The sequence below is a fragment of the Podarcis muralis genome, chromosome 10, assembly GCF_964188315.1.
Source record: "Podarcis muralis chromosome 10, rPodMur119.hap1.1, whole genome shotgun sequence".
Lineage (NCBI taxonomy): Eukaryota > Metazoa > Chordata > Lepidosauria > Squamata > Lacertidae > Podarcis > Podarcis muralis.
Genome location: NC_135664.1, coordinates 76,914,948 through 76,975,895, shown reverse-complemented (window position 1 = coordinate 76,975,895; position 60,948 = coordinate 76,914,948). Strand labels below are relative to the sequence as shown.

Below are 60,948 nucleotides of genomic sequence, written 5' to 3'. Positions count from 1 at the left end.
CAACTGTAACTGCGGGTCTTCCTCTCCCCCTTCTGGGCTAGGTATAATGCAATGTTCCGCACAGTAGGAGGAGCCAAAAGTCAGTTGGCGCTGGTACCAAGCCAATGCTGGGCTGTGCCTGTGCAGCCAACTCATGCCTAATACTACAGGCGTGTCCGACAGTTGGGTGACATTGAAGCTGATGACTTCCCGGTGATTCCCAATTTGCATCACCATCGGCGGCGTCTGCTGTACCACCTGCCCCCCCAGCAGTTCCCTGCCATCCACCGTGACAACCTTCAGGGGCAGCGTGGCTGGCAGTAGCGCTATGTTGTGTTGTTGAATGAACTCCAGTCCTATAAAGTCTGCATTACTGCCAGAGTCAATTGTAATAGGCACTTCTAAGGTGAGTCCATTGGGCAGCTGGAGCGATGCGGTGAGCTGCACCACTGGTTTGGGCGGGAGGGGGTCTGTGGGCTGCAAAATCTCTGGGGACTTCTTCACTGACTCGTTTGGCTGGGCCCCAGTGCCTCCGTTTCCAGCCAGACTCCGTCGTTTCCCTGCTGTGGTTCTCTCTGCTGAGTTGTTTCCATTACTGTCACTGAAGCTGCAGTTTGCTTGTGGATCCTCTGGGGACACTCTTTCGCCATGTGCTCTTCACTCTCACATATATAGCACTTCCTGTTCCCTCTAGGCAGCTTCGGTTTTACTGCTCCCGGTGTTAAGGCTCTGGTAGCTGAGTGAGCCCTAGCACCGCCAATTTCCATCGGCTCTTCGCCCCCTCCCTGTGGAGGCGTGGACTGCGCACGCGCTGCATCCCTGGGCAAGAGGGGGGCCCTCTCGCTGGTGTGCGTCCCCAACGCCCTTCTTCTTTGCTCCATGGGCGTTCTTCCTGCCTCACCCCAATCGTTAGCGCTCTTTCAACCACTTGCTGAGTGGTTTTGGGTCTCTCTCCCCGTGCCATCTCATCCTTGATCTGTGGGCTCAATCCCTCCCAAAAAAGGTCTCTAACTGGCGGAGAATACTTATCCCAATTCAGCGCGTTGACCAATGCAAAAAACCGGGAATGATACTGCCTTACACTTGCTTTCCCCTGTCGTAGCCCATGTATGTCCTTCCGGGCAATGTCAATGTCTATGTTTGATAAGAAACAGGAATCCATTGCCTTAATGAATGCATTTGCGCTTTGGAGCGCTGGATCCTTATCCCTCCACAGATTGCGCAGCCATGCTTTCGCGTCCCCATGCAAATGGGACAAGATAAACCCCACTTTCTCTTGCTCATCTCTAAAGTCTTTATCCAGCAGCTGCAGCGCAAACAGCACGTCTGCTCGGAAATTGGGGTACTGCTGTAAATTCCCATCAAAATGAGATACAATGCTGCCTCCTCTCTTCCCCAACCCAATCCCCTCGGATCTGGGTCCCGGTAGCCCCTGCTTCACAAGCCCTTCCAACCTGGCTTGAAGATCTTTGCAGGCAGCCGCCGCTTCTTCTTCTCTCTTCCTGGATGCGATTATTTCAGCGCTGAGTTGTGTCACCGCTTCTTGCAGGGAAGCTATTTGCTGTTCTGTAGTCATCTCGCCTGACTTTTGTGAGCTCGCAAGGCACCAGTCTTCTTCCCTCCCTGCCTCGCTCCCGTAGCGATGCTTGAGGCGAAGAAAACCGATGAAATGTGAGACGAGGCTTACTGTCAGAGACTGCCTCCCGGTCCCAGCTCACAGAGGACCAACGCTAGCCAGCAGAACTGTACAAAAGTCTTTATTGAAGTTTAGTTTCCATTTTCAAGCCCTAGCGTGCGTCTCTACGTCTAGACCCTAGACCAGCGAAGCCTCGTCTGAGTCTCCGCCCCCTGTACACCAGTTTAAGACTCTAGCCTTACTCCACCTTCTTCGTTTCTCCTTCCGCCTCTGGGTCCTACTACCCCCCGGGGTGCCTTCCTTCCTGGACGCCTCGGAGGCGGACCCCTCGGACTCTTCCCCCTCTCTTCGGCGGGCTTTGGGACCTGGCTCCCTATCCGGGCTGCTCATTGCGCCACCCTCTTGCACATTTGAACTTGGCGCGCGCGCGCTGCCTCTGACCTTCCTTTTGACCGTTTCCTCGCTCTCTGATGCAGGCGTGGCTAACCCTGACTCATGTCCTTCCGCTGACGGAAAGCTGCCTGCTGCCGATGCTCGGGACTCCTCCCCCTTACTGCTCTCCGGTGGGGAAGCTGGTCCCGATTTCCAACTGCTGCTTTCTGAGTCCCCTCTGGCCCCTCCTTCCTGTGGTGTTCCCTCTGGCAACCCCCTAGCTCTGACCACGGGAGCCCCTTTCTGTGAATCCTCTGATTCGCTGGAGAGACTTAGAGACCTCGGACGGCTATCATCGCTGACCTCTCCCTCGGATTCCTCTCCCTCGGTCTCTAATTCCTCCCTTTCCTGTCCCTCTGCTCCTGAACCCCTGACAGGTGGCACCATCCTATACACCCCTCGCGCTCCCCCTCATGGGACCATGTCGGACCCCTGCGATGCGGCGGTATCGCCAGGGATAGGCGACTACTGAACACCACCGACCCCCTCCATCCGGTCGGCACGGCACCCCGACAATTCTGCACTGACTCTGCACTCCCGGGAGAAGACCTCCTGTCATCCTGGGAACAAAACTCCTACATTAAGCTTCTCAGCCAGGTGGCAAAGGAGGCACCCTACCCGGACTGCTGGATTTGTGCTCACGCACCCAGCCATCTCCAACAGAGCCTTCCACTGGTCCCAGTGCCGGTGACCCTAGAACAGTTCCGTTCTGGAAACGTCACCTCCTGGAACTTGACCGCACTCAACTTGACACACCAATACCTCTACCTCACCGGCCCTACAAAGGGACCCCTTTGCCGCAGCTTCTCAGGGGAAGGAACCTTCATCAGGTCCAGTACATGCACCAACACTCTGGAGATCCTACCAACTGGACTGGTCACTGTCTCCAACACAAGGGACTCCCGGACTTTTCCTAACCTTACTGTTGCCTGGGCCACTGCCGTCGGACACCCCTTCGACTGGAAGCCACAACCCACAGACACCATGCTGCTGCAAACCTTTGCCTCAGGCAGAATGGAGTCTTACCTTAGCGGCCTATTCTGGGTGTGTGGACACCGCGCTTATACATGGGTGAGCCCACACATGTCCGGATCCTGCTTCATTGGCTACATTGTTCCCGGAATTAGAATAATCCCACACCTACCCCCTGGAAGACAACGGAACAAAAGGGAGCAAAGGGAAGGGAGATAGTAGTAGTAATGGGGGACTTCAATTACCCGGATATTTGTTGGATGTCAAACTCAGCCAAGAGCATAAGGTCAAACAGATTCCTCACTGGACTTGCAGACAACTTCATTGTCCAGAAAGTGGGAGAAGCAACAAGAGGAACAGCCATTTTAGATCTGGTCCTAACCAATGTTGATGACCTGGTTAGTGGGGTAGAAGTGGAAGGATCATTAGGCGCGAGTGATCATGCTCTTCTGAAGTTTACTATACAGCGGAAAGGAGCAGCCAAGCATACTAGGACTCAATTTCTTGACTTTAAGAAAGCCGACTTCATAAAACTTAGGGAAGTGCTGGGTGAGATCCCATGGACAGTAATACTAAAAGGAAAGGGAGTTCATGATGGCTGGGAGTTTGTTAAGAGGGAGATAGTAAAAGCACAACTTCAGGCAATACCAATGAGACGGAAACATGGAAGGTGCCTAAAGAAGCCAGGGTGGCTATCTAAAGAACTTTTAACTGAGTTTAGATTAAAAAAGGATGTGTACAAAAAATGGAAAAGGGGGGAAACCACCAAAGAGGAATTCAAACAAATAGCCAGCACGTGTAGACACAAAGTCAGAAAAGCTAAAGCACAGAATGAACTCAGGCTTGCTAGAGAGGTTAAAAGCAACAAAAAAGGCTTTTATGGGTATGTTCGTAGCAAAAGGAAGAACAAAGAAACCATGGGGTCACTCAGAGGAGAAGATGGTGAAATGCAAACAGGGGACACAGAAAGGGCTGAACTCCTCAATGCTTTCTTTGCCTCAGTCTTCTCCGATAAAGAAAACAATGCCCGACCTGAAGAATTTGGAGCAAATGATTCAGCAAAGGAAACACAGCCCAGAATAACTAAGGAGATAGTACAAGAATACTTGGCTAGTTTAGATGTATTCAAGTCTCCAGGGCCAGATGAACTGCATCCAAGAGTATTAAAAGAACTGGCAGATGTGATCTCAGAACCACTGGCAGTCATCTTTGAGAATTCCTGGAGAACAGGCGAAGTCCCGGAAACTGGAGGAGGGCAAATGTTGTACCTATTTTCAAAAAGGGGAAAAGAGAGGACCCAAATAATTACCGCCCAGTCAGTCTGACATCAATACCAGGGAAGATTCTGGAGCAGATCATTAAGCAAACAGTCTGTGAGCACCTAGAAAGGAATGCTGTGATCACCAATAGTCAGCATGGATTTCTGAAAAATAAGTCATGTCAGACTAACCTGATCTCGTTTTTTGACAGAATTACAAGCCTGGTAGATGAAGGGAACGCAGTGGATGTAGCCTACCTTGATTTCAGCAAGGCATTTGACAAGGTGCCCCATGATATTCTTGTAAAGAAGCTGGTAAAATGCGGACTTGACTATGCTACCACTCAGTGGATTTGTAACTGGCTGACTGACCGAACCCAAAGGGTGCTCATCAATGGTTCCTATTCATCCTGGAGAAGAGTGACTAGTGGGGTGCCACAGGGTTCTGTCTTGGGCCCGGTCTTATTCAACATCTTTATCAACGACTTGGATGATGGACTCAAGGGCATCCTGATCAAATTTGCAGATGACACCAAACTGGGAGGGGTGGCTAACACCCCAGAGGACAGGATCACACTTCAAAACGACCTTGACAGATTAGAGAACTGGGCCAAAACAAACAAGATGAATTTTAACAGGGAGAAATGTAAAGTATTGCACTTGGGCAAAAAAAATGAGAGGCACAAATACAAGATGGGTGACACCTGGCTTGAGAGCAGTACATGTGAAAAGGATCTAGGAGTCTTGGTTGACCACAAACTTGACATGAGCCAACAGTGTGACGCGGCAGCTAAAAAAGCCAATGCAATTCTGGGCTGCATCAATAGGAGTATAGCATCTAGATCAAGGGAAGTAATAGTGCCACTGTATTCTGCTCTGGTCAGACCTCACCTGGAGTACTGTGTCCAGTTCTGGGCACCACAGTTCAAGAAGGACACTGACAAACTGGAACGTGTCCAGAGGAGGGCAACCAAAATGGTCAAAGGCCTGGAAACGATGCCTTATGAGGAACGGCTAAGGGAGCTGGGCATGTTTAGCCTGGAGAAGAGGAGGTTAAGGGGTGATATGATAGCCATGTTCAAATATATAAAAGGATGTCACATAGAGGAGGGAGAAAAGTTGTTTTCTGCTGCTCCAGAGAAGCGGACACGGAGCAATGGATCCAAACTACAAGAAAGAAGATTCCACCTAAACATTAGGAAGAACTTCCTGACAGTAAGAGCTGTTCGACAGTGGAATTTGCTGCCAAGGAGTGTGGTGGAGTCTCCGTCTTTGGAGGTCTTTAAGCAGAGGCTTGACAGCCATATGTCAGGAGTGCTCTGATGGTGCTTCCTGCTTGGCAGGGGGTTGGACTCGATGGCCCTTGTGGTCTCTTCCAACTCTATGATTCTATGATTCTATGAACTGTCAGACCTGTCAGACGTTGCCGCGAATGGAGAGACCGTAGGCCGAGCACTCTTCCCTGCCTACGGTGCTGGATCAAACCACGTAGATATTCTCCAACTCACCGACATCCTCCTTAAATTTATGCAAGAGGCAACCCAGATCACAGATTCCCTCATGTCCGAACTATCCGAGGTAAGACAGTTGAGCCTACAGACGAGGATTGCGACCGACTTCCTCTTGTCCAGTCAAGGAGGCACCTGTGCCTTAATAGGCACAGAGTGTTGCACATATGTGACTGACCAGACTTTAAATATAACCGGACATTTAAACAACATTCACGAGTTAGCAGGGAGGCTACACAATATCCAGCATGAGGGGCTATCCGATGTGGACTTGTGGGGATGGTTACCCAAGCTAGGATGGCTCCGACAGTTATTGAAAGTCATGCTGCTCCTCGTCTTGACCGCTGTTTTTTGTGTCTCTATCTTATGTTGTACCGTGCACTGTATTAGCCCCTGCTGTTCCCTCCTCCGCCAGTCTACTTCTTCTACCTCATTCTCTCTTCGAGCCTATTCCCGTTCCCAACACACCCCTACCTTTCCAGACTACGTACAGATGAGGCATCTGGGGGAAGGGGAATACGAAATCACTTAAATTTAGCGTTTCTGTGGTGCGGAGAAAAGATTTGCAAGTTCCTACAGAACTTTAATGCAAATCTATCTCCGAATGGGGGACTGATACGGACCGGAAGGGGGGGGTACCTCTTTCCCCCCTCTCCCTTGGACAACCGAGGCGATGACCTCGTGGGTACCCACGATACACCCATCCAGTCCCCTCACCGTTGCACAAGCACCACACTTCTCCCACAACCCCCTTTCTTCTTCCTTTCACGAGCGAAATAAGCTCATATATATATATATTCCCCTATCTCTCCCTATGCCTATTTGCGCTCTATACTTAGAACGAGTAGACCGGGTGTCCCTGTATCCCCGCTTATTCCTATGCCTGCGCTTTAGCCAATCACAGCCATGCATTCATCCTGCAGAGGCTAGCTCAGGGAGCTACTGCACGCCTCATTACCCTCCTGACAAGCTGCTGACGGCCCCCCACTGCGAGAACAATGGATCCAAAACCAGAGACCTCGTAAAACTGTCAAAATCCTGTTACAATGTATCCATTCTTGCAACAATATATCCGTTCTGTTTCCGATCTTGGTCAATGGTACGGAATGGGTCAGAAAGCATAGAAATCTTTGGAAATTGATATAAAATCAACCGTAACTCCGATTTCTTTGCTCTTGGTGTCATTCAACTCAGCTCCCTTTGGACTCCATGATGTGACCCCTACCTCCATAATCCCCGAAGCGACAGGACACGTACACAGGAACTTCTTAATCCTGTCAGATCGCTTCGCCTAACCCTTCCTCCGGGCAATATTAGGTGGCAGACGATGCATATCTCTGGCCCATTGTCTTGCCACCACCGGTATTCAATAAATGTTTACCCATGTATATCTCTCACTCTGCATATTCCCCCCTCCCTTATCTCGAATGTTAATTAGTGTAACCCCACCTTTCCTCTGAGATATTCATGACGTGTGTAATATATTCATGATGTAATCCATGAAACCCAACCTTCCTAAAATGTATTCATGACGTTTCGTGCACTGTATTCTGGGACTTGGAGGGAACTTTTAAAAGTCTATGTCGCCCCATTCTCGGGGTTCAATCTCGTCTTGAACCTGTTGCGCAATAAACTCGGACCTTCGTACTTTGCTCCTGCGTCCGGCTGAGCTTCCTTTCCTCCGCAAAGACCCACGGACTCTGTCCGATTGGCTGGGTGGCAGGGTAAATACGCACCCAGATTTCCGTAACAACACTTAAGAAAGGTAGTCTGTCAAAGACAGAAGGAACAGACAACACACATAACAGACAACATGTAAACATACATATTCTACATATATGTATTAACAGACAACACACATAACAGACAACATGTAAACATATATATTCTCATCCTTTAGTTGGTTATTGCATGGAGTTGGGCCGCTTCCTTTGGCTTCATCAAGTGAAATTAGTAGGAAGGTCCCACATGGTTTTATGAAACTCCTTGCCTCTTCAAACACACCACCAGTTAATCAAACTGGCAGGGCTCACAACGCTTGGTTGACGGGGTACCCCTTTATATATGCATGCTTTGCTGTTGTTGCTTTTTGTTTGTTTGTTTGTTTGTTTTATCCTAAGGGGGAACGAGAAGGGTTGATTAGGATCTGGGTAACTTGTAGTGCAGGGATATATAGTAAAGAAAGAGAAGGGGTCTCTAGTTGCTTGGCAACTTCCTTAGTGGGTTTTTAGAGAGCTCTAGCTATCCGGTTCCTTGTGTTCCTTTTCCTATTTCCTTAGTCAATAACCTGGGGTCCTTTCCACTCTGCCGATCCCGCCCAATTCCTCATGGGCTATCCCTCCTGGCAACCTCCTATCTATCGTCAAAATCTCAGGAAAAAGGGGCCCTACTGGACGCCCGTGCCGTGCGGTGCCAGATCGGGTGATCCCTGGATAGAACTTCGAACTGAAAATCCCCCTTGCTTTTGGAAGCGGGCTCACGCACGATACACGTGTTACGTGGCTCCGACCAGTGCGGCTGGGATTGGGATAGAAAGCAAGACCACTTCCTGCCCCCTCCGTAGGGGCGCTCGGGAAGTTCGGAAGAAGAACTCCAACCCCTTGCTTTCAACTGAGATGTCCGTTGCGGAGAGTCGGCTGTCTTTTCAAGCCGGGTCTCTCCGTCTTACTTTCGGGCTCCCAATTGGTGCGGCTGGCTGGAGGGTGTTAGAGAAAGAGAAGAGCTCAGAACCCCCCTTTCGGGTTGAGCAGCGGTCCATGGTCTCTCTCACCACTTGGACCAAGAGACAGGCGAGAAGGAGCGATAGAGAGGAGGGCATAGAATTCGGTTGCCAGGAGACTTCCACCCCCTTCCCACCAGTGCACTGGATTTTTTCCTTTTCCTTATACTCACGCGTCTTCTGTGATGATCCCGGGATCGATGAATAAGCCGGCTGGATCCCTCTTTGCTCCCCGGCTGAACTCTTAGGGCTTTCGATTACCGCCCGGGAGATGGCTGGGGGTCCAAAAGGATCTTCCCAGGCAAAATGGCCCGGAGCCGGCTGAAGATTTCGGGGCCCCCAGTCAGCAGCTCGGGAGAACCGCAAGCCCCACGTTGGGGCGCCAACTGTTACGGCTAAATCTGGGTGCAGGGCTATTCTGCCACCCAGCTCGTCGGACTAAGTAAGTCCGCGGGTCCCTGCGGAAGAAAATGAGCTCAGCCGGACAGGAGCAAACTGCAGAAGATCCAAGTTTATTGCGCAACAGGTTCAAGGCGAGATTGAACAGCGAAAAAGGGGTGACATGAACTTTTGAAACTCCCTCCATGTCCCAGAATACAGTGCAAAATACATCCCAGTTAAATCATGCATACATTAAGGAGAGGTTGGGTTACACCGGATTAACATATGGAGGAGGGAGGGGGAATATGCAGAGAGCTGGAGATATGGAGGAGGGAGGGGGGAATATGCAGAGCTGGAGATATGCGCAGATAAGCGCTTCCTGAGAAGACAATGGTCCATGTATGCTTAGTCTGTCACCTGGCATTGCCCGGAGGAAAGGTTTGGCAGAGTGATTTTGACAGGATTAGGGTCTTGACACCTTGAGGCATTATGGAGGACAGGGGAGGGGTGATGGAGTCCTAGAGAAATTGAGCAAATATTTGTAGTGAAGAAGACATGCCCCCCCCCTTTCCGTAACAATAATGTACAGGCTCATGGGTCTGAACTGGATTTCTCTGTGTGCTCTGGGAAGACCAGGGGAGAGGGGAGCTGGTCACAGCAGGAGGGAGAGTCTCCCTGGATGCTTCAGCAGCCGGCCTCCTCTGGGTCTCCTGGCCCCCTCCTCTCCTCCCTCTGAGTCTGAACTGCTCTCTGCCCCAGCCTCTTCCTGCTCACCAAACCCTGTTTCCTCCTCAGCTTGCAACACCTCCCCTCCCGGTCTGCTCCCTTTCCTCCCTCTTTCTGCTCACTGCCATCCCACCACAAGTCCCCAGGATCTAAGCCTTCTTCCCTTGTAGGTCCCCCAACTGGTGCCTCCCCCCCCCTGCACCCAGCTGTTCCATGACAGAAAAAGCAGAAACAACAGTAAAATCAGTATGAGAGCAGTATGAACTGTGGGCCTCTGGTAGGAAAACTCCCTAGCAGCATGACTGAATAAAAACTTCTGGGACTATGGGAAAGTGCTATCTTCCCCAAACCCCAGAATAAGGAGGAGCTCTGGGGTTGCCCCATGGGGTTCAAGAGTGAAGATGGGCCCATCAGGAGACTTCCCTGGTCCCTGCAGCCCCTCCGTTCCCCTCTTGCAATTCGGCTTGGGGGGAAATCTCCCATTCAATTTCAGTATTTCAAGTTTTCTTCAGAATGCTTAGGAGGCAGGGATGAAGTTTGGGTGAAGAAGCAGTGCTTGGAGATCATGTGGTGGTGGGGGGATGACAGAGTTTGGTTCAAAAACCGTCTTGCATGCTTGAGTAGAGCAACTCCAGGGCATGAGCCAAGTAGCAGCAGGGTAGGGGCCATGTGCAGAGCAAGTCCCACACTGAGGTCAAAAACACACACAGAGGCAGCAGGACTTCTTCAGTAATAGTTTACTGAGCTTTCAAAGCATACAGTTCTCACTGGGTCCCCAGTGAGGCACAAAACATGGCTCCTGAGAGCAAATCCAGTTTCAGCAATATTAAAATACAGCACACAGGATATCCAAGTCAGGCACACAAACCGGCAGAAGGGAGCAAGGGAGGAAAGAGGCTTGGAAGGACACAGGGCAATGGATGTGCGACTTTCGCTTCCTGTCGTCTGGGAGGGAAGTCAGGAACTCGGCATCTGCAGGGGCTTCACGAAGAAAAGCTTTCTGCCAGCTGCTTCCATGCAAATGAGCATCCCAGAAATCCAGATTCACCAACTCCCCCTCACTATCAAAAGGTACCTTACATCTAAAATTATACTCACTAGAGTGAGACGTTACCTTCATTATTTCATTACTATACAGTTTTACATATAAAGAGCAGAACCTCAAATACATGACATGCTTTTAAGATGGATTTCCGGCTGAGTTCATTGCTGTGAACAAAAGAGTGGACTCTGAAAGGAACATGTCCCACACTCCATACATCTAAATGGGTTCTCCCCTCTGAGTCCTTAGATGTTCCTTAAACACTCCATTATAACTAAAGCACTTTCTGCAATCTTTCCCTTTAAACAGCTTCTCCTCTTTGAGGGTTGATGGGTTTGTAGGGTGTCAACTGTTAAAGTTCTTCCTGTCTATGAGTCTGTTGATGTAGGACTTCCACTAGGACTGAACCTCTGTCTACTTGACATTTATATGGTTTCTCTCATGTGGGAGTTTGTTGATGTAAATCAAGGGTTCCACTCGGACTGAAGCTCCTTCCAAACTCCATACATTTAAATGGTTTCTCCCCTGTGTGAGTCCGATGATGTCTTCTAAGGCTTGCATTGAAACTGAAGCTCTTTGTATTGATGGAAGAGATTCATAAAGACCAAGCGGGCTTTCTCCCGGGAAGACACTTGTCTGATAATTTGAGGAACATAATTGATATTTTGGAAAAACTAGAAGTGAATATAAACACTAAAGCAGTTCTGATATTTGTGGATGCGGAGAAAGCTTTTGACAACATCTCTTGGAGTTTCATGAAGAAGAACCTACAGGGGATGGGGGTAGGCCCAGGTTTTGAAAATGGTATAGGTGCAATATACTCTGAACAAAAGGCTAAATTAATTGTAAATAATGTGGTGATGGAAGAATTTAAGATAGAAAAAGGGACACGACGGGGCGCCCAATCTCCCCACTGCTTTTCATATCGGTCCTGGAGGTTCTGCTGAATATGATTAGAAGGGACCGGTTGGTTAAAGGTATACAGGTCGGAGCCAAACAGTACAAACTGAGAGCATTTGCAGATGACTTAGTATTGACGTTCCAGGAGCCAGAATCTAGTACTAAAAGGGTTTTAGAATTAATTCAAGAATTTGGTCAAGTGGCAGGATTTAAACTGAACAAGCTAAAAACTAAGGTTTTAGAGAAAAATTGAACACCGATTGAAAGAGAGAGGTTTCAGAATGAGACAGGCCTGACTGTGGTTAAGAAAGTGAAATACTTGGGGATTAATATGACAGCCAAAAATGGTAACTTATTTAAAGATAATTATGAAACATGTTGGACAGAAGTGAAAAAAGATTTAGAAATTTTGTCAAATTTGAAGCTTTCACTGTTGCGTCGTATTGCTGTGATAAAAATGAATGTATTGCCTAGAATGTTGTTTTTGTTTCAGACATTGCAAATTGTGGACAAGATGGACTGTTTCAAGAAGTGGCAGAGAGATATCTCTAGATTTGTCTGGCAGGGCAAGAAGCCCAGAATAAAATTTAAGATATTAACTGATGCAAAGGAAAGAGGTGGATTTGCCCTGCCAGACTTTAAACTTTACTATGAATCAGCAGCTTTTTGCTAGTTGAAAGAATGGCTACTTCTTGAAAATACTGACATTTTGGATCTAGAAGGCTTTAACAACGTATTTGGATGGCATGCATATTTATGGTATGATAAGGTCAAAGCACATAAAGCATTCAAAAATCATATTGTCAGGAAAGCATTGTTTAATGTTTGGATAAGATACAAGGATTTATTGGAAAATAAAACCCCAAGGTGGTTGTCACCGATGGAAGCGAAAGCTCTGAAAAGGCAATGGACAATGGTTCTGGGATCGAAACCGGGGAAGGGAGGGTGGCGTTTGGAAATCCAAAGGCTGTTTGATTTTTTTTAATTTTTTGTTGTTATTAGTATAAAAATGGGGAATCCGTGGAAGGGAAACTGGGTTGACCTTTGAAAAAAAATTTTTAAGTATAAATGATTGATGTATATAAGTTAAAAGTTGATATGTAAACTGAATTAAATATGATAACAAATTAAGGCTAAAAATTTAGGGATAAGAACTTGTTGGATAAATATTTGGACATGGAATACAAGAAGGGGAGGTGAGGGGAAGTTCTGGAAGAAAGTTATTGAAAATTTGGATTATAAAGGGGGAAATTTTCTTTTTTGTTCTTTTTTCTTTTTATCTTTTGTACTACTTGAAACTTTAATAAATATTATTTAAGGGGAAAAAAGAACATTGGCTTCCAGGTGGAAAAATCAAAATTAGAAACAGAACTGTTAGAACCCAAAACTAAGATTTTGTCAAAGATGTATAACTTGCTGTTGAAATGGAATACTCAGGATGAAATGGTGAAATCTGCTATGATTAAATGGGCACAAGATGTTGGACATAATATTATGTTTGCTGACTGGGAACAGTTATGGACCACAGGTATGACGTTTACGGCATGTAATGCCCTAAGAGAGAATATTATGAAAATGATTTATAGGTGGTACATGACCCCAGTCAAGCTTGCAAAAATTTATCATTTGCCCGATAATAAATGCTGGAAATGTAAAGAAACTGAAGGTACATTCTTTCACCTTTGGTGGACGTGCACAAGGATTTATTTATTTTTTAAAGATATTTATTGAAATTTTAAATAATAAAACTAACTTTATAATCAACCAGAAAAAAAAGAAAACATTATCACATTCAAACAGAAACAGAAAAATACAGCAAAAAAACATACAAAAAGTAAATAAAAGAAAAACAGAAAAACAGAAAAACAGAAACATGAAAATCCAATTTTTTACTTATTATTTTCATAACCTTCTTTCCTGACTTCCTCACACCTCCCTTTTCTTTTACACACTCATATTCAGCAGTACCTTACCTTCTTTCAAATCTTATTCTATATTTATACTTTCCAACCTATTATGTCTCCAATTTTCCTTTCCTTGTAAGTCCATTTTTACCTGTTCTTTATAACTTAATCCCTTTGTGCCATTTAGTTTAAATTTGACATAATATTATTCAATTCTTTTTCACCCTTATTCTTTTAAAACATTTTTTACATATTCCTTTCAAATATGTCACTAATGCCATATTATCTTTATAGCCTGAACATCATTTTAACATTCAAACACTTTGCAATGTTTTTGCAGGTAGTCTTTAAATTTCTTCCAGTCCTCTTCCACTAACTCTTCTCCCAGGTCTCGGATTCTGCCAGTCATTTCTGCCAATTCCATGTAGTCTATCACTTGCATCTGCCATTCTTCCAGAGTGGGTAAATCTTGTGTCTTCCAGTACTTTGCGATGAGTATTCTTGCTGCTGTTGTTGCATACATAAAAAAAGTTCTGTCCTTCTTTGGCACCAATCGGCCGACAATGCCCAAAAGGAAGGCCTCTGGTTTCTTAAGAAAGGTATATTTAAATACCTTTTTCAGTTCATTGTAGATCATTTCCCAGAAAGCCTTGACCTTTGGGCACGTCCACCAAAGGTGAAAGAATGTTCCCTCAGTTTCTCTACATTTCCAACATTTATTATCAGGCAAATGATATACTTTTGCAAGCTTGACTGGTGTCATGTACCACCTATATATCGGTTTCATAATATTTTCTTTTAAGGCATTACATGCCGTAAATTTCACACCGGGGGTCCATAACTGTTCTCAGTCAGCAACATAATGTTATAACCAATGTCTTGCGCCCACTTAATCATAGCTGATTTGACCGTTTCATCCTGAGTGTTCCATTTTAACAGCAAGTTATACATTCTTGAAAGTACCTTAGTTTTAGGTTCTAACAATTCTGTTTCTAATTTCGATTTTTCCACCTGGAAGCCTATTTTTTTATCCATATAAAAAACCTCTCTAATTTGATAATAATGTAGCCAATCTTGCACTTTATCTTTTAATTTCTCAAAACTCTGCAATCTCAATGTGTCTCCATTTTGTTCTAATATCTCCCAATATTTCGGCCACTTGGCCTCCATATTGAGTCTTTTCAGAGCCTTAGCTTCCATGGGTGATAGCCACCTTGGGGTCTTGTTTTCTAATAAATCTTTATATCTTATCCAGACATTAAACACTGCTTTCCTGACAATATGGTTCTTGAATGCTCTATGAATTTTAACCTTGTCGTACCACAGATATGCATGCCACCCAAACGCATTGTTAAACCCTTCCAAATCCAAAATGTCAGTGTTCTCCAGAAGTAGCCAGTCTTTCAACCAGCAGAATGCTGCTGATTCATAATACAACTTCATGTCAACTTCTCGGTAGTGGCGCCCGCCCTGTGGAACGCCCTCCCATCAGATGTCAAAGCGATAAACAACTACCTGACATTCAGGAGACATCTGAAGGCAGCCCTGTTCAGGGAAGTTTTTAATATGTGACATTTTAGTGTATTTTTTATCTTTGTTGGAAGCCGCCCAGAGTGGCTGGGGAAACCCAGCCAGATGGGCGGGGTACAAATAATAAATTATTATTATTATTATTATTATTATTATTATTATTATTATTACAGTTATTATTGTTATTGTTATTGTTATTGTTATTATTATGTCTGGCAGGGCAAACCCCCCTCTTTCTTAAGCATCAGTCAATATTTTAAATTTTATTCTGGGCTTTTTGCCCTGCCAGACAAACTTAGAAATGTCTCTCTGCCACCCCTTGAAACAGTCCATCCTGCAAAGTTTGAAACAAAAACAGCATTTTTGGCAGTACATTCATCTTTATGGCAGCAATTCGACCCAACAAGGAAAGCTTCAATTTTGACCAAATTTCTAAATCTTTTTTAACCTCTGACCAACATTTTTCATAATTATCTTTAAATAAATTCAAATTTTTGGCCGTCATATTAATCCCTAGATATTTCACTTTCTTCACCACATTTAAATCTGTCTCCTTCTGAAACCTTTCTTTTTCCATTGTTGTCAATTTTTTCTCCAAAACCTTCGTTTTTTGCTTGTTTAATTTAAATCCTGCCACCTGACCAAATTCTTGAATCAGTTCTAAAACTCTTTTCGTACTAGATTCTGGCTCCTGTAATGTCAAAACCAGGTCATCTGCAAAGGCCCTGAGTTTATATTGTTTAGCTCCGACCTGGATTCCTTTAATCAACCGGTCCCTCCTAATCATGTTCAAGAGCACCTCCAGGACCGAAATAAATAGCAATGGAGAGATAGGGCAACCCTGTCGTGTTCCTTTTTCAATTTTAAACTCTTCTGACACCACGTTATTAACTATCAATTTTGCTTTTTGTTCTGAATAGATTGCGTCTATACCATTTTCAAACCCCCGTCCCACTCCCATTCCCTTAAGATTTTTCTTCATAAAATTCCAAGAGATATTGTCAAAGGCCTTCTCCGCATCAATAAAAATCAAAACTGCTCTTGTGTTAGTGTTCGTTTGCAATAACTCCAAAATATCAATAATGTTCCTTGTATTGTCAGACAAATGTCTGCCTGGGAGGAAGCCTGCCTGGTCTTTATGGATCACTTCATTTAACACTCTTTTTAATCTGTTAGCTAAAATATGTGCAAAAATTTTATAATCCACATTTAAAAGGGAAATGGGACGGTAGTTCTTGAGTTGTGTCTTTTCAGCTTCAGATTTTGGTATAAGTGTGATGAAAGCTTCTTTCCATGACTCCGGTGCCTTCTTCCCCTCCATAATCTCGTTGCACACCTCCTTTAATGGTTGAATTAAATAGTCTTTCAAAGTCTTATAATACTTGGAGGTTAACCCATCCGGCCCTGGAGACTTGCCCAGTTGCATGTTCTGAATGGCACCTTCAATCTCCTGTTCCGTTATCTTATGGTTCAATATTGTCTTGTTTTCTGGAGATAGTTTTTGTAATCCATTAGTTCTTAAAAATTGGTCTATATCCGTCTCTTTCTGCGGCCCCTGGGTATAAAGTTGTTTGAAGTATCTCTGGAAGCATTTTCTAATCTCCACAGGATTTGGATATTTCTCCCCTCAATCTCAAGATTGGTAACCGTGTTCAACTTCTGTCTTTTTTTCAACTGCCATGCTAGCAGTTTTCCACATTTATTAGCCGATTCAAAGGTCTTTTGTCTCATTTGTTTGATTTTCCATTCGACTTCCTGATTTATCAATTTCATATATTGTACTTGATATAATTTAATTTCTCTCAGAATCTCCTGTGACTTTGGTTTCAATCTTAATTTTTTTTCTCCTTCTTTTATTTTCTCAAAAATTCTGTCTTTTTTCTCATTTTGGGTTCTCTTTTTTATTGCATTCTGTTGTATCAGAAACCCCCTCATCACCGCTTTACTTGCATCCCAGATTATTCTTTTTTCCACTGTGGTTTTCAAGTTTACTTCAAAGTAGTCCCACAGGTTCTTTTGGGCCTTCTTGACAATCTCTTGGTCTCTTAATAAGGTGTCATTCATCTTCCATCTGAAGGAGACCAGGTCTCTCCATGGTTTTAAGTTTGGTAATAAGTTGCAATTCAGCAGCTTCTCTTTCCAGTCTATTTCTGAAATTCCTTTGTAGTAAAACAGCTACTTTGAGATCTTGTATAGAATGTCCTGGGAGATTGAAGTGTTCTCCTACTGGTTTCTCTGTCTTGTGATTCTTGATGTCAGATTTATGTCCGTTTATTCTTTGGCGTAAGGTTTGGCCTGTTTGTCCAATATAGAGAGCTGAAGGACACTGTTGGCATTTGATGGCATATACAATGTTAGACGATGAGCAATTAAATAGTCCTGAGACGGTATGTGTGATGTTGTTGGGGCCAGTAATGGTGTTGTCCGGGTGTATGTGGCAGCAAAGTTGGCATCTGGGTTTATTGCAGGCTCTGGTGCCAGTGTCCGTGTTAAGTCTGGTTGTAGTATTATTGTGGGTTAGGAGTTGTTTAAGATTGGGTGGCTGTCTGTAGGCAATGAAAGGTCTTCCTCCCAGAGCTTGAGAAAGAGAACTGTCATTGTCCAGGAGAGGCTGTAGATCTCTGATGATGCGTTGTACTGTTTTAACTTGGGAGCTGTATGTGATGACTAGAGGTGTTCTGTTATTTTCTTTTTTGGGTCTGTCTTGCAGCAAGTTCTCTCTGGGTATCAGTCTGGCTCTGTTGATCTGTTGTCTAACTTCATCTGCTGGGTATTTTAGTTCTAAAAAGGTTTGCTGTAGATCTCTTAGGTGAGAGTCTCTTTCTGTAGAATTGGAACAGATACGGCTGTAACGTAGTGCCTGGCTATATACAATGGACTGTTTGGTATGTTTGGGATGGTAGCTAGAGGCATGTAGATATGTTTGTCGGTCAGTTGGTTTACGGTATAAGGTGGTGTCTATGCGCCCATCCTGTATTTTTATAGTAGTGTCAAAAAAATGTATTTCTTGCATAGATTGATTCATTGTTAGGTTGATTGTGGGGTGAAATCATTGAATTTCTGGTGGAAGGTGTCCAGGGTCTGTTGACCATGTGTCCAGATGATAAAAATATCATCAATGTATCGCAGGTACAAGAGAGGTTTGAGTGGGTAGGAGTTTAGGAAACATTGTTCTAAATCTGCCATGAAGATGTTGGTATACTGTGGGGCCATGCGGGTGCCCATTGCTGTGCCGCTGATCTGAAGGAACAGGTCATCACCGAATTTGAAGTTGTTGTGGGTAAGGACAAATTGGCAGAGTTTGGTGGCAAAGTCCGCTGTGGTTTTATCTGAAATGGTGTTCTGAAATGGTGGGAACACACTACAGCACTGTGGTCCTCTGGTGGGAAAACTCCTGAGAAGCATGATTGAATCAAAAATTCTGGGACTATGGAAAAATACTATCTTCCTCAAACCCCAGAATGAGCAGAAGCTCTGGGGTTGCCCCATGGGTTTCATGAGCGAAGATGGGGCCCCCAGGAGACTTCTCTGATACCTGCAGCCCCTCCATCCCCCTCTTGAAATTAGGCTGGGGGGGGAAATCCCCCATTCAATTTCAGTATTTCAAGTTGTCTTCAGAACGCGCAGGGCAGGAGACAGCGAAAAAGTTCTGGTGAAGAAGCAGTGCTGGGAGATCATGCGGTGGCAGAATAACAGAGTATGGTGCAAAAACCAAAGGTACTTTCATCTAAAATTATACTCACCATTGTGAGATGTTGCCTGATTTCATTATTATAGTTTTACATATAAACACCAGTTACAGATAGGTAGCTGTGTTGGTCTGCCATAGTCAAAACAAAAAAAATTCCTTCCAGTAGCACCTTAAAGACCAACTAGGTTAGTTCTTGGTATGAGCTTTCGTGTGCATGCACACTTCTTCAGAAGAAGAAGTGTATCTGAAGAAGTGTGCATGCACACGAAAGCTCATACCAAGAACTAACCTAGTTGGTCTTTAAGGTGCTACTGGAAGGAATTTTTTATATATAAACACCAGAACTTCACATATACCTCATGCTTGTAGGAATGATTTCCTGCTGAGTTCATTGCTCAGAGTGGACTCTGAGAGGAAGACGTCCCACACTCCATACATCTAAATGGGTTCTCCCATGTGAGAGTCCCTAGATGTTCCTTAAATAAAGGTAAAGGTAAAGGGACCCCTGACCATTAGGTCCAGTCAACGACGACTCTGGGGTTGCGGTGCCTATCTCACTTTATTGGCCGAGGGAGCCGGGCTACAGCTTCTGGGTCATGTGGCCAGCAGGACTAAGCCGCTTCTGGCGAACCAGAGCAGCGCATAGAAGCGCCGTTTACCTTCCCATCAGAGCGGTACCTATTTATCTACTTGCAATTTGACATGATTTCAAACTGCTAGGTCGGCAGGAACAGTGACCAAGCAACGAAAGCTCACCACGTTGTGGGGATTCGAACCACCGACCTTCTGATCGGCAAGTCCTGGGCTCTGTGGTTTAACCCACAGTGCCACCCGTGTCCCTGTTCCTTAAATACTCCATTATAAAGAAAGCACTTTTTGCAGTCTTTTCATTTAAACTGCTTCTCTTCTGAGTTTGTTGATGGTCTGAAGGGTTTCAACTCTTAAAGTTCTTCCTGTCCATAAGTCTGTTGAATTTGAACTTCCACTAAGAGTACTTTCCTGATTTTACCGTATTTTTTGCTCTATAAGACTCACTTTTTCCCTCCTAAAAAGTAAGGGGAAATGTGTGTGCGTCTTATGGAGCGAATGCAGGCTGTGCAGCTATCCCAGAAGCCAGAACAGCAAGAGGGATTGCTACTTTTGCTGCGCAGCAATCCCTCTTGCTTCTGGGATGCAGAATATTTTTTTTCTTGTTTTCGTCCTCCAAAAACTAGGTACGTCTTGTGGTCTGTTAAGTCTTATAGAGTGAAAAATACGGTTATATGGTTTGTCTTTTGTGTGAGGCTGTTGACATAAATCAAGGGTTCCACTCTGACTGAAGCTCCTTCCACAGTCCATACCCTTAAATGGTTTCTCCCGTGTGTGAGTCCGTTGATGTGTTCTAAGGCTTCCATTTTCACTAAAGCTCTTTCCACACTCAATACATTTAAATGGTTTCTCCCCTGTGTGAGTCGTTGATGATTTCTAAGGCTTCCACTATTACTAAAGCTCTTTCCACACTCAATACATTTACCATATTTTTCGCCCTATAGGACACATTTTTCCCCTCCAAAAATGAAGGGGAAATGTGCGTGCGTCCTATGGGGCGAATGCAGGCTTTCGCTGAAGCCTGGAGAGCGAGAGGCATCTGTGTGCACCGACCCCTCTCGCTCTCCAGGCTTCAGGAAGCTATCCGCAAGCCTCGTGCACCCAGTGGCAGCTCCCACCGGGTTCGCAAGGCTTGCGGGCGGCAGCCTGCAGCCCGAATCATGGGGCACGCTGCAGAGCCCGCCCCGTGCTTCGGGCAGATGTCCACAAGCCTTGCGCACCAGGTTCGCAAGGCTTGCAGGCAGCAGCCTGTTCTGGGGGCTGGGGTCGGGGGAAGCCAGCCAGGAAAAAAATATTTTTTCTTTATTTCCCCCCCCCAAAAAAAAAACTAGGTGCGTCCTATGGGGCGAAAAATACGGTATCTGGTTTCTCCCCTGTGTGAGTCCGTTGATATGTTCTAAGGCATCCTCTGTTACTAAAGCTCTTTCCACACTCCATACATTGAAATGGTTTCTCCCCTGTGTGAGTCCGTTGATGATTTCTAAGGTCTCCACTCTGACTGAAGCTCTTTCCACACTCCATGCATTTAAATGGTTTCTCCCCTGTGTGAGTCCGTTGATGTGTTCTAAGGTTTCCACTTTTACTAAAGCTCTTTCCACACTCGATACATTTATATGGTTTCTCCCCTGTGTGAGTCCATTGATGGTTCCTAAGATCTCCACTCTGACTGAATTCCTTTCCACACTCCATGCATTTAAATGGTTTCTCCCCTGTGTGAGTCCGTTGATGTCTTCTAAGATCTCCACTCTGACTGAATTCCTTTCCACACTCCATGCATTTAAATGGTTTCTCCCCTGTGTGAGTCCGTTGATGTTTCCTAAGGCTTCCATTTTCACTAAAACTCTTTCCACACTCGATACATTTAAATGGTTTCTCCCCTGAGTGAGTCCGTTGATGATTTCTAAGCTTTCGATTTTCACTAAAGCTCTTTCCACACTCCATGCATTCAAATGGTTTCTCCCCTGTGTGAGTCCGTTGATGTCTTCTAAGATCTCCACTCTGACTGAATTCCTTTCCACACTCCATACATTGAAATGGTTTCTCCCCTGTGTGAGTCCGTTGATGATTTCTAAGGTCTCCACTCTAACTGAAGCTCTTTCCACACTCTATGCATTTAAATGGTTTCTCCCCTGTGTGAGTCCGTTGATGTGTTCTAAGGATTCCACTCCGACTGAAGCTCTTTCCACACGCGATACATTTAAATGGTTTCTCCCCTGTGTGAGTCCGTTGATGTATTCTAAGATCTCCACTCTGACTGAATTCCTTTCCACACTCCATGCATTTAAATGGTTTCTCCCCTGTGTGAGTCCGTTGATGGTTCCTAAGGCTTCCATTTTCACTAAAGCTCTTTCCACACTCCATGCATTTAAATGGTTTCTCCCCTGTGTGAGTCCGTTGATGTGTTCTAAGGTTTCCACTTTTACTAAAGCTCTTTCCACACTCGATACATTTAAATGGTTTCTCCCCTGTGTGAGTCTGTTGATGTGTTCTAAGGCATCCTCTGTTACTAAAGCTCTTTCCACACTCCATACATTGAAATGGTTTCTCCCCTGTGTGAGTCCGTTGATGTGTTCTAAGGATTCCACTCCGACTGAAGCTCTTTCCACACGCGATACATTTAAATGGTTTCTCCCCTGTGTGAGTCCGTTGATGTATTCTAAGATCTCCACTCTGACTGAATTCCTTTCCACACTCCATGCATTTAAATGGTTTCTCCCCTGTGTGAGTCCGTTGATGGTTCCTAAGGCTTCCATTTTCACTAAAGCTCTTTCCACACTCCATGCATTTAAATGGTTTCTCCCCTGTGTGAGTCCGTTGATGTGTTCTAAGGTTTCCACTTTTACTAAAGCTCTTTCCACACTCCATACATTGAAATGGTTTCTCCCCTGTGTGAGTCCGTTGATGTGTTCTAAGGATTCCACTCCGACTGAAGCTCTTTCCACACGCGATACATTTAAATGGTTTCTCCCCTGTGTGAGTCCGTTGATGTCTTCTAAGATCTCCACTCTGACTGAATTCCTTTCCACACTCCATGCATTTAAATGGTTTCTCCCCTGTGTGAGTCCGTTGATGTTTCCTAAGGCTTTCATTTTCACTAAAACTCTTTCCACACTCGATACATTTAAATGGTTTCTCCCCTGAGTGAGTCCGTTGATGATTTCTAAGCTTTCGATTTTCACTAAAGCTCTTTCCACACTCCATGCATTCAAATGGTTTCTCCCCTGTGTGAGTCCGTTGATGATTTCTAAGCTTTCGATTTTCACTAAAGCTCTTTCCACACTCCATGCATTTAAATGGTTTCTCCCCTGTGTGAGTCCGTTGATGGTTCCTAAGGCTTCCATTTTCACTAAAGCTCTTTCCACACTCCATGCATTCAAATGGTTTCTCCCCTGTGTGAGTCTGTTGATGATTTCTAAGGTTTCCACTCCGACTGAAGCTCTTTCCACACTCGATACATTTAAATGGTTTCTCCCCTGTGTGAGTCCGTTGATGTCTTCTAAGATCTCCACTCTGATGGAATTCCTTTCCACACTCCATGCATTTAAACGGTTTCTCCCCTGTGTGAGTCCGTTGATATCTTCTAAGGCTTCCACTATTATTAATGTTCTTTCTACACACCATACATTCATATGGTTTTCCCCCTGTGTGAGTCCCTTTGTGCAATTTAAGGTTTCCACTCTGACTGAAATTATTCCCACACTCCCTGCACTTAAAACGTTTTCTCCCTGTGTGAGTCCGCTGGTGTGTTCTAAGTTTTGAGTTGAAAGAGAAGCTCTTTCCGCACTACATACCTTTGAATGGCTTCTTTCCTTTTTGTGTTCGTTGATGTGAACTATGTGTGCGCATTCAGTGATGCATATTCCACATTTCACACATTTTAATGGCTATTCCTAATGAAACGAAAGGTGCCCTGTCCCCCGCAATTCTGTCTTCTCCATCACCTTTTTCAGAGTGGGCAGAAAGCAAATCCTGTTTGGGTTTCAAGGAAGAGAACAAAGGGAAAGAGAACACATCAACCGCCATTAGCACCTTCTCTTATTTCAACATCTCTTACATTCTCCCATGTCCTACCTATGTTCCCATTTTTTAGGAAATGAAAATGGTATGATGTCAAATGGTAGTAATGCATCAGGAACCTTTCAAGATCCTCAATCATCTTTAATAACACAGCATGATCTTGGAATACTGTTGTCCTGTGGGACTGCCTTTCAAATCAAGTGGTTGCCCCCATTTCCACCTCTAGATGTTCATGAATCACCTGCACAGTCCCACTGACCTCAGGAGGTCCATATGGATTATTTTGGGAGACCCAGGCCTACATCTCTTCCAGGGACTGTGGTCTGGGTCAGTCAGAGAACTAGTGACAAGGCTTGGTGCTTGGGGTCAGCTGAATGGGTGCTCAGGGAAGCTCCTGTTCTTGGAGATGGACCTGTGTCTACATGCCTCACATTGCATGGAGAGAGCAGAAGAAGCAGAAGGAAAGCAGATGGCACATGGGAATCCCAGACGGAAACACCCACCCCAAAGGTTCTTTATAATGATGATGTGCTGCCTGATCCTGTGCTTGTCTTCTGACAGAGGACTACCCTAATCTGAAAGGCAGGATATTCAAGGCAAGGAGATAACTGTTCTTCATGGTAGGTAGACATATTGGTCTGACACAGTTGAAATAAAACATTTAAAAATAGTCCAGTAGCACCTTAGAGACCAACTAAGATTGTTCTAGATATAAGCTTTTGTGTGCATTCACAGTTCTTCATATAGTGGGAGATGGTAGTAGGAGTACCCTTCTGAGAAAAACCCCACCCCACCCTCCCACGATATACAAGGGTCTGGTGACATCTGTGTCAGTGTATCTGAAGAAGTGTGCATACACATAAAAGCTTATATCTAGAACAATCTTAGTTGGTCTCTAAGGTGCTACTGGACTATTTTTAAATGTTTTATTTCAACTGTGTCAGACCAACACGGCTACCTACCTGAATCTAGATCTCATGGGGTGTTGGGGATAAGTAGTTCCTTTGGTGGGGAACATGTCCTGCACCTCCTGGGGTCATTTTTCCACCCTTGGTGCCCACCCTGCACTCAGCTCTCACCTGTGGCTTCCAGAAGCTGTCAGCATGCAACAGGGGTTCAAGCAAAGGCTTCTACCAGCCGGCTAAACCAGGTGAGGAAAGCTGATGGATCTCAAATCATTGATGGGCTGGGTGGGGAATTCTGCTGCACCTAAAGTCAAGCCCTGGTGGATGGAGAGGAGGAGAACAACCATGAATCCCACAGTCCAGAAGGCAGATTCTGCCCGTGCGGAAGTGGAAAGAGAAGGGCAGGTGGGGCACGTCCACCTGGAGGCTTGTTATCTAGTCCCAGGATTACTCTGACTTTGAATTATATATAAATTGCAGTATTGAAATGTGCCTGCATTACTCTACTCTGCTTGTCTGTTTCTTACTTGAGTGCTGTTTTGGTTTGCTAAGTCAGGGTTTTAGTGTGAGTTACATTTTTGCTATTTTTTGGCTCCTGTCATGCTTATCTGTCTTCAGTAATAAATTTCTCAGCTGATTTTTTCCCCCTGCCTCTGAGTGTTTTCTCCTACTCTGCTACCTATACATCAATCATTATGGAGGAGCAAGATCTGCAGCCTAAAGCCCTCCTCAGCCTCGGCCCTGTGGCCCTGAAGGAGCATCTTCACCCCAGTCGTTCAGTCCGGACAGAGAGGTCCTCCTCCGAGAGTCTTCTGCTGGTTCCCTTGCAGTTAGAAGTGAAGTTCCAGGGAACCAGGCAGAGGGCTTCCTGCCCCATGGAACGCCCTCCCTTCAGAGGGCTAGGAAACAGGCAACTATCTGACATTTAGAAGACAGCTGTATCAGGAGGTTTTTAATGTTGGATGTTTTACTGTCTTGTATATGTACTGTAGGGACGCGGGTAGCGTTGTGGGTTAAACCCCAGAACTTAGGACTTGCTGATCAGAAGGTCGGCGGTTCAAATCCCTGCGACAGGGTGAGCTCCCGTTGCTTGGTCCCTGCTCCTGCCAACCTAGCAGTTCGAAAGCACATCAAAGAGCAAGTAGATAAATAGGTACCTCTCTGGCGGGAAGGTAAACGGTGTTTCCGTGCTCTGCTCTGATTCGCCAGAAGCGCTTAGTTCTGCTGGCCACACGACCCGGAAGCTGTACGCCGGCTCCCTCGGCCAATAAAGCGAGATGAGTGCCGCAACCCCAGAGTCGGCCATGACTAGACCTTCCGGTCGGGGGTCCCTTTACCTTTACCTATATGTACTGTAAGCTGCCCAGAGTGGCTTGGGGAAGATACTAATAGTATAACATCTAGAGTGGTGCCTCGGGTTACAGGCGCTTGAGGTTACAGACTCTGCTAACCCAGAAATAGTACCTTGGGTTAAGAACTTTGCTTCAGGATGAGAACAGAAATCCTGCTCTGGTGTGTAGGGATATTGCGGAGTGGACAGTGGGGTCCGGAGGGAGCTCACTTTCCACCAGCAGGCAGCCACAATCTGCCTGCACGCGTGACCTTGGGGTGCAGGGCAACCCCCCCCCCCGACAAGCCACAGCTGTCTGTACATCGTTCCACCTCTGCCTGACCTTTTGCGATCTCAGCAGTTTGCGGTGTCCTGTCTGTCACCCTTTTCCATGAGACGTTTGTCTCCATTCATCATACATTGAGCAAGGGGGAAATGACGCTGTGGAACAGGTGCCAAAATAACTTTGTACCACCCCACGATTTTGGGACGGAAGATGTAAAGGTCACAGCCCAAAAATGTATTTGCCTGGCTTGCATACTTGTGTCAATAAAAGGAGGCTCCACAGGAATGGCTGTAGCTCGCTTCAGCCCACCTGTGCCCAGCTCACATGATGATCAACACCTGTCTTGGGCAGCAGGAGGCCCCATTAGCTAAAGTGGTGCTTCAGGTTAAGAACAGAGCTGCAGAACGAATTCAGTTCTTAACCCGAGGTACCAGTGTACTATTATTATCATCTTGTGATTTTTTGTAGTTATTTTGGAATTCGTACTGCAATATTAGCTTACGAAATGTTATGGGTGGAGAAAATCACAGGGTTGCCTTAAACTATAATCCCACCCACAAACTCTCATTCACACACAGTCTGTAAATTTGGGGAGGTCACACACCTCACCTGTGCTAATACTGGCAGTCTTTGGCCTGTGTGTCTGTTTGGAGGTGGTTGGAGGATGGATGGCGGCTAACACAAGTTGGAAAGGATATAATCAAACAAAATATCCTCTCCCGCATTCCTGAACATTCCCAGTGTCATGGTTGCATTTTTCAGGCATAGAAAAGTATGGATCTAAGTACAGCGATAATTCCTAACCTATTGGTTCAAGAAGGTTCTGGTAGTTTTACTCTGCATGATTCAAAGCTGGTGTTGTCTCTAGATTATGGGGAGGCAAACTAAGGCCCGGGGGTATATATGCGATGATGATGATGATGATGATGATCTTGTGGGGTTTTTAAAAGTTATTTTGGAATTCGTACTGCTATATCAGCTCACAAAATGTTATGGGTGGGGAAAATCACAGGGTTGCTGTAAAATATAATCCCACCCACGACTTCTCATTTATATACAGTCTGTAAATTTGGGGAGGTCACACACCTCACCTGCTAATACTGGCAGTCTTTGGCCTGCACAGGCACACCCGGTGTGTAGAGCCTCCAGCCCCAGGCACTGTCTATCATGAAAATGGGTCCTTTGACTGGGAAGATTCATGCAGTCACTGTCATCGGATGATGATGGGTTGTATCTCAGCTTGTCAGTCACTCTGACATTGCCTACAAAGAATAAGAGGAACAGAAATGCTTTTGAGGTGCAACTTCTCTATCAGCCCTGAGAGCCATTCCATGGACTCTGCACCCCCGTTTCTGAGGACAGGTGTACATTATCCTCACCCTCAGCGGAAAAGACAATAAAGATGGCAGCCTGAGAGAGAGGAAAAGGTTTCTGGCTGCTTCCTGGGTGGGATTGCGGAAACCAAGAGCCACTTCTGAGAAGGCCTCCCCCCTCCCCTCTTTTCCTCTCCTCTCCAGGGGACCAGAGTTTGGACTGGGCAGAATCGCTGTGTCTGGACAGGGCAGGGGCTTATGGGGTGGGAAGAGGATGGAGATTGCAGGAAAATAGGGGTGGGGGGACAGAACCCCCACTTTCCAGGGATCCCTCTCTGGTCGCCTTGAAGGGGGGCATTCCTGGGCGGGAGGGAGAAGCCAAGGCGGCCCCTCCGGAGATTCCCCAAGGAAGGCACGATGGAGACCCCCCCCAAGAGTGGTCTTCCTATCTCCCCCCCTGCCAATGCTGCCTTCCCTCCTCCTCCCCACTTCCTCGACCCCCTCCCTCTCTCACGGAGTCTCCCCTGCACCAAAAGGCCCCCTTGGCTCGGGTCACCCCTCGCCCTGCGCGCCACACCTCTCCATTCCCGGCCCCCCCGACAGCAGCAAGGGAGGGACATGGGGGTCTCTATCCAGGCGCCTCCCTCACACCTTAACCCTTTCCCGACCCGTTTCTCCGCGCCCCAGGGAGTCCTCGTGGGTGGGCGCCCCATCTCCGCCCCTTCGCAGCACGCGTGCCGGGATCCAGGCCCCACGGAAGGCGCTTGGGGGGAGCTGGCGGGGTCTCTGGGTCCTTTTCTCCCCTCTCCCCCCCCCGGACCCCTTTACCTCTTTGTCCTCGCTCCGATTCTCATTTCTTTCCTGCAACATCCACGTTGGGCGGGGATCCTCCTCTTCCCGTCCTCCCCCCCCCCCCCAGATACGCCGCAGAGCAGCAATCCGGAGTGGACGCTCCACTTGCGGGAGAAGCAGGCAGGTTGGGAGGGGGGCTCCGCCCTCATTTCCGGAGCGAAGCAGGATTGGAGGAGGAGGAGGAGCAATGTATTGGGGGAGGGATTTGGGTTTGTGGGGGCGGGATGAGAGAAGGATGTGCCGGGAGGGGAGGGAAAGTGTGGAGCGGGTGGGGGGGGGGGAGGAGGAGAGGAAATCCCCCCCCCCCGTCTTCCTTCTGGGATCAGGAGAGGGGGGAGGGGCTGATCCCGACAATCCAACAGCGAAGTCACAAAATGAGTTTAAATCAGATCAGACTCCGAGTTCGTGTTTTGGCAACATGACAGGTCTGTCCGTCGGGATGCCTGAGGATTCCTGCTCGCTGCCTTTTCCTGGCCAGCCGGAGAGATCACTGGAAAGGGAGGATTTCTTGACTCCAGAATCCATCATCGCGGACCCCTTTCATCCAGGCCTAGAGATCTGCTCTTTCGACCAGTCTGCTTGGATCATGGGGATCACCAATGGATCATATGAATCATCACTAGATCATCCATGATGTCATACCCGTCTCACGGGGGGGGGGGGCTCAGGATGAATCTCCTGCCACGTGACTGGGGGAGTCTGGGGGCTGACGGGGGTCAGACAGGGCTGCTGTTTTGCTCTCCTTACTATTTCAGCTCAGATTTTACTGAAATGGGTGGATTCATTGAGGAAACGGGGCTACGTTGCAAAGAGGCCAATGTGTGTACTTTGTTACCACCCAGTGAGTTGTGTTGCAAAGGCCATTGGCAGAAAGGCTCCTGTTGTATCACCTGCGGCTACATGCTGGAGTTTGGGTGTTTTGTGGAAATGTGTCTCTATAAATGCACTTATCCCCGTGCATTTATAATGGCAAGACATTAAATCCCATGAGATGTGCAAACTGGCTGCTTTTGGAAGCACCACTCTGCAGCCCTGCCTGATGCACGCTTACTTAGGAGCAACCCCTACGCCGTTCCATCTGATGCACACTTACTCAGAAGTAAGTCCCCATAGTAACCTTTGGCTGGACTTGACCATCCAGGGGTCCTTTACCTTGGGTAACAGGGGCCAGGAGGGGCCAGCCCCAGCCCCTGCTGGCTGGTCACATCTTCCACGCCAAGAAACTGGGCAGAGCCTTTAGGAGCCTCTGGCTGAACCTGCTGCTCTTCTCCCTGGCACCGCCATCTCCACGCAGGTGCCCCCTAGGCAGGTTGGCCTGCAGTTCCCCTCAGTGCCAGCCAGCACGATGCCTGCACTCAGAACACCTGGAGGGCACTGGCTGAAGTCTGGGAGCCCTCGGTGCCAATGCGCAGCTGCTTTGCTTTTCCTTAGCCTGGCGGACATCAACACAGCACCCTACAGGGGGGGTGTCTCTTGTTCAGATGCCCTCCCTGGGGAAGAGTCGTTGGCCACAGGGAAGTGTGCCAGGAGGGGCCATTGAGAGGGCAGTACAGCACAGCCAGTGGGGAGAGTGCCTTCCTTGGGTGGGGTGGGGGGAGCTTGGATGGCCCCCTCCCTGTGATGCTTAGCTGAGATTCCTGCTATGCTGGGGGGGTTCAACGATGACTCAGGAGGGCCCTCCCTACTTTACAGTTCGAAGCCCCCGCACTGCCCCTCCACACCACCCAGATGGGACTCTCTTGTCCAACCCCACAAGGCCATTCCTCTGTCTGGACGGGGAGGGGGAGATCAGGTTCGCCAGCACTGCAGCCCCTAACACGTTTCAAGCTGGGGCAGAGATGCAGATGCTCCAGGGTCTGGGCTGGCCACAGGCCCCCATGGGCGTGGATGTTGAGCCTGTCTTTGGGAGGGGGGTGTGACAGAAAAATCTAGGTGCGAGGCTGCTCAGTCCCCCAGTTCGTCGGGCTGGCCCTGCGGGTCCCTGTGGAATAAAGGGAGGAGTCCAGCCAACCGGAGCAAATAAAGAGGGATTGCAAGGAGAGAGATTGCAAGGAGCTCCAAAGGGACTTCTCCAAACGGGGTGAATGGGCCGAAAATACGGTTCATTGTCAATGAGATTAAAGTGATGCATGTTGGGACAAAAAAACCCTACGCCCATTAATATCATGTACAGGCTCATGGGTCTGAATTGGATTTCTCTGTGTGCTCTGGGAGACCAGGGGAGAGGGGAGCTGGTCATAGCAGGAGGGGGAGTCTCCCTGGATGCTTCAGCAGCCGGCCTCCTCTGGGTCTTCTGGACCCCTCCTCTCCCCTCTCTGAGCCTGAACTGCTCTCTGCCCCAGCCTCTTCCCGCTCACCAAACCCTGTTTCCTCCTCAGCTTCCAACACCTCCCCTCCCGTTCTGCTCCCTTTCCTCCCTCTTTCTGCTCACTGCCATCCCCCCACCAGTCCCCAGGATCTAAGCCTTCTCCCCTTGTAGGGGAGGCGCCCCTTGTAGGGGAGGCGCCCCCCCAAGAGAACATGGGAGGGACAGGGGGGTCTCTATCCAGGCGTCTCTCGCGCCGCTTAACCCTTTCATGGGCCGCTTTTCTCCGCGCAGAGCCAGGGGAGACGGGTGAGGGGTCCGCCCTGCGAGGAAAGCCCCCTGGGGGCGCTTGGGGGAGCTGGCGAGGGTCTCTGGGTCCTTTCCCCCCTCTCCGCCCCCCCCCCCCCGCGACCCCTTTACCTCTTTCTCCTCGCTCCCGATTCTCCTTTCCTGCAACATCCACGGGGGGGGTCCCCTGCCTCCTCCCTCCCCTTTCCGAAAGCGCCCCCCTCCCAGCTTTGGGGCAGAGCAGCAATCCGGAGTGGAAGCTCCACTTCCGGGAGAAGCAGAAAGGTTGGGAGGGGGGCTCCCCGCCCCACATTTCTGGAGCAGAAACCGGATTGGAGGAGGAGGAGGGGGAGGAGGAGCAATGTATTGGGGGTGTGATTTGGGATTGTGTGGACGGAATGAGAGAGGGATGTGCCGGGAGGGGAGGGAAAGTATTGAGGGGGGGGAGAAGGAGGAGAGGAAATTCCCCCCCCCTCCCGTCTTCCTTCTGGGGATCAGGAGAGGGGGGAGGGGCTGATCCCGACAATCCAACAGCGAAGTCACAAAATGAGTTTAAATCAGATCAGACTCCGAGTTCGTGTTTTGGCAACATGACAGGTCTGTCTGTCCATCGGGATGCCTGAGGATTCCTGCTCGCTGCCTTTTCCTGGCCAGCCTGAGAGATCTCTGGAAAGGGAGGATTTCTTGACTCCAGAATCCATCTTGGCAGACCCGTTTCACTCAAGCATAGAGATCTGCTCTTTGGACCAGTCTGCTTGGATCATGGGGATCACCAATGGATCATATGTATCATCACTAGATCATCCATGATGTCATACCCGTCTCACGGGGGGGGGGGGCTCAGGATGAATCTCCTGCCACGTGACTGGGGGAGTCTGGGGGCTGACGGGGGTCAGACAGGGCTGCTGTTTTGCTCTCCTTCCTATTTCAGCTCAGGTTTTACTGAAATGGGTGGATTCATTGAGGAAACGGGGCTACGTTGCAAAGAGGCCAATGTGTCTACTTTGTTACCACCCAGTGAGTTGTGTTGCAAAGGCCATTGGCAGAAAGGCTCCTATTGTGTCACCTGCGGCTACATGCTGGAGTTTGGGTGTTTTGTGGAAATGTGTCTCTATAAATGCACTTATCCCCGGGCATTTATAATGGCAAGACATTAAATCCCATGAGATGTGCAAACTGGCTGCTTTTGGAAGCACCACTCTGCAGCCCTGCCTGATGCACGCTTACTTAGGAGCAACCCCTACGCCGTTCCATCTGATGCACACTTACTCAGAAGTAAGTCCCCATAGTAACCTTTGGCTGGACTTGACCATCCAGGGGTCCTTTACTTTGGGTAACAGGGGCCAGGAGGGGCCAGCCCCAGCCCCTGCTGGCTGGTCACATCTTCCACGCCAAGAAACTGGGCAGAGCCTTTAGGAGCCTCTGGCTGAACCTGCTGCTCTTCTCCCTGGCACCGCCATCTCCACGCAGGTGCCCCCTAGGCAGGTTGGCCTGCAGTTCCCCTCAGTGCCAGCCAGCACGATGCCTGCACTCAGAACACCTGGAGGGCACTGGCTGAAGTCTGGGAGCCCTCGGTGCCAATGCGCAGCTGCTTTGCTTTTCCTTAGCCTGGCGGACATCAACACAGCACCCTACAGGGGGGGTGTCTCTTCTTCAGATGCCCTCCCTGGGGAAGAGTCGTTGGCCACAGGAAAGTGTGCCAGGAGGGGCCATTGAGAGGGCAGTACAGCACAGCCAGTGGGGAGAGTGCCTTCCTTGGGTGGGGTGGGGGGAGCTTGGATGGCCCCCTCCCTGTGATGCTTAGCTGAGATTCCTGCTATGCTGGGGGGTTCAACGATGACTCAGGAGGGCCCTCCCTACTTTACAGTTCGAAGCCCCCGCACTGCCCCCTCCACACCACCCAGATGGGACTCTCTTGTCCAGCCCCAAAAGGCCATTCCTCTGTCTGGACGGGGAGGGGGAGAGAAGGTTTGCCAGCACTGCAGCCCCTAACTTTCAAGCTGGGGCAGAGATGCAGATGCTCCAGGGTCTGGGCTGGCCACAGGCACCCATGGGCGTGGATGTTGAGCCTTTCTTTGGGAGGGGGGGGTGTTACAGAAAAATCTAGGTGCGAGGCTGCTCAGTCCCCCAGCTTGTCGGGCTGAGCCTGCGGGTCCCTGCGGAATAAAGGAAGGAGTCCAGCCAACCGGAGCAAATAAAGAGAGATTGCAAGGAGCTCCAAAGGGACTTCTCCAAACGGGGTGAATGGGCCGAAAATACAGTTCATTGTCAATGAGATTAAAGTGATGCATGTTGGGGGGGAAAAACCCTACGCCCATTAATATAATGTACAGGCTCATGGGTCTGAACTGGATTTCTCTGTGTGCTCTGGGCCACCTCATGAGAAGAGAAGACTCCCTGGAAAAGACCCTGATGTTGGGAAAGATGGAGGGCACAAGGAGAAGGGGACGACAGAGAATGAGATGGTTGGATGGTGTTCTTGAGGCTAGCGGCATGTCCATGGGGTCACGAAGAGTCGGATACAACTAAACGACTAAACAACAACAACAAGTGTGCTCTGGGAGACCTGGGGAGAGGTGAGCTGGTCACAGCAGGAGGGGGAGTCTCCCTGGATGCTTCAGCAACCGGCCTCCTCTGGGTCTTCTGGACCCCTCCTCTCCCCTCTCTGAGCCTGAACTGCTCTCTGCCCCAGCCTCTTCCCGCTCACCAAACCCTGTTTCCTCCTCAGCTTGCAACACCTCCCCTCCCGGTCTGCTCCCTTTCCTCCCTCTTTCTGCTCACTGCCATCCCCCCACCAGTCCCCAGGATCTAAGCCTTCTCCCCTTGTAGGTCCCCCAACTGGTGCCTTCCCCCCCCTGCACCCAGCTGTTCCATGACAGCAAAAGCAGAAACAACAGTAAAATCAGTATGAGAGCAGTATGAACTGTGGGCCTCTGGTAGGAAAACTCTCTTGCAGCATGTCTGAATAAAAACTTCTGGGACTATGGAAAAATACTACCTTCCCCAAACCCCAGAATAAGGAGGAGCTCTGGGGTTGCCCCATGGGGTTCAAGAGTGAAGATGGGCCCATCAGGAGACTTCCCTCGTCCCTGCAGCCCCTCCTTTCCCCTTTTGCAATTAGGCTTGGGGGGAAATCACCCATTAACTTACAGTATTATCAGTTTTCTTCAGAATGCTTAGGAGGCAGGGATGAAGTTTGGGTGAAGAAGCAGTGTTTGGAGATCATGCGGTGGGGGGGGGATGACAGAGTTTGGTTCAAAAACCGTCTTGCATGCTTGAGTAGAGCAACTCCAGGGCATGAGCCAAGTAGCAGCAGGGTAGGGGCCACGTGCAGAGCAAGTCCCACACTGAGGTCAAAAACACACACAGAGGCAGCAGGACTTCTTCAGTAATAGTTTACTGAGCTTTGAAAGCATACAGTTCTCACTGGGTCCCCAGTGAGGCACAAAACTTTGCTCCTGAGAGCAAATCCAGTTTCAGCAATAGAAAAATAGAGCACACAGGATATCTACCGTATTTTCCCCTCTATAACACACAGATTTTTTCTCCTAAAAAGGAAGGGGAAATGTCTGTGCGTGTTATTGATTGTGTGGTCCCTGGAGCCGAAAAATCAGGCAAAAATCAAATCGCGCTTCACGGAGAAGGGAAACCTGAAAAGAGGAAGCGGCTGCTTTCCTGCATTCTGCCTCAGGGTCTTACTGCCCACCCTCCTCTGTTTCGTTGCTGTGTTTGCTCAAACGGAACAAAGAGCAGGGAAAGCCCCTCCCCTCCAGGCAAGCAGAGGGGAAAGCAGAGTGTCGTTCCTTCTAATTCCTCTCTGTGCTCCGGTGCTGCTGGGGGGGAGGGAGAGAGAGAGGGGGAGAGAGAGAGAGAGGGGGGGGGGCGGGAGAGAGAGAGAGAGAGAGAGAGAGAGAGAGAGAGAGAGAGAGAGAGATGGCTGGCTTGGGTGGGGAGAAACTTTTGCCTTTCTTTCCTCCCTCCCGTTAAATCCCTCTCCTGCATTCTAAGCCAGCTGCTTCCCTGCACACCCCTCTCATGTCCCTTCTTTGTTTTTCCTTCGCTTGTAACGTGGTTACAAAGCATGGATCCATATGGATCCTCAGGATCTTTGCATTGGGTCACCCCAAATTCACCATCAGATCACATAGCATGTCCATGGCTACAGCCTGCACCAAAAAAATCACGCACCCACTGTTGCCTGGGGCTGCAATGGTGCAAAAAATGTGGTTACAAAGCATGGATCCACAGGAATTCTCAGGATCTTTGCATTGGGTCACCCCAAATTCGCCATCAGATCACATGTTTGTAGCCACAGCATGAAGCACAAAAATGATACATCCACTGTTTCATTCAGAATGTTTTTTCCCTTGTTTTCCTCCTCTAAAAACGATGTGCGTGTTATGGTCAGGTGCGTGTTATAGAGTGAAAAATACGGTAAGTCAGGCACACAAACCGGCAGAAGGGGAAGACACAAGATTTACCCACCCTGGAAGAATGGCAGATGAAGGTGATGGACTATATGGAATTGGCGGAAATGACTGGCAGAATCCGGGACCAGGGAGAAGAGTCGGTGGAAGAAGATTGGAAGAAATTTAAAGATTATTTACAGAAATACTGTAAAATTAATGAATGTTAGAATGATGTCAGAATGAAATTAAGTGATTCTAGCAGCAATGTTATAAAGGTGTATGTAAAAATGGATTGTTAATAGGTGAGAATCCAAAGCTATAATATATTAAGTTAAAGGATTAAGATAAAAACAAAGAGGGAAAGGAATTGCTGAATTAACCAATTAAACTGGAATACAAAAAAGGGAGGTGAGAGGAGGTCAGGGAAGCAAGGAAATGAAATGTAAGGTACGGAAAGATTGATTTGTTTTTATGTGTTTTTTTATTTTTTTCCTGTATTTTGTATTTTTTCTCTTTTTTATTCTTTCTCTTGTTTCCTTTCTTTTTATCTATGTAATCATTTGTTTCTGAAACTTCAATAAATATTATTTTTTTTAAAAAAAACCGGCAGAAGGGAGCAAGGGAGGAAAGAGGATGGAAGGACACAGGGCAATGGAGGTGTGTCTTTCGCTTCCTGTCGTCTGGGAGGGAAGTCAGGAACTCGGAATCTGCAGGGGCTTCACGAAGAAAAGCTTTCTGCCGGCTGCTTCCAGGCAAATGAGCATCCCAGAAAAACACACTGTGACCTGTGGGGTGTTGCCATATCAATTGTTTTTGAAAAGTTACCACAATGTGGTCTAGAAACCGGTATAGGATGAGATTAATAGATCGCCCAGCCCTAATCCTCATTCACCACCAGAAATCCAGATTCACCAACTCCACCTCACTTTCAAAAGGTACCTTACATCTAAAATTATACTCACTATTGTGAGACATTACCTTCATTATTTCATTACTATACAATTTTACATATAAACAGCAGAACCTCAAATACATGACATGCTTTTAAAATGGATTTCCTGCTGAGTTGAGTTCATTGCTGTGAACAAAAGAGTGGACTCTGAAAGGAACACTTTCCTCACTCCATACATCTAAATGGGTTCTCCCCTCTGAGTCCTTAGATGTTCCTTAAACACTCCATTATAACTAAAGCACTTTCTGCAATCTTTCCCTTTAAACAGCTTCTCCTCTTTGAGGGTTGATGGGTTTGTAGGGTGTCAGCTGTTAAAGTTCTTCCTGTCCATGAGTCTGTTGATGTAGGACTTACACGACATTTATATGGTTTCTCTCATGTGGGAGTTTGTTGATGTAAATCAAGGGTTCCACTCGGACTGAAGCTCCTTCCAAACTCCATACATTTAAATGGTTTCCTCCCTGTGTGTCCGTTGATGTTTTCTAAGGTTTCCAATCTGAATGAAGCTCTTTCCACAGTCCACACCTTTATATGGTTTCTCCCCTGTGTAAATCCATTGATGTGTTTTAAGGTCTCCATTCTGACTGAAGCTCTTTCCGCACTCAATGCATTTAAATGGTTTTCCCCCGTTTGTGAGCCAGTTGATGTTTTCTAAGGTTTGCATTGAAACTGAAGCTCTTTCCACATTCCATGCATTTATATGGTTTTTCACCCGTGTGAGTCCGTTGATGTATTCTAAGTACATCACTCCGACTGAAGCTCTTTCCACACTCTATACATTTAAAAGGTTTCTCCCCTGTATGCGTCCGTTGATGCATATTGTGTTTTCCAATCTGACTGAAGCTCTTTCCACACTCCATACATTTATATGGTTTCTCCCCTGTGTGAGTCTGGTGATGTTTATTGAGGTGTCCACTCCAACTGAAGCTCTTTCCACACTCCATACATTTATATGGTTTTTCACCAGTGTGACTTCGCTGGTGTAATTTAAGTTCTTCATTCCGCCTGAAGCTCTTCCCACACTCCATGCATTTAAAAGGTTTTTCACCCGTGTGAATCCGTAGGTGTGAACTTAACTGTCCACTCTGACAGAAGCTTTTTCCACACTCCATGCATTTAAATGGTTTCTCCCCTTTGTGAGTCTGTTGATGTTTCCTAAGTTGTCCACTATCACTAAAGCTCTTTCCGCACTCTATACATTTATATGGTTTCTCCCCTGTGTGAATCCGTTGATGTATTCTAAGGTATCCACTATCACTAAAGCTCTTTTCGCACTCTATACATTTATATGGTTTCTCCCCTGTGTGAATCCGTTGATGTATTCTAAGGTCTCCACTCTGACTGAAGCTCTTTCCGCACTCTATACATTTATATGGTTTCTCCCCTGTGTGAATCCGTTGATGTATTCTAAGGTATCCACTATCACTAAAGCTCTTTCCGCACTCTATACATTTATATGGTTTCTCCCCTGTGTGAATCCGTTGATGTTTCCTAAGGTCTCCACTATCACTAAAGCTCTTTCCGCACTCTATACATTTATACGGTTTCTCCCCTGTGTGAGTCCGTTGATGTTTCCTAAGGTGTCCACTATCACTAAAGCTCTTTCCGCACTCTATACATTTATATGGTTTCTCCCCTGTGTGAATCCGTTGATGTATTCTAAGGTATCCACTATCACTAAAGCTCTTTCCGCACTCTATACATTTATATGGTTTCTCCCCTGTGTGAATCCGTTGATGTTTTCTAAGGTCTCCACTATCACTAAAGCTCTTTCCGCACTCTATACATTTATACGGTTTCTCCCCTGTGTGAGTCCGTTGATGTTTCCTAAGGTGTCCACTATCACTAAAGCTCTTTCCGCACTCTATACATTTATATGGTTTCTCCCCTGTGTGAGTCCGTTGATGCATATTGAGGAGCCCATTCTGAATGAAGCTCTTTCCACACTCCATACATTTATATGGTTTTTCACCAGTGTGACTTCGCTGGTGTAATTTAAGTTCTCCATTCTGCCTGAAGCTCTTCCCACACTCCATGCATTTAAAAGGTTTGTCACCTGTGTGAATACGTAGATGTGAACTTAAGTGTCCACTCTGACGGAAGCTTTTCCCGCACTCCATGCATTTAAATGGTTTTTCCCCTGTGTAGTCTGCTGGTGTATATTGAGGAATCCTCTCTGACTGAAGTTCTTCCACACTCCCTGCATTGTAATCCTTTCTTGTCCATGTAAATCCGCTGATGTGTTCTAAGTTTTCCAGTATCAGTGAATCTTTTCCCATACTCCATACCTTTAAATGGTTTCTCCTCTCGGAGTCATTGATGTGAGCTATGTGTCCTCATTCAATGAAGCATATCCCACATTTCACACATTTTAATTTCTATTCCTCATGAAACGAAAGGTGCCCCATTCCTTGGAATTCTGAATGTCTTCTCCATCACCTTCTTCAGAGTGCGAGGAAAGGAAATCCTGTTTGGGTTTCAAGGAAGAGAACATTAGCCCCTTCTCTTATTTTAACATCTCCTACATTCTCCCATGTCCTACCCATGTTCCCAATATTTTGGAAATGAAAATGATAGGTCAGCTGAATGGGTGCTCAGGGAAGCTCCTGTTCTTGGAGATGGACCTCCATCTACATGCCTCACATTGCATGGAGAGAGCAAGAGAAGCAGAAGGAAAGCAGCTGGCACATCGGAATCCCAGACCCCCACTGTTCCTTATAATAATGATGGGCTGCCTGATCTCGAGCCCATCCTAAAGTGACACTGAAAAAGCTGCATATTAAAGGCAAATGGATAACTGTACTAGTGAAAACTTCAACCTTGAATATGTAGTGTTGAATTATTGATGGCCTGAAGTTGTGTTATTTCTAGAGACAGGAATTCATTCCGGTTCTGTCTCAAATATAGCTATTACCGTATTTTTCGCTCTATAGGACGCACTTTTTCCCCTTCAAAAATGAAGGGGAAATGTGTGTGCGTCCTATGGAGCGAAGAAGCCATAGCCCCGTGACCCTCTCCTGGCTGGAGAGGTGGCGCGCGGCTATGGCAGGAGCCTCTTTAGCCGCACACCACTTCTCCAGCCGGGAGAGGGTCGTGGGGGGCTTCTTTAGCTAATCAAGCCCCCCGAGACCCTCTCCCGGCTGGAGAGATGACGGGCAGTTTTGGCAGGAGCCTCTATAGCCGCGCGTCACCTCTCCAGCCGGGAGAGCGCGCACGTGGCTAAAACAGCCCCCCCCCCCGAGACCCTCTCCCAGCTGGAGAGGTGACGCGCGACTATGGCCGGAGCCTCTATAGCTGCGTGTCACCTCTCCAGCCAGGAGAGCGCGCCCGCGGTTAAACAAGCCCCCCGGGACCCTCTCCCGGCTGGAGAGGTGACACGTGACTACGGCAGGAGCCTCTCCGCATGTCACCTCTCCAGCCTGGAGAGTGCGCGGGGGGCTATGGCAGGAGCCTCTCCGCTGCACGCCTTTTCCCGCTCCCCGACCTGCTCTTTGGGGCTGGTGGTGGGCTTCCCCCTGCCAGGCTCAAAGAGCAGGTTGAAAGGAACCTGAAGCCTGGAGAGCGAGAGGGGTCAGTGTGCACCGACCCCTCTCGCTCTCCAGGCTTCCAAGGTAGCCGCCTGAAGGCGACTGAATGCACCTTAAACGGCACCTTGTTTTAGAGGGGGAAAACAAGAGGGGGAAAATTCTCCCCCTCTCTGCGCAGCGCCTCCTGCCGCTTCGCTGAAGGGGTGCTGGGCAGAGAGGGGGAGAATTTTTTTCCCTTGTTTCCCCCCCCTCTAAAACAAGGTGCGTCCTATTGTCCGGTGTGTCCTATAGAGCGAAAAATACGGTATGTGATGTCATGAGGTGTCATGGGAGCAGTAGTACCTTTGGTGGTCCCCACCCTCAACTCAGCTCTCACCTGTCCCTTCCAGAAGCTGTCAGGATGAATCAGGGGCCACAATCCCAGGAATGGCTTCAACCGGCTGGCAAAACCAGGTGAGGATAGCTGATGGGTCTCAAATCCTTGGGGGGCAGGGGAATTCTGCTGCACCTGAAGTCAAGCCCTGGTGGATGGAGAGGATGAGAAGAACAGTGAATCCCACAGTCCAGAAGGCAGATTCTGCCCATCCTGCAGAGGAAAGTGAAGGGCAGATGGGATCGTCAACCGGGGAAGGGAGCCCATTGAGAAGGAAAGCTCTGGTCCTAAACCTTCACTGCCTCATGAGTTATGTTCAGGAGAAGAAAAGGCTATGGAGGGAAACCCACACAAATCCGGAGTGGAGTCTCTAAGACGGTTGGATGGTGTCCTGCACACCTTCTTCATTCAACTCCTGCAGCCAAGCTGGTGCCAAACATACTGCTCTGCTTTCCTTGGGACCATATCAGCCGGGCTGAGAAGGGGGTCTGGTTGGCTAGGCAGCCCAGGACCCCCAAACCCCCTGCCCAGGCTGGCAGTGCTACAAACACAGCAGTTTCAAGTGGGGAGATGGGCTCAGAGCTGTGTATCAAGGTCTCTCTGATGTGGAACAAGGGAAACAGAAACAAAATTTACATCATAAAGGTAAAGAGACCCCTGACTATTAGGTCCAGTCGTGGCCGACTGTGGGGTTGCGGCGCTCATCTCGCTTTATTGGCCGAGGGAGCCAGCGGCATACAACTTCCGGGTCATGTGGCCAGCATGACTGAGCCACTTCTGGCGAACCAGAGCAGTGCATGAAAACGCCATTTACCTTCCCGCCGGAGTGGTACCTATTTATCTATTTGCACTTTGACGTGCTTTCGAACTGCTAGGTTGGCAGGAGCAGGGACCGAGCAATGGGAGCTCACCGCATCACGGGGATTCGAACCGCCGACCTTCTGATTGGCAAGTCCTACGCTCTGTGGTTTAGCCCACAGCGCCACCTGGATCCCATATTTACATCATACGGCACTGTAAAAGTATTCAAAATATTTGTTTTTCGAAGAAAAGACCACAGTGTATCAGGTGGGCCCTTGAAAGCTAATAAACGTATTGTGGCTGGAAGTTTTGGGGGTGCAGGACCAGGAAAGCTCCTGCCACCATGATCCTTCCAATGGGGATTCAGGCCTCATCATGGGACTGAAATTGCCCTGGTTGTGCTGGTTGATGATCTCCAACGGGCCAGAGGCTGAGGGGGAAGCTGTTTCCTGGTTCTGCTGGATCTCTCAGCGGCCTTGAAGACCTTTGGCCATGGTGTCCTTCTGGACCCTCTAGGGGAGCTGGGGGCCCTGCCATGCAGTGGTTCCCCTCCTTCCTCCTGGGCCATGTCCAGAAAGTGGTGTTCAGACCCCTGGATGCTTACTTGTGGGGTGCCTCAGGACTCCATTCTCTCCCCCATGCTTTTTACTATCTATATGCAGCCACTGGGAGAGATCATCAGGGGGTTTGGGCTGGGAGTTCACCAGTATGTGGATGATGCCCAGCTCTTCCTCTCTTTTAAATTGGAACTAGTGAGGATGGTGAATGCCCTGTGTGTCTGTTTGGAGGTGGTTGGAGGATGGATGGCGGCCAACACATTGTGGTTGAATCCTGACAAGTTAGAAATACTGTCCCTGGGGGAGGGTGGGGGCACTCCTGGTCCTGATGGGGTAACTGTGCCCCTGAAGGACCAGGTGTGCAGCCTGGGGGTCACCGCCTTCTGGGATCCATTTGTGAACAGAATGTGTGAGTCAACTCTTTTTATACTTTTATAGAAGACTGTGTCGTGTCTTATCTTTTTATGACAGAGTAAAGTGGAAATTACCAAGGAATCTTATTTTAGAGGCTTTAGCGAGCCTGAGCAAATGCATCCGCTGTAAGTTTAAAAGGGGGAATGTTACTCTGCTAAATTGTACAACTTGTTAACACAAGTTGGAAAGGATATAATCAAACAAAATATCCTCTCCTGCATTCCTGAACATTCCCAGTGTCATGGTTGCATTTCTCAGGCATAGAAAAGTACGGATCTAAGTACAGCGATAATTCCTAACCTATCGGTTCAAGAAGGTTCTGGTAGTTTTACTCTGTATGATTCAAAGCTGGTGTTTTTTCTAGATCATGGGGAGGCAAACTAAGGCCTGGGGGTATAAATGTGATGATGATGATGATGATGATGATGATGATGATGATGATGATCTTGTGGGGGTTTTTAAAGTTATTTTGGAATTCGTACTGCTATATCAGCTCACAAAATCTTATGGGTGGAGAAAATCACAGGGTTGCTGTAAAATATAATCCCACCCACTTCTCATTTATATACAGTCTGTAAATTTGGGGAGGTCACACACCTCACCTGTGCTAATACTGGCAGTCTTTGGCCTCCACAGGCACACCCGGTGTGTAGAGCCTCCAGCCACAGGCACTGTCTATCAAGAAAAGGGGTCCTTTGACTGGGAAGACAGACAGAGTCTTGCTGAAATCTTACAGAGAGCACAAAGTGCAACTGGCTACTACGTCACATGTCAGAATGACTCCACAGTTAGCAGTTAAGCCTGAATAAATTGAGTAGACCCAAATGACTGTGCAGTCCCTGCACTTCCCAGCCTGCTTGGCTGCTTCTGCTCTCATGTGTCTTTGTCACGTGACAAAAGATTCATGCAGTCGCTGTCATCAGATGCTGATGGATTGTATCTCAGCTTGTCAGTCACTCTGACATTGGCTACAAAGAATAAGAGGAACAGAAGTGCTTTTGAGGTGCAACTTCCGTATCATTCCTGAGAGCCATTCCATGGACTCTGCACCCCTGTTTCTGATGACAGGTGTACATTATCCTCATCCTCAAGAAAGGACAATTAAAGATGGAAGCCTGAGAGAGAGGGAAAGGTTTCTGGCTGCTTCCTGGGTGGGATTGCGGAAACCAAGAGCCGCTTCTGAGAAGGCCTCTCCCCTCCTCTCTTGTCACGGCTAACAATTGGCCGCTGTTTCTTTAATGCTTAAAAAGCTGCGGGTTGTATATATAGAGTGAGAAATGTTAGTTTGGTGTTGGGTTGGTTGATTGGTGAAAGCTGGCAGTGTTGATGTGTGTACAGTTGGTCAGTCGCTTTTGCAGAAAGACTTTTGAGAAGACAGTGGTACCTCGGGTTAAGTACTTAATTTGTTCCGGAATTCCATTCGTAACCTGAAACTGTTCTTAACCTGAAGCACCACTTTAGCTAATGGGGCCTCCTGCTGCCGCTGCACCACCACCACAATATTTCTGTTTTCATCCTGAAGCAAAGTTCTTAACCTGAGGTACTATTTCTGGGTTAGTGGAGTCTGTAACCTGAAGCGTCTGTAACCCGAGGTACCACTGTAAAAGCAGAAAGTACTCTGCCAGGATGCTCTTCTCGTGGACTCTTTCATGCTGACAAGGGCCCAAGGACCAGGCTGAGGCGACCAAGGGAGGCCAGAACCTTCTCTTTTCTTTTCACAAATACTGACATCTCTTCCTCTGGACTTCCTCTCCTCTCCAGGGGACCAATGGTTGGACTGGGCAGAATCGCTGTGTCTGGACAGGGCAGGGGCTTATGGGGCAGGAAGAGGATGGAGATTGCAGGAAGGAAGGGGTGGGGGGACAGGACCCCCCACTTTCCAGGGATCCCTCTCTGGTCGCCTTGAAGGGGGGGGGGTCGATTACTGGGCGGGAGAGAGAGGCCAAGGCTGTTCCACCAGAGATCCCCCGCAGCTGCCACAATGGAGACGCGATATCTCCCCCCCCCCCACCGCCAATGCTGCCCTTCCCTGCCCCATGGATGCTCCTCTCCCTCCCCCCCTTGACCCCCTCCCTCTCTCCTGAGTCTCCCCTGCATCCAGAGGCTCCCTTGGCTCTGTTCACCCCACACCCTGCGCCCCCATCTCTCCAGCCGGAGGCGCCCCCCCCAAGAGAAAAATGGGAGGGACAGGGGGGTCTCTATCCAGGCGTCTCTCGCGCCGCTTAACCCTTTCATGGGCCGCTTTTCTCCGTGCAGAGCCAGGGGAGATGGGTGAGGGGTCCGCCCTGCGAGGAAAGCCCCCTGCGGGCGCCTGGGGGAGCTGGCGGGGGTCTCTGGGTCCTTTCCCCCCTCTCCGCCCCCCCCCCCCGCGACCCCTTTACCTCTTTGTCCTCGCTCCCGATTCTCCTTTCCTGCAACATCCATGGGGGGGGGGTCCCCTGTGATACGGAAGGAGCAAGGGGGGGGGTACCCATCCTTCCCCACTGCTTCCTGAAGGGGTCCGAGGCGATGGCCCCTGCAGTGCCCAGCCGGCCTCGAACCCTCAGCCCCCGCACCGTTGTATAGGCACCACACTGTTCCCCTGCCTTGTAAATAGAAGGCTCTCTTTCCTGTCTTCATGCGGGCAGAATAAGCCCCATCTTTCCTATGCCTTTCTCTCGCCCTATTCCTAACGTGAGTCGACCGTATCATATTGTATCCCCCATTCATAAAACGAGCCGCGCTTTAGCCAATCACAGCCGTGCATTCGTCCTGCAGGAGCTAGCTCAGGGAGCTCTTGCACGCCTCATTTAACCTCCTGACAAGCTACTGACGGCCCCCCACGGCGAGAACAATGGAACCGAAACCCCGGACCTCGTAAAACTGTCAAATTCTGGATACAATGTATCCATTCTATTTCCGCTCTTGATCAACAGTACGGAATAGGTTGGAAATCATCGGAACCTTTGGAAATTAATATAAAATCAGTCCGATTTCCTCGCTCTCGGTGCCATTCAACTCAGTTCCCCCTGGACTCCATGATGTTACCCCTACTTCCATAATCCCCGAAACGGCAGGTCACGTACACAGGAACTTCCTAATCCTGTCAGATCGTTTCGCCTGACCTTTCCTCCGGGCAATATTAGGTGGCAGACGATGCATATCTCTGGCCCTTTGTCTTACCACCACCGGTACTTGATAAATGTTTATCTATGTATATCACTCGCTCCGCATATTTCCCCCTCCCTTATCTTAAATGTTAATTAATGTAACCCCACCTTTCCCTAATATATTCATGACGTGTGAAATATATTCATGATGTAACCTGTGAAACCCAACCTTCCCATAATGTATTCGTGACGTTTCGTGCACTGTATTCTGGGACTTGGAGGGAACTTTTAAAAGTTTATGTCGCCCCATTCTCGGGGTTCAATCTCGTCTTGAACCTGTTGCGCAATAAACTTGGATCTTCTGCAGTTTGCTCCTGTCCGGCTGAGCTCATTTTCTTCCGCAGGGACCCGCGGACTTACTTAGTCCGACGAGCTGGGTGGCAGAATAGCCCTGCACCCAGATTTTCCGCAACAGTATGGCGCCCAACGTGGGGCTTGCGGTTCTCCCGGGCTGCTGACTGGGGGCCCCGAAATCTTCAGCCGGCTCCGGGCCATTTTGCCTGGGAAGATCCTTTTGGACCCCCAGCCATCTCCCGGGCGGTAATCGAAAGCCCTAGGAGTTCAGCCGGGGAGCAAAGAGGGATCCAGCCGGCTTATTCATCGATCCCGGGATCATCATAGAAGACGCGTGAGTATAAGGAAAAGGAAAAATCCAGTGCACTGGTGGGAAGGGGGTGGAAGTCTCCTGGCAACTGAATTCTCTGCCCTCCTCTCTATCGCTCCTTCTCGCCTGTCTCTTGGTCCAAGTGGTGAGAGAGACCGTGGACCGCTGCTCAACCCGAAAGGGGGGTTCTGAGCTCTATCTCTTTCTCTAACACCCTCCAGCCAGCCGCACCAATTGGGAGCCCGAAAGTAAGACGGAGAGACCCGACTTGAAAGATAGCCGACTCTCCGCAACGGGCATCCCAGTTGAAAGCAAGGGGTTGGAGCTCTTTTTCCGATCTTCCCGAGCATCCTTCCTAGGGGGCAGGAAGTGGTCTGGCTTTCTATCCCAATCCCAGCCGCACTGGTCGGTGCCACGTAACACGTGTATCGTGCGTGAGCCCGCTTCCAAAAGCAAGGGGGATTTTCGACCCGAAATTCTATCCAGGGACCACCCGATCTGGCACCGCACGGCGCGGGCGTTCAGTAGGGCCCCTTTTCCTGAGAGTGAACGATAGGTAGGGGGTTGCCAGGAGGGATGGCCCATGAGGAATTGGGCGGGATCGGCAGAGTGGAAAGGACCCCAGGTTATTGACTAAGGAAATAGGAAAAGGAACACAAGGAACCGGATAGCTAGAGCTCTCTAAAAAACCCACTAAGGAAGTTGCCAAGCAACTAAAGGCCCCTTCTCTTTCTTTACTATATATCCCTGCACTACGAGTTACCCAAATCCTAATCAACCCTTCTCGTTCCCCCTTAGGATAAAACAAACAAACAAACAAACAAAAAAGCAACAACAGCAAAGCATGCATATATAAAGGGGTACCCCGTCAACCAAGCGTTGTGAGCCCTGCCAGTTTGATTAACTGGTGGTGTGTTTGAAGAGGCAAGGAGGCTCATAAAACCATGTGGGACCTTCCTACTAATTTTACTTGATGAAGCCAAAGGAAGCGGCCCAACTCCTTGCAATAACCAACTAAAGGATGAGAATATGTATGTTTACATGTTGTCTGTTATGTGTGTTGTCTGTTAATACATATATGTAGAATATGTATGTTTACATGTTGTCTGTTATGTGTGTTGTCTGTTCCTTCTGTCTTTGACAGACTACCTTTCTTAAGTGTGCATAGTTTAAACTGCAAGCTTGCTTCGAAATTTTAAATCTAAGGAAGCCATGCTGGACCTTATCAGTCCTAAATAATACAAAATGAGAATGAGGGGTGCAAATGTTTACCCCACCTCTTGCTTTGCCGCAGCTTTTGGGATTGTAAGTCTACAGTCTATCTTGGAATGTGAAGTTAACCTAATGTTTCTGTTGCAAAAGCCTAGTTGAGCACAATTGCTCTCTCAAGCTAAAATGCAGTGTCTGTATTTCATTAAGCACATGCCTATGAAAATAGGTGTTCCTTCTAAGAAAATATCTGAGTCCAGTTTTAACTTTGATTTGGTTGGACATAAGAGTTGGACAGAAGAGTTATTGTAAGGCTCCCGATATCAGTCTCTATAAGACTTCCTGGCCTCTTTTCTTAGAAAATGCCCCCCTTGTTTCATTCTGTCTCTTTCAGGTTTTTTTTCCTTTCTTCTTTTCTTCTCCTTCTTACTTCTGTGCCAGGTAAATTTACTCCCGAGTAAGCTTCCTTTAAAGGAAACTGCAAAGGGGGGGGGCATAGATTAGTCTTACTATTCCTCTGCAAGTTCAGGAAAATTGTTCCCTTTGTATTCCTTTTAAATCAAATCTATGGCTGTTTTAATTATTTGTGAGTGGTCATATCAATTGAATTAACTTTGCTTTATAAAAGATCCTCTCCCTATCTTAGAAAAAAAAAACTGTTCGCTTCAATCTTCCTTTAAATATCATTTCACAAGGAACTTGCATTCTTTAGTCTAAGGAAGTAAACTCTCACTCAAACTAGCTTCAAGATCTGCAAAACGGGTTCTGTATAAAGCTGGGTACTTTATTTTCCTCTTCCTTAGTACATGATAGGAGCATTGATTGTGCTCTCTTCCCCAGTAGTGCCTGTGTACATAAGTATGTTTGTGTCTCTTTGGTAGTACAAATCTTGCTGTGAAATCTTTTGTGAACCCTATATTTTGGAGGGTTGGACTAGATGACCCCAGGGTCCCATTCAACTCTCCCAATTTGTGGCTGTGTGGAAGGACTTGGAGGGTAATTCTTAAATTCTGGTGTGGTGATGGAGTTGAAATTCAGCCTAGCTTTGCTCTTTAGTTTTAAAAGGTGAGAGGTGAAGCTGTGATGTTTTGAAGCAGAACTGGTAATATCAAGCATTTGAGTGATTACAGTGTTTATCATTTTATCTACTATTTAAAAATCAGACTTCCCTTTGCTTGAGCTGCAAGAACATGATCCCTTAAAAAGGATGCAACATTTTCAATAGTATAAAAGGCTTGCTGAGACATGAACTCTGCACACGCACAGAGGCTAGATCAGTCAAAAAAAAAAGAAAGAAAAAGAGAGAGAGAGAGAGAGAGAGAGAGAGAGAGAGAGGAGGTTTGGAGGGTGTGTACTGCATGGAGAAAACTTATCCAAATTTCCTTGTGTAGGGCTTGGAACCATTGGGGGAAATCACCATTGATGTGTCTTGCTCCAGGGGCTACGAAAAAAAAAAAAAAGTTAAGTACCGGGCCATCAAAAGTCAAGAGGTTGCCAAGTTTCAAATCTTAACATGCCAAATTCTTTTCACAGGTAAATATCAAAGCATTCCCCCCCTCAATGGGATTTAAATCACAGACTTCGTATGTGTGCCTTTTAGGAACAGCATTTCCTGATAGGCTTCTCACATGAAATAATTTCCCTTTTAACAGGATATGTAAACCCCGATAACAAAGTGTTTGTTTTCATGAAGTTCTTTTATCAGGTAGCACATGGTGAATTTTAAGTTTCCCCCCCATCGTTTTCCCATTTTTTCAGTCCAGTAGTAATCCGTGTGGTTTTGATAATATCTTTGTATTATTTAATAATAATTCTTTTCTAAGTCTGATGTCTTTGTGTCAAGTCTGTTTTCATCTGACTGGTAATCTAATTTTTTTTCTTTTTATTTATTTTTTAACCTTTGTATTTTTACAGTTCTCTTTCTAGACTAACCGTGTTTTAAGTCCCCAAAACCCTGCCCCCTTACAGGATATCACTTATACAGATGTGCAATGATGAAAAGCGGCAACAACCCCTCAACTCAGTTCTTCGCGATCACAAGACCTGCACAACAGACGCCAGAGTTTCAAAGTGCCCACAGCTATCTCTTTCAAAGGATATAGACTGACGGGGAGGAGTTGAATTGCGAGGACATTTTTTTTTCACTTGAACCTCAAGCCTCTGTGCTCCAGGGATTCAAAAGATACATGCGTAAAAGATCACAATTGTGTCAATATGCAACTGATATTTAATTAGTTTGTTTTGTGTATTATGTGTTATTATGTAGGAATGTTGAAGTGTGTCTGATTATGTGTTATCTCCACAAAGGAAAAATTTCTGTGTAATGTAACATACATAACTATGAACAGCAGAAGGATATGGCTTACACCCCAAGTCTTCATGGAGGACTCCCATATATTACAATGCTTTCCAATAGAGCAGACTATATTTAGATTAAGTCAACTGATGATCATATTTCCTTGTCCCACCTGGCACTCTGAAGAGTGCCAACCTTCCCTACCTATTTATTTATGCATTCAATGTTTTCCTATATATGAAGCTCCCAGATTTTACTATTTCTTTCTTTCTATTTCAAATCTTTTCTATGATTTCTCTGCATCTCTTGCAGATTCAGTACTGTCTTCAACTAGCAATTGTTCTGTATTTATTTACTTATTAATCTTGGTTTTCCCGTATAGCTGCGAAATTAATCTACCACAACCAAGTATTATTATCGGAACCATATTTTATCAGGTAGATTTGAAGCAACGCTCCTTATTATTATTTGAGATGTTTTGATTAGGATGCCAGATGAAATTGGGTGTAGATCATGTCCCAAATTTTATTTATTTATTTGAGGACACGACTACCATACGTAATATTATTATTGATAACAAGAAACGTGTATATGCCTTGATGTAGCAAGAATGGTCCCTTATAGAGTTAAATTGACTCATTTGGACAAATGCCCCTTAAGAATGGCTTTAGTTTTAACATATTGGTTTTGAAAAGTTGAGAACCACGGGGCAAGATAAATTCAAATTGGACTCTACTGGAATTGGGCACGTGTATCCAGGCTGCAACTAGCTTTTGGTCCTTTAAGAGCGAGCGGACAACTTTCCATGAGTGCGAGACCAGAGCCTGCAATAATGAAAAACCCCATAGAAAGACCAAGGCGAAGACATATCTCTCATGATGTGTCCAAGCCTCTGCCAGCTATGGTGGGCACCAGGCGACATGGTTAAATGAAAGCCCTGAGGGGATTCAACAGGATGTGTTACTGTACCACTATGCCGGTGTGAGACCACAGAAGAGCTAGCTTGGCACCTGAAAACACAAAAACGGTGGGGCTAAAAAGAGAAACTGCACTTTTTCCCAGTCAGTAGTGGACCTTCCTGCTAAATGTAAAGCATACACCACTATTGAAAGTGTTTGAAAGAGCTAGGGTGCCACAAGTAATTTTATTCGTCCGTGTTGCTCCCTCTTTTGCTGCCCACCCACCTCCTTTTCCATTAGAGCCTATTCCCACTCACAGGGCACCCCTACATTCACCGAGATTTAGGGTGCGGAGAAAAGATTTGCAAGTTCTTGCAGAACTTTAATGCAAATCTATCTCCGAATGGGGGACTGATACGGAAGGAGCAAGGGGGGGTACCCATCCTTCCCCACCGCTTCCTGAAGGGGTCCGAGGCGATGGCCCCTGCAGTGCGCAGCCGGCCTCGAACCCTCAGCCCCCGCACCGTTGTATAGGCACCACACTGTTCCCCTGCCTTGTAAATAAAAGGCTCTCTTTCCTGTCTTCATGCGGGCAGAATAAGTCCCATCTTTCCTATGCCTTTCTCTCGCCCTATTCCTAACGTGAGTCGACCGTATCATATTGTATCCCCCATTCATAAAACGAGCCACGCTTTAGCCAATCACAGCCGTGCATTCGTCCTGCAGGAGCTAGCTCAGGGAGCTCTTGCACGCCTCATTTAACCTCCTGACAAGCTACTGACGGCCCCCCACGGCGAGAACAATGGAACCGAAACCCCGGACCTCGTAAAACTGTCAAATTCTGGATACAATGTATCCATTCTATTTCCGCTCTTGATCAACAGTACGGAATAGGTTGGAAATCATCGGAACCTTTGGAAATTAATATAAAATCAGTCCGATTTCCTCGCTCTCGGTGCCATTCAACTCAGTTCCCCCTGGACTCCATGATGTTACCCCTACTTCCATAATCCCCGAAACGGCAGGTCACGTACACAGGAACTTCCTAATCCTGTCAGATCGTTTCGCCTGACCTTTCCTCCGGGCAATATTAGGTGGCAGACGATGCATATCTCTGGCCCTTTGTCTTACCACCACCGGTACTTGATAAATGTTTATCTATGTATATCACTCGCTCCGCATATTTCCCCCTCCCTTATCTTAAATGTTAATTAATGTAACCCCACCTTTCCCTAATATATTCATGACGTGTGAAATATATTCATGATGTAACCTGTGAAACCCAACCTTCCCATAATGTATTCGTGACGTTTCGTGCACTGTATTCTGGGACTTGGAGGGAACTTTTAAAAGTTTATGTCGCCCCATTCTCGGGGTTCAATCTCGTCTTGAACCTGTTGCGCAATAAACTTGGATCTTCTGCAGTTTGCTCCTGTCCGGCTGAGCTCATTTTCTTCCGCAGGGACCCGCGGACTTACTTAGTCCGACGAGCTGGGTGGCAGAATAGCCCTGCACCCAGATTTTCCGTAACACCTGCATCCTCCCTCCCCTTTCCGAAAGCGCCCCCCTCCCAGCTATGGGGCAGAGCAGCAATCCGGAGTGGAAGCTCCACTTCCGGGAGAAGCAGAAAGGTTGGGAGGGGGGCTCCCCGCCCCACATTTCTGGAGCAGAAACCGGATTGGAGGAGGAGGAGGAGGAGGAGCAATGTATTGGGGGTGTGATTTGGGATTGTGTGGGAGGGATGAGAGAAGGATGTGCCGGGAGGGGAGGAAAAGTATTGAGCGGGTGGGGGGGGAGGAGGAGTAGACCCCCCCGGTCTTCCTTCTGGGGATCAGGAGAGGGGGGAGGGGCTGATCCCGACAATCCAACAGCGAAGTCACAAAATGAGTTCTGCATTTAAATCAGATCAGACTCCGAGTTCGTGTTTTGGCAACATGACAGGTCTGTCCGTCGGGATCCCTGAGGATTCCTGCTCGCTGCCTTTTCCGGGCCAGCCTGAGAGATCACTGGAAAGGGAGGATTTCTTGACTCCAGAATCCATCACCGCAGACCCGTTTCATTCAGACCCAGAGATCTGCTCTTTGGACCAGTCTGCTTGGATCATGTGGATCACCAATGGATCATATGAATCATCACTGGATCATCCATGATGTCATACCCATCTCACGGAGGGGGGGGCTCAGGATGAATCTCCTGCCACGTGACTGGGGGAGTCTGGGGGCTGACGGGGGTCAGACAGGGCTGCTGTTTTGCTCTCCTTACTATTTCAGCTCAGGTTTTACTGAAATGGGTGGATTGATTGAGGAAACGGGGCTACGTTGCAAAGAGGCAAATGTGTCTACTTTGTTACCACCCAGTGAGTTGTGTTGCAAAGGCCATTTGCAGAAAGGCTCCTATTGTGTCACCTGCGGCTACATGCTGGAGTTTGGGTGTTTTGTGGAAATGTGTCTCTATAAATGCACTTATCCCCGTGCATTTATAATGGCAAGACATTACCCATATTTTTCGCTCTATAAGACGCACCGGACCACAAGACGCACCTAGTTTTTGGAGGAGGAAAACAAGAAAAAAAATATTCTGAATCTCAGAAGCCAGAACAACAAGAGGGATCGCTGTGCAGTGAAAGCAGCAATCCCTCTTGCTGTTCTGGCTTCTGGGATAGCTGCACAGCCTGCATTCGCTCCATAAGACGCACACACATTTCCCCTTATTTTTTAGGAGGGAAAAAGTGAATCTTATAGAGCAAAAAATACGGTAAATCCCATGAGATGTGCAAACTGGCTGCTTTTGGAAGCACCACTCTGCAGCCCTGCCTGATGCACGCTTACTCAATCAATATCCTTTATTCGACCGATAGTCAGAAATAAAACACAGTAATTATAAACTATAACATCATTGGGGTATATAAATAAGGTAGGGCCACAGTACTAGACCTCTCACAGATAACCCACATCAAGGCATTCAGTTATACGTTTCCGACACTTGAGTGCCAGCAAAAGAAATTTAGCCACTGACAAAGTTGTTTTCCCAGAAGACTTATTTAGCAGATATGCTGTCTGCTTTCCTCTTTGTCGGGAACTGAGCTGGGGTAAGTATGGAGTTATAAGATACTGTCTTAAATCGTTGTAGATGGGACAGCTCAGTAAAATGTGCTCTGTGGATTCTACCTCACCCAATGCACAGTGGCATAATCTCTGGTCATATGGGACTCCTCCATATCTTCCCTTCAGAACCGCCGAGTCAAGAACATTCAGCCTAGCTGCAGTAAATAGTCTGCAGTATTCCACGTAGTGGATATCCGCCAGGTAGCGAGCTGGAGCAGCCCGATACAACTGCTCCCCCAGAAACAACCCAGGTTTCACACGGGCTATGTCCTCCTGTCTGGCAATATCCCTTAATCTTTGAGCGATCACCGCCTTTGCGTGGCTATACATCATGGACTCTATATAAAGGGAGGACAACCCGCACTTCTGCACTTCCTCCACTATCTCCCCTTCCCATGGAGATTTAAAGTTATCCCTCAGAATCAAGGGGGCCAAACCCACCGGTCTGAAACAGAGCTTGAGCCATAGCCATAACTTCGCTTTCAGGGCCACATACCTAAAGGCTTGGCAACCGGTTTCCAGTCTCATGATCGCACCTGCCACAGAGGGGGGGATCCTGAGTATGGCCCTGAGGAATTGGGTTTGGATAGATTCCAATTTTTCAAAGTCCCTACGTGAGCCCAAGGCAATGCCCACCAGCAGAAGAGGGAGGACTTTCATTTTAAAGAGTCGCAAGGCAACTTTGACAGTTTGTGCCTGTTTCTTGGAGTACAGGGTTCTAATCACCAGTGCTGCTTTGGATGCTGTCAGGGGCTCAGGAGCAGAGGCACAGGAAAGGGAGGAAATAGAGAGCGAGGGGGAGGAATCCGAAGGAAATATTAGCGATGACAGCGGTCCGAGGTCGCTGAGTCTTTCCAGTGAATCGGAAGATTCACAGAAAGGGGCTCCCATGGTCAGAGCAAGGGGGGTGCCTAGGGGGACACCCCAGGAAGAAGGGGCCAGAGGGGACTCAGAGAGCAGCAGTTGGAAATCAGGACCAGCTTCCCCACCAGAGCGCAGTAGGGGGGAGGAGTCCCAGGTATCGGGATCAGGAAGCTCACCACCAGCGGGAGGAGAGGAGTCAGGATTGGCCACGCCTCCATCGGAGAGCGAGGAAACGGTCAAGAGGAAGGTTGGAGACTGGGCGCGCACGCCAAGTTCAAATGTACAAGAGGGCGACGCAGTTGGCAGCCCGGATAGGGAGCCAGGTCCTAAAGCCCGCCGAAAGGAGGGAGAAGAGTCAGGGGGGTCAGCGTCAGCGTCAGAAGAGTCCAGGAAGGAGGGGACCCCGGGGGGGTAGAAGGACCCAGAGGAGAAAGGAGAGACGGAAGAGGTGGAGTAAGGTTAGAGTCTTAAACTGGTGTACAGGGGGTGGAGACTCAGATGGAGCTTCGCCGGTCTGAGGACTCAGACGTAGCGCTGCGCGCCACTGATGTCAAACCAACAATGAACCACAATAAAGACTTTTGTTTATAAAGAGCAACTGGCGTTGGTCCTTTGTGAGCTGGGACCTGAGGCAGCCTCTGACAGATGCGTTCGAGGCTATGTATTCTCTATGCGCCAGGAAGGACCTATTTGATCTTACAACCTGACCCAGGTATTTGAAGCAACCGACCTGCTCTAAAGGAATACCATTAATTGACCATAAATTAGGTTTCAGTCGAGCAGCAAAGACCATTATTTTGGTCTTGGCATAATTTAGTTGGAGCTCGTGTTGGATCTCATATTCATGAAGAGCTCGAAGCATCCTCCTTAACCCGATGGGGGAGGTAGCTAATAGGGTGGCATCGTCCGCATACAGTAGGACATTCAAGGCTCGTCCTGCCAGTTTTGGTGGATGGAAATCAGCATTTGCCATATGCACCACTAGCGAATTAATATAGAAATTAAACAGAGCAGGGGCAAGCAAACAGCCCTGTCTTACCCCCTAGTGGTGGCAACCGGATTGGAGACTAGCCCCTTACTATCTAGCCTAATCCTCAGGAGGGTATTTGTATGCAAATTAATAATCAGCAGGAGAAGGCGGCGGTCGATAGATGTCGCAGCCAATTTTGTCCATAGCTGGTTCCTGAGAATTAGATCAAAGGCCTGCTTAAAGTCTATAAAGGCGGTGTGGAGGGCTTTTAGGCCATTGCCAGCGTACAGTGGTACCCCGCAAGACGAACGCCTCGCAAGACGGAAAACCCGCTAGACGAAAGGGTTTTCCGTTTTGGAGGCGCTTCGCAAAATGAATTTCCCTATGGGCTTCCTTCGCAAGGCGAAAGCCCATAGGGAAATCTCCGGGACAGCGGGGAAGCGCAGCACGTCTTCCCCACTGTCCTCGGACCTCCTCCGAAGGCTGGTGGTGGGGTGGAGAGACCTCCTCCCGCCGCCAGCCTTCGGAAGGCTGCTACAAAGGCTGGCGGCGGGAGGAGGTCTCTCCGCCCCACCGGCAGCCTTCGGAGGAGGGGACCTTCTCCCCGCGCCAGCCTTCGGATGGCTGTCCTGAAGACTTGCGGTGAGAGGAGGGTTTTCCTTCCCACCGCCAACATTCAGAATGCTGTTCTGAATGTTGGCGGTGGGGAGGAAAAACCCTCCTCCCACCGCAAGCCCCGGGAACAGAGGAGAAGCGCTGCGCGCCTTCCCCTCTGTTCCTGTACCTGTCCTGAAGGCTTGCGGTGGGGAGAAAAGCCCTTCTCCGCACCGCCAGCCTGGCAAGCGGTTTCCCTAGGAACGCATTAATTGATTTTCAATGCATTCCTATGGGAAACCGTGCTTCGCAAGACAAAAAACTCGCAAGAAGAAAAAACTTGCGGAACGAATTAATTTCGTCTTGCGAGGCACCACTGTACTTGGTGGCCAAGTGATTTAGGATTAAGATTTGGTCTGTTGTTGATCTTCCGGGGCGGAAACCCGCCTGTTCCTCTGCAATGATATTGTTGCTTTCCATCCAGGTCGTTAATTTGTTAACTTTAATAGATCTTTAATAGGCCCTTTCTTGTGAATTAACACAATCAGTGCAGAGTTCCAGCTTGGAGGAAATTGTGCTGTTTTGTTTATATAAGTAAAAAGAGCTGCTAGGGGTGGACACCACCAATCCTTGTTGGCTTTAATAACATCTATGGAAATAAGATCGTCTCCGGGTGCCTTGCCCGCCTCAAATTGGCCTATAAGTGTTTCCACTTCAGAGCAGGTAACGGGATCCCACTCTGGCAAGGGGGCCAAATCTAACCTTCCTCCGCTGGCTGCGTGAGCTGCATATAAATCAGAGAAGAAGCTTTCCCAGGTGTCAGCTGGAATTTGGGGTTCTATCCTTGACAACGGTCTACCCAGGTATGGAGAAATTTGGTGCCAAAAGGAGGAGGGATTTCTATTTTCTGCAGCTTTTAGAAGGTTCTTCCAATCATTTCTTTCTGCCGCAAGCTTCTTTTCCTTTAATAGTGCTTTATACCTTCTCTTGAGGTTCATAAGGTGACTGCTAGGTGCGGGGTCATTTGATGCCCTATATGCCAAGAATTCATTATATAGGTTGTTCTTGAAGTGCCTACATTCCTCATCAAACCACTTTTTATGAGAGAAATGGTTACTATTCATCACCGGGGTCTTAGCCACGAAGGTTTTAGCAGTTCTACTAAATTGTCAAATATTGGCAGTGGCTCAACTGCCTGGATAAGGGAGTCCCTTGTCTCTTGCAGTTGGTCAGACCAAAGGAGTTCATTTATCCGTTGAGCCATATTGTCGGTCCATTTTAAGGCAGTGGGCCTCATCTGAAGCTGGTTATTTGTAATAGGCACACAGGAATAGGTAGCCAATTCTCCATCCAGGGTCAGAGAGAGTTCTAATGGAAAATGGTCACTTCCCAGCCTCGTTACCACCCTAAAGTTGGAAATTTTGGGAATTAGGTCTACTGATGTCCAAATAAAGTCTATGGTAGAGGCTCGGGAGCCTGACCAGAAAGTAAATTCGGCAGGGTAATCAGAACTGAGAGCTCCGTTTAGAAGGTGAAAATTAAGAGCCATCAAAGTTTGTCTACATTTAAAACCTGTGTATGTAGCAACACTGTCTTTAAAGTTCCTGGGTAAAAGGTCTGAGGTTAAAATGGGTAGTGAGGGATATTTATTATATTTAGCAAATAATGATTTATCAGAGTGAGACAATCGGCCGTTGAAATCTCCTGCAACTAGGAAGGTGGCTTCAGGGCATTTCTCTAGGAGAGTTTCAAGAGTCAGTTGAATTCCCCTCCATCTTTGGTCCACCAGGTTTTTCTTATAGATTGGGTGCAAATAAACATTAATCACCACAAACACTTCCTCCGCTGTTTGTAGCTTTACACCCAGCATGGATGACGACTGAATGTCGATTTGTTCCACCTGCAGATTTAAGGCCAAAGAAACTAAGATAGCCAACCCACCTTGTGGTCTGCCAGGTGATAGTGGATTCTGTTGTGCATTCAGGTAGAAGCCCTTATACCCTGATAAGGAGAAGCCCTCACAAGCCCAGGTCTCTTGCAGCAAAAAAATACGACTGCCTTTTATGTAGGCGACAAAGGATGGATCCACCAGCTTAGGTTTAATGCCAGCTACATTCCAGGATAAGAAAGTAAGTGATCTCCTGGTCACCCCTTCGAGTCATGCTGGGCCTTGCGGAACCAGCACGGCAGAATCCACCTGGGAATGCATGCGGCGAAGGGGGGCAATAGGCTGGAAGAAGGAAGTAATTGTAGCTTGTTTACCAGGCAATTTCCGAGCACCACTTACCGCAGCAGCAGCCATGGATTGAGGCTTAATTATTGGTAGCTGCAGGGATGGATTCTGGAGCACGGGAGTATCACTTAACGACAGGTCCATAGACTCTACATTTAAAGTATGCTCTAAGATTGAGAGGGGTGGGCCTTTTGGATCTGCGGTTGCTGTGGGGAACATGCAGTGTAAGGCAGGTGGAAGGCATCCTTTTCGGTTTGCCTCCAAAAGAGCATTCAGTCTTGCCACAGCTTCCGAGTTTGACCAGAGGGTTGTCGAATCTTCCACTGTATCCTGGCTTGACATCCCGAGGCCGTGTACAGCCAGGTTGCAGATCAGAGGTCGTTAAAACAGGTACCACTTGGGCTTGTGTAGACTGATCTACAATTGGTGAGGAATTCATCTTATTTACATGAGCATGATCTTCTGAGTTACGGAGACAGAGTAGCAACTCGTCCAATCTGTCCGTTATCTCTGTTTGCTCCCGTTTTGGCAGTTGGGAGAAGGATAGAAGTAACTCACGCTCCGTAGAGTTCTCCAGATGTATAGCCTTTGTCAGTGGAGGCAGGGGGGGGGCGTCAATCCAGCTGATTAGATCTGCGGCCAGGGGAGTTGGGGTCGTGGCAATTGGCGGACCCTCAGACTTATCTGCTTTCTTTTTGAACAAGCAGTTTGGTAAGAGGGGGCAGATCTTGGTATTGGTAAAGACTCTTGTAGCAAGGATTCCATAGTTAATTAGAAGGCTTCTTGAGGACATAATAAGTGCAGGGAGCTTTTTGGTTTTAAAGGAGAGCAGCACTCTCTGCCTCTGAGGTCTGCTGCTAATATGATCAGTATACTTCAGGTCAATAGAGCTAGGGATTACCCTCAGAAACTCCGCTAGATATCTCCTTATATCACTCTTATAATGCCAGTTTATCACCTTGCCTCTAAAGGGGCAAACCGTTAGGCAGATTTTGGTAGCTTGCAGCAGCAGTTTGTGAGGAGGTGCAAAGTGTTGTTCCTTCTTATTTTGCTCACTTTGCTCACTTTTCTGATTATAATAATGATGGGCTGCCTGATCTCGAGCCCATCCTAAAGTGACACTGAAAAAGCTGCACATTAAAGGCCAATGGATAACTGTACTAGTGAAAACTTCAACCTTGAATATGTAGTGTTGAATTATTGATGGCCTGAAGTTGTGTTATTTCTAGAGACATGAATTCAATCCGCTTCTGTCTCAAATATAGCTATTATATGATGTCATGAGGTGTCATGGGAGAGGTAGTACCTTTGGTGGTCCCCACCCTGCACTCAGCTCTCACATGTGCCTTCCAGAAGCTGTCAGGATGAATCAGGGGCCACAATCCCAGGAATGGCTTCAACCGGCTGGCAAAACCAGGTGAGGAAAGCTGATGGGTCTCAAATCCTTGGGGGGCTGGGGAATTCTGCTGCACCTGAAGTCAAGCCCTGGTGGATGGAGAGGATGAGAAGAACAGTGAATCCCACAGTCTAGAAGGCAGATTCTGCCCGTGCTGAAGAGGAAAATGAAGGGCCGATGGGATCGTCAACCGGGGAAGGAAGCTCATCGAGAAGGAAAACTCTGGTCCTAAACCTTCACTGCCTCGTGAGTTATGTTCAGGAGAAGAAAAGGCTATGGAGGGAAACCCACACAAATCCAGAGTGGAGTCTCTAAGAAGGTTGGATGGTGTCCTGCACACCTTCTTCATTCAACTCCTGCAGCCAAGCTGGTGCCAAACATACTGCTCTGCTTTCCTTGGGACCATATCAGCCGGGCTGAGAAGGGGGTCTGGTTGTCTAGGCAGCCCAGGACCCCCAAACCCACTGCCCAGGCTGGCAGTGCTACAAACACAGCAGTTTCAAGGGGGGAGATGGGCTCAGAGCTGTGTATCAAAGTCTCTCTGATGTGGAACAAGGGAAACAGAAACAAAATTTACATCGTAAACGTAAAGGTAAAGAGACCCCTGACTATTAGGTCCAGTCGTGGCCGACTCTGGGGTTGCGGCGCTCATCTCGCTTTATTGGCCGAGGGAGCCAGTGGCATACAGCTTCCGGGTCATGTGGCCAGCATGACTGAGCCGCTTCTGGCGAACCAGAGCAGCTCATGGAAACACCGTTTACCTTCCCGCCGGAGTGGTACCTATTTATCTACCTGCACTTTGACGTGCTTTTGAACTGCTTGATTGGCAGGAGCAGGGACCGAGTAATGGGAGCTCACCGCATCACGGGGATTCGAACCGCCGACCTTCTGATTGGCAAGTCCTACGCTCTGTGGTTTAACCCACAGCGCCACCTGGATCCCATATTTACATCATACGGCACTGTAAAAGTATTCAAAATATTTGTTTTTCGAAGAAAAGACCACAATGTATCATGTGGCCCCTTCAAAGCTAATGAAAGTCTTGTGGCTGGAGCTTTTGGGGGTGCAGGACCAGGAAAGCTCCTGCCGCCATGATCCTTCCAATTCGGATTCAGGCCTCATCGTGGGACTGAAATTGCCCTGGTTGTGCTGGTTGATGATCTCCAACGGGCCAGAGGTTGAGGGGGAAGCTCTTTCCTGGTTCTGCTGGATCTCTCAGCGGCCTTGAAGACCTTTGGCCATGGTATCCTTCTGGACCCTCTAGGGGAGCTGGGGGCCCTGCCATGCAGTGGTTCCCCTCCTTCCTCCTGGGCCATGTCCAGAAAGTGGTGTTCAGACCCCTGGATGCTTACTTGTGGGGTGCCTCAGGACTCCATTCTCTCCCCCATGCTTTTTACTATCTATATGCAGCCACTGGGAGAGATCATCAGGGGGTTTGGGCTGGGTGTTCACCAGTATGTGGATGATGCCCAGCTCTTCCTCTCTTTTAAATTGGAACTAGTGAGGATGGTGAATGCCCTGTGTGGCTGTCTGTAGGTGGTTGGAGGATGGATGGTGGCCAACACATTGTGGTTGAATCCTGACAAGTTAGAAATACTGTCCCTGGGGGAGGGTGGGGGCACTCCTGGTCCTGATGGGGTAACTGTGCCCCTGAAGGACCAGGTGTGCAGCCTGGGGGTCACCGCCTTCTGGGATCCATTTGTGAACAGAATGTGTGAGTAAACTCTTTTTATACTTTTATAGAAGACTGTGTCGTGTCTTATCTTTTTATGACGGAGTAAAGTGGAAATTACCAAGGAATCTTATTTTAGAGGCTTTAGCGAGCCTGAGCAAATGCATCCGCTGTAAGTTTAAAAGGGGGAATGTTACTCTGCTAAATTGTACAACTTGTTAACACAAGTTGGAAAGGATATAATCAAACAAAATATCCTCTCCTGCATCCCTGAACATTCCCAGTGTCATGGTTGCATTTCTCAGGCATAGAAAAGTACGGATCTAAGTACAGCGATGATTCCTAACCTATCGGTTCAAGAAG

The 60,948-nt window shown here is 47.7% G+C and overlaps 2 protein-coding genes across 2 annotated transcripts; both read right to left on the bottom strand.

The window, feature by feature from the left end:
* Nucleotides 1-20,575: 20,575 nt before the first annotated feature.
* LOC144329048 (uncharacterized) lies at nucleotides 20,576-28,118 on the bottom strand. The gene is given in 2 exon segments (XM_077935508.1): nucleotides 20,576-23,235; nucleotides 27,946-28,118. A coding segment is annotated over 1 exon segment (2,283 nt). The 5' UTR covers nucleotides 22,888-23,235; nucleotides 27,946-28,118; the 3' UTR covers nucleotides 20,576-20,604.
* Nucleotides 28,119-33,941: 5,823 nt separating this feature from the next.
* On the bottom strand, nucleotides 33,942-44,036 carry LOC144329053 (uncharacterized). The gene is given in 4 exon segments (XM_077935533.1): nucleotides 33,942-36,554; nucleotides 36,556-38,390; nucleotides 39,827-39,971; nucleotides 43,977-44,036. Coding segments are annotated over 2 exon segments (1,833 nt in total). The 5' UTR covers nucleotides 38,203-38,390; nucleotides 39,827-39,971; nucleotides 43,977-44,036; the 3' UTR covers nucleotides 33,942-36,368.
* Between the last annotated feature and the right edge of the window lie 16,912 nt (nucleotides 44,037-60,948).